This window comes from Pinus tabuliformis, chromosome 9 (genome assembly GCF_031772625.1).
Source record: "Pinus tabuliformis cultivar Carrire ecotype Pingquan chromosome 9, CPIR1, whole genome shotgun sequence".
Lineage (NCBI taxonomy): Eukaryota > Viridiplantae > Streptophyta > Pinopsida > Pinales > Pinaceae > Pinus > Pinus tabuliformis.
The window spans coordinates 234277228-234338718 of NC_142307.1; the positions used below are offsets into that span (position 1 = coordinate 234277228).

General features: G+C 36.7%; 1 pseudogene; it reads right to left on the reverse strand.

Annotated features, from left to right (window-relative positions):
- Window positions 1–40988: 40988 nt before the first annotated feature.
- On the reverse strand, window positions 40989–47653 carry LOC149148053 (uncharacterized; annotated as a pseudogene).
- Window positions 47654–61491: the final 13838 nt, after the last annotated feature.

Below are 61491 nucleotides of genomic sequence, written 5' to 3' on the forward strand. Positions count from 1 at the left end.
CATAGGAAGACCTGTCACCATATTTTATTTACATAGATGCTGAAGGGAGCGATAGTTTAAGTGACCAAATCACTCATGCCAAAGTTTGCTCACTTCATCATTATGAGCAACAAATACTGAGGGAAGATTTGATGACCCAAAATTCTGAAACTTATACAACCTTGTGGAATCATCAGCAATACCAGTAGCTGGAATCTGTTTAGGATCTCTTAAATCCTTGATTACAACATCATGAGGTGAAAATTCAACAATTTTACCTTCACCTGAATGAGTTATCTGATATACAGATAGAAGGTTGCAGGGGAACACATAATACATCATTAAACTGACCATTGTCTAGATGAACAGTTCCAGTCTCGACAACATTAAGAGATCTATCATCACCAACATATATATTTTTGGTGTTACAATCATTTAAAGAAGAAAACATGGCTTGGTTTTTGGCCATGTGATAAGAGGCTCCAGAATCAATGAGCCACTCATGAGAAGGAGAGGAAGAAGATACATTTAATGCATAACCAGACTGAGATGATTGACAATGACATGCAGAAAGTGCCATTCCGGAAGTTGAAGTTGAAGTATGCTCCACATGGATGTTATGTTTCTTCATTGCGGCTTCCAAGGCTTCCATCTTCTTAAAGCATTTAGATTCTAAGTGGCCATCTCGATTACAAAAGTTACAATGTCTATCAGTCTTCTTCCATTTGTTTTTATTGGTCTTATCATTTTGCTGAAATGATCTTTCATTTTGAGGCTGAGCTGGTTTAGGACCATTCTTTTTAGGATATGACTTCTTAGGATTCTTTGAATTTGGTTGCTGCTGGGTGGCTAACGCTTTCGTGGAAGAGTTTCCAAGATTAAGAAGACCAAGGTGTAAGAGTTTTTCTTGTTCTCTTATTAAAGAATCACAAAAAGAGTCAAAGGAAGGGGCCTTGTAGTCTTTTCCTTAACAAATGAAAGCTTCCCTTATAGAATGGAAGGTGGAAACAAATACAGAGTAGGCTGGTCCCAACTTAGTAAGGATGGAATAAATAAGGTTACTATCTTCTTTATTAACCTTAACACCTTCCAAAAGATATCTAAGGGTCTTGAATTTGGACAAGAAATCTTCAATGCAAGAAAAAGTATTAGGATCCAATGTAAGCAACTCATTTTCAAGTTGATGGGCTCTAATTTCATTTTTAATCCCAAAAACTTTAGTGAGTTTTTCCAATGCTTCATGAGGAGTCCCAAGTTTTGCGATATGGAATCTAAGATCAGGAGAAATAGACATCCCTATCAAACCACGTGCTTGATCTTGTCTATTTTCCCATTTTGCAGCCTTGTCTTCATCTTTTGGTTTCTTCTCTTGGTCTGTGGCTATTCTGTAGAGACCTTTACTTCTAAGTAAATCTTCCATGTAGGCTATCCATTGGAAGTAGTTAGTGCTGTCAAGAATGACTTGGCATGGACTTTCCATTTTTTTAAAATAACTGAAGCTGAAGATGCTAAAAGTAAGTGTTCCAATGGATAGATCTCGAAAAATTAGGCTGTTTTAAAAAAAACGGCTCTGAAAAAGGCTTTTGGATGAAGAAGTTATGGCTTTTTGAAAAAATAAATTGTTGAAATTGCCGGCAAAGTGCGCGAATGTGCGGGAATGAAAAAATCTGCCCCCACAAAATGGAGACTTGAACCCAAGACCTCTACTCTCTTAAAATAGCTTTGAACCAATTGATCTATACAAAAAATTTGAGAGAGAGAGAGAGAGAGGGGGGGGGGGGGCCTTGGTTTGCGTGCTTGCCTTGAGAAAGCTCTTTTTCCCTACAAAACACAAAACACAAAACCCAACACGAATATGCAAAGAAAAATGAACCTTGCGGCTCGAAGTTAGCTTTAGCCAAAAAACTAGATATATTAAAAAAATGAACCTTGCGGCTCAAAGTTAGCTTTAGCCGAAAAACTAAATATTTTTCTCAATGTTTCTGATTTTCCGAGATCACACTAAGGTGCAGGGAAAAGAGCATACACATGAGAAAAATCCTTCCTTTCTGTTTCTGATTTGCCCAAATCGCACAGAGTCGTATGGCAAAGAGCATACGCAGAAATGAAAGGTATATATCCGGTTTAAAAAAAGGTAAATAAACCGAAACCGAAATAAGTAGAGAGAAAATAACAGTAAACTGCAAATAAACACTGTATACCTCCCGATCTGAAAAATGACGCAACTAGGGCTACCAGAAACCTTTTCGCATGAAACGAAAGCGGTTCCTCACTGGAACAGATGCTCCGAACGCAACAGAGCAGTCCTCTCGGCCCGAAAGTAGTCAGAAACAGCAGATCTAGGAAACGACAGTCGGATGCAGTTCTACCGGCTTCAGATTTGGATCACCAACGGACGCGGCCCTCAAATAGCTCTGATACCATGTAGGAATTTACAGGGTAAGTTCCTCAGAAAGAACACCAAAAGGACACCGCTCACAACCAGATCACAGATCAATACACCAGTATTTTTGACGTGGTTAAAACCCTCAAAGAGGGAAACAATCCACGGCCTGCGCCAACGTGGCTACTATAGGCAATTTATTAATCAAAGAATGAAAATTTACATAAGCTTCTCTCATGCACGGATTACCCGAACAATGACCCTCCATGCGCTTTAAATAGAACTCATGGACCAATCGGGTGTCAAGCCACAGATCAAGTGTCGGTAATATCGAGGAGAGAATGAACCGTCAGATCACTACATATCGTGACCGTCAGATTGTAAGTTACAAAATGTACAACGGTAAAGAAACACACTTTACCTAACTCTATACCTAACTCTAAACTAGACCAAGTTGTACTTAACTATTTCCTATGTGTCGGAATATCCTAACAAAGAGATGTGACGAAGACATGTGTTCTAAACTGTGTTACAATGAGGCTCAATGGCATTTTCATCATGAAGAAACCATGAGAAACCCTAAACATCAAAAAACCTAAACCGAGGAGATGAAACACCAAAAGGTATAGGCCCAGATGGGGTTAGTTGCAACATCAACTTCCTGGGGGTTGTAACTTTGGCATACATTACTTGTTTGGCGTGCATGATATCCAATTACAAATTTCTAACCAAGAAAAACAACTTTTGATTGCAAGCATCGATCGAATGTTCATTTCCCCAAAAAAAGTCGTTTAGGGCCTTAAAATGGCTTTGTGAGTTCAAGACTTGAAAACTATCAAAAATAGAAAACTACGAAAATAGGAAACTATGCTGAAAAATATGAAATTAATAGAAAATAGTGTTGGGGATCCAAGTAAAATAGGATGGTGGCCACCAATATCCACTTGTACCAGTCCTCCCCCTCAGGAAGCAAAGGTCCCCATTGCATTGAGTACCTCAATAAGGTGAGGAAAATTCTTTTGAACTTGGTCCTTGGTTAACCACTTCCCTTGGTTAAGGAGCTCGCTAGATTTGGTGACTCGATACAGTTGAATCATCTATTAGCGATTGTTTTTAATTTGTGTTTCCATGATCTCATCATTTGTGGTCTTTTCAATGCAATTTGGGTTGAGCTTTGTTAGTGTCAGCTGCTCAACAATATCTGATGTGTCCAACAATGGTGGAAACTATGGTCAATGGAGGTCCATATTGAATATTAGGTGCATGCCAAAGAATAGGGGGATACTTAGCTCAAAAGCGTTGTCACCCACAACCTTGGTGATGGTGTAAGGCCCATATTAGAGTGGTCAATGCTTCCAACAACTTCGAAAAGGTGTTCCTTCTATAAATGCAACCAAACCTTGTCACCCATTTGAAACTTACGTGGCACCCAATGTTGATCATGAAATTTTTCTACTTAGTATTGGCTTCACATTAGATATCATGAACCTGCTAGTGGATGTGTTAAATGCGTTCAGTAAACTTGATGGGCCTGTTAGCTTTGATTTGGACATGTGTAAAATTTTGTCTTTGTAGTTGCAAGAGTCATTGCAACATCAATAGGACACAATAGTTGAAATCTCAGGCCCATATGAAAGGGGTTGTGTCCAGTTGAGTTATGGAGAGCTTTGTTGTAGTTGTGTTACACATAGGGGAGACTCTCAACCCATGTTCATGGATGCTTAGATTTGTACATGCATAATATGTGCATTATCATCTTGTTGACGACCTCTGCCTAGCCATCAGTTTACTGGTGCAATGTAGTTGACTTGGTGAGTTTGGTGTCAAACAATGAACATAGGTTCGAACAAAATGTGCTTTGAAACCTACTATCATAATTTGATATAATCATTTATGGGATCCCAAAACGTACTCATACTCATTTGAAGTAGAGGTTAGCAATGGCCTCTGTTGCAATATTATTCTACTAAACAACCAATATTGTCATCTTAGAAAATCTATCAATGACCACAAACACATGATAGTCATTACCATGCTTCGTAGAAGGAAGATTGTCCAGATAGTCCATGGAGGTGGATTCCCAAGGCCGACTAGGAATAGGCAAAGGAGTGTACAAACCTTGCTTCTTAATGGTTGGTTTGGTGATGACACAAGCAGTGCATATCTGATATATTTTCCAACATCATGTTTGACTTTTGGCCAACAAAATACTTCTATAGTACTGCCATAGTCTTCTCCACACTAGAGTGTTTTATGACCCAGTTGTAATGGACCTCCCAAATCATTTTGGTATGCTCACTTGGCACACTCGCCTCTGTTGCGATTATTGTTGTTGGTTTATAAGCAATACATTAATGTGGGTGATTATTGTTGGAATCATTGTTGGTAATTGGTGATCAATGTTACCTTTGGAGGGGATGAGACTCGTTGCCACTACTGTGAGTGCCAACAATGAGAAGGATTTGATCATAGGTCAGGTGCCATGGCCGAGTCTAATTTGGTAGGGTTTGGCACATCAACAAATCTTATTATCAATAAATTAATATTTTATAATTTTATTTTTTTAAATATATTATTAACTCAATAAAAATGATTTTATTTATCTATGAGGATTTATTTAATCTAAAATGTGAGGAATTAATATTTGGAAATAATATTTAATGTGCATTTAAATCTTTCGTATCCAAAATATAAAGAACCTATTTGTATTTGGACGTGTTATTTATAAATAAGAATGTATTAATATTTTATTTTTTATTTTTTTTAAATATGTTATTAACTCAATAAATATGATTTTATTTATCTATGAAGATTTGTTAATCATATTTATTTATGAAGATTTATTTCATCTAAAATTTGAGGAAATAATATTTGGAAATGATATTTAATGTGAATTTAAGTCTTCCGTACCCAAAATATACAAAACCTATTTGTATTTACATGTGTTATTTATAAATAGGAATTTATTTAATATAGAATGTCTCAGTAATTAATATTTGGAAAGGAAATATGATTCAAATCTTTATATGCAAAAATATAAAGAAAATGTTTATATTTAATCATTTTTTAAATTTAACTAGGGAGAAGACATTTTAAACTAGATTTGTGATTTTTATATATTAAAATAATCATGCGAAATTTTAAATTTTAATAAAGTGAAGTATTATTTTATTTTTATTAATGTGAATAAATAAATATTTGAAAATATAATTTTTATTTATTTAAATATTTTTTATATTATAATTTAAAATATTGTTGATTTTATATTCTTAAGTTTATTTAAATCATAGTTAAAGGAATTTAACTCGAGTGGTATGGTTTATGATTTGTGTTTCAAGTAGTCTGGGTTCAATGTTTTATTTCATAGTTTTAATGATTTATAGATACGGTATTGTTTTTCTTTTCTCAAATAGTTAGCATTAAGCATAGAATGATTAGTTATTTTTTGCAAGCAATTGTATACAAGAAGAATATTTATGGATGTAAATGGGACAATCTTTATGGCCTCATTCAAAATAAAAATACTCTTGGGGTATAATTTCTGTGAAGATGTCGAGATAGCCCATCTTTTCATAAAATATGTAAACCAACCTAGATCCATCTTAACCTCAGATCTATCAAGCGCCGAGAGTGATCAAATCTCTTGAGGTGCAAACCTCTTTTTTTAGTGCAAAAATTGAAGAAATGTTTCCACCTAGAGATATTAGATCCCTCTTAGAGCTTGATAGATCCTAGGTTAAGATGGATCTAGGTTGGTTTCAGTCATGTGTGGTCATACAAAATTTGTTGAACATTTAATTATTTTGACCATTTTAAGTATGCTAAATATGTCTAAGATCAATTTGGCCAGTTTAATTTTAAATTTTATTAGTTACCTCAGTTTTTTGAGATGAAAGAGATTGTTAGTAACTTGATTGATGAAAAATGATGAAATAAAAATTTTGAGTGCAAAGTGACAATGTTACAATGTTTAATAACAGAAAATGTGAATAATAAGAATATAGTGAATTACAAACAATCTTCATTGCAATCAATCTCAAACTATTTTCTTCTACTATTCTTACTGTCACACCTATTAATCTTTCCATTTTCTCATATCGATCATATGAAAAGTGTTGGGCACAACCCAACTTGGTCCAAGCTTTAGGTTTAAGACTCCACATTTTAAGGAGTGCAAAATGCATAGCCGAGGAAGTTATATTCATCGTGCATTGTTTTAAGGGGTTTGGGGTAGGTCAAAGCCCCTTATTTTGTAACTTGTATTGGATTTTAGTCATTGTTTTGTCGAATCCATAATATGCGGTCCATTGTTTTGAAGAATCAAAACCTATCTAAGGAGATGTAATACTTTGTCAAATAGGAATAATGTCATGAGAGGATCATAAGTGAATTGAGTCTTTGTATTTGTAGTATGTATTTTTGGGGAAGGCTCCGCAGTTGAGTGCATGGTGGCCTTGAAGAGTCTGCAGTTGAGTGCACAGACCACCTACAACTGGGTGTGCAGGTTAGGGAAGAGCATGTCTTGAATATCGTTATTAATAAAGAAGAAGTTTTGGCGAAGTATTGTGTATCTTTCTGTGTTTATTCTTTGTTTTTATTGATATGATTAAGCATGCTTTTTAATAAATTATGTGAAATAATACATGTTATATTGTTTTCTATTATGTATATGCATTAAGTATCAATCTGTAAGATTAATCATCAACGCGAAGTTATTTGACATGTACGCGAAGATGTAGGAAGATATAAGGCATAAGTGAATACACAAACGCAACAACGCGCATATCCCTCGGTCTGCAGAAAACTAGTTTTGCAACCTCCCATAACTGCTTCGAGGGAGACTGTGATCTGTTTGTAGGTCATTGCTGAAAGGGCTAGCGGTTGATGGTTTTGTTGGTGCGCAGTACACATTGTACCTGGGTCAAGCCCTCTTAAACCAACAAATGGTTTCATTGTCGGGACCGAGATTTGCTTAAGAGATATGTTTTGGCGTCTTTCGAAGAAAGAAATCCAACAGTGGGTTGAATAGAAAGAAAGAGAATTTGCGGAAAAAGAGAACAAAATCCATCGATTATTAATTGAAAACTAGTTGCAGAAGTATATCTTCAAAGAGAAATATGAGATATTCTTTGGTTCACTCCACATTGAATTGTACAAGTGGGTATCTAAGTTAATCGAGCATAAGACTTGTTTCTAGAATGACGAGCCTGAGTGGAATCCAAAATTGATACGATGACTCAAGAATGCCAATAATAGTATCTCTAGGGTTGTTGATTTCTAGATCGACAGAATTTTGGAGGATTTACCACTGAGTTCATGATAGATGCAATCGTGTACTATAGTGAAGCTGAAAAAATATTTTTCAAAGGACCATGAGGTAAGTTATTAAGATAGTTTAACCTCTAGATTATGATGTTATTGTGTGAAAAGGGGATTATGCGAATGCAGTTAGATAATGTTTGGATGAAAAAGGAATAAGCCTGAACCAGGGTCTATGTGAAGCGGAAAATGATACAGAACATATCTGAATAATTTTATTAAGATTTACTATAGCCCCTTGTTAGGAGGATATGAGAGTGAATAAAAAAGAAGTAACCCTACAACCCCGTGAAATTCCCCCGCTTGTCCTGAAGGCAAGTCAAAGTTAGGAGTTGAGAAGAATAAAAGCATCCTTGGGATTCACCATCTATCCACCCCACTTTACAGCCCATCCCCTTCCCCATAATTCCCTTACACCCCGCCCTCCCCCCATAATTCCCCTACACCCCGCCCTCCCCCCATAATTCCCCTACACCCCCACCCCCTCCCCTTCCACCTAGCGCCCCGAGAAGGAGAATGATTGATGACATTAAGCTGTCTATTTTTAAAGGACTAGGATGAGAGGATCCTGATCAGTTCTAGTTTGTAGTTGATGTTGTATGGACAACAAGAAAGATCACTAGTGATGATGTAAAGAAGACGCAACTCGTCACGTCGCTATGAGAAAGAGTGCTAACCTGGTAATGAAGTACTTTGTGACCAACCCAACGACTTTGTTGGATGAAATTAAGACAGAATTGGTATCAAAATTCAAGAAGTCGAAATTAAAATCACATTGCATCATAGAGCTAAAGGAAATCAAACATATAACGATTGAATCTGTGTGGGAATTGGATCAATGATTCAAGGTGTTGATGGGTCAAGTAAACTTTAATATACCCCAAGACAACATAAAGAGTGGTTCATAGCCGTGCTACTGCCACATATTAGGTTATCTTTGACACAAGAAAAGATCATGACTTAATCTGAGGCATTGGAGATTGCGATGAAGTTGGAAGCTTCGCCGATTGGGGATACTCATGTAGGAGTACAACATATACAAAGTCAACTAGCCAATTTGACCTTGGAATTGCAGGATCTTAAGAAAGGTAAAGAGACTAGATCATAAGTATGGTGTACAAAATGCAAAGCAGAGGGTCATTATAAGGATCAATGCCCTGTGTTCAGAGATTATTTAGCAAGTGGGGCGCATAATCTAGTAAAAACAGGTCTATGGTGCGAGATTTGTAGAATGAGAGGCCAACATTGCTTCGAAGATTAATACATATTACAGATGTATGTATAGACCCTGAAGAAATTGCTTTGTAACTTTTGTAGATCAGTAGGCCATGACGATAAACATTTCTGAAGTTATGACTTGATGATGGAGTGCACTGCTAATACTTATAGATACTTATAGGCCATTTACAATTTAATATGATATAGGTTTTTTATATGTGTAATGTTTATATTATCATAGTTTGATTATATTAATATTATATGTTAATCAAATACAAATATAAATAAAAATGAAATAATCTACATAACAAGGGTAATAGTTGCAAAGCAGTATAGTCTTTACCTCTACTACTAATTATTATGAATTAACTGATTAAAGCAGCAAGCCAGGTCCACATTTCATCATTTTTCGAGAATGCTTTCTGCAATCATCTGCACATGCTTTCTCTACACATTCGCAGTACACAAAACAAACCATTTCCGCTCACCGTGTTCTTTGTGAAATTTTATATTTTCGTTATATTTAATTTATTAATTACTACTCACCTAGTTCACCACTTGTTCATTGTGAAACAAATTTATTATTCATGTGCGGAAGCTTTATCATTGTAGGGAGTGTGGATAAAACTCCACACAATGAAAACTCTTTGCCATAGAAAAATTATTTTTCAAGGAATGCCATAGAAAAATTATTGTCTAACTAAACTATGAACATAAATTAACAATAACTTATTTGACAAACACCCTTCATGATAATCGTTTATTTCAATTTCTATTTAATTTAAAATAACATGCCCATTGGCAAGGAAAGCGTACATAATATAAAACCAATAAACCTACTTCAATTCTTGCGGATATGGTATTGCCATGCACTCGAGAGATTGCTAGTAGGAATCAAGAAGCTTTCAAATTTAAAAGACACGGATATTGACACTGATGTATTGGAAAGATCCATTTAGGTGGATCATAACATAAAAATCTCCCTGGAAGAAAAACTCAAATTATTGTATTAATAACATTTATAACATTTCTATAAATGTTATTAATAGTTAGAATTAAAGAAAATATGAGAATGTCATATATGTAAATGAATAATTATTTTTACAGCCAAATTTATTTCTAGCTTGAAATATATTCCATTTTCACAATGATCCATAATGTTATTAAAGAAAAAGGTGGTTAAAAAAATCACTATTAAGTTTTTCATTTAAAATTTTTAATAAATATTTTAAATATTATATTTTATATTAAATTATGATTTTACATTTTATTTTATATTTTAATAAAATAGTTTAATTGTTTTATACATAAATAATATTACTTTTTATTATTTTTTCTATCTTGATTAATATTTTATAACTCTTTTCCCGGATGCGGGTGCCACCTCGCATGACCAGGTAAGGCCACTTGCCACGGCCGATAGGACACGCGACGGACGGAGGGCTTTAAGGCTCCTCGCCGCCACCTCCCATCGACCAGCAATGCAGCACACTAGCCTTTATGAAGGAGCAGGAACCACAGCAGAGGAGGATGGCCGCATTCAATGCGGGGACAAATCGAAGGAATGAAGGGGTCGTTAAGAATGTCGATTTGGGAGCAGATGAAACCCACAGCGATGGTGTTCTTGCTCTGCGTTCTGAGAATTCTGGAGTCATTGTGGAATTGGGGGAGACTGGCCGACTGCTGGTCCTCCCTGGTTCATGCTTACAGTCTTTTGTCTGCCATCGAAAGCCGAATTGGAAGGAAGCTTCGTCTGAGGAAGAGGAATCTGGAAGAATGGTGCGGGAGCGAATGCCATGTCGTCGAGGCAGAGGCTCAGGGCGAGCCAGATCCTCTCGCGGGCCTGCAGCTGATCTACACCACCATTGCTGCTGTGTTTACTGTTATCGACGTGCGGGAGCTCCTCAGGTGCAGGCTAGCCAATTTGTGGAAGCTGGAGGGTCCAGCAATGGCGAGCCAAGCCTACTTGCATTTGGCTCTGTCATCTTCACATTGCGCAATACCAGAGAAAATTTGGGCATCAATGCCCATATTTCAGTGTTGTTTACCAGGATCCCGGACGAGAATGAAGATGGCTTGCCTCGGCCACCTCCAATGGAGAATCCCTTGGATAACGAAGAAGGAATTCCCCTGGTGCAAGAGGGATGTCTGCCTCAAGCTCTGGCGGAAGAATGTCGGGTTGTGGACAAAGGTAAGAGGCCTTTGGGGGAGGCCTCAAGCTCGAGGGAAGCGGCACTGCGGGAGATCGAACCTGAATTGCCGGCCTTCTTGGACGGCCTACCAGAAGGACATGGCTGGGCTTGGATTCGTGAAGCTAAGCCCGAGGACGAGCCAGGGGACGACGCGAAAGAAGGCTAAGCCCAGGTGGCTCTCATGCATGATGCCTGGACGCGTGTGGGATCGTGGTCGGTTCTGTTATCTCTCTTGTTGTCTTTAGTCTTTCTAGTTTTTTTCTGTTCAATGGTGGTTCTGGGTCGTATGTATCAACTGCTGTCTCTTGGTTTCTTTTCCGTTATGGAATGGAGTTTTTTTGGCTTGGGCCATCATCACAGGCCCTGTATCCATTTGACAAACTCTGCCCCTGCGTGGGTTTCACAGAGATGTTTTGTGTCTTTTTGTTGGCGGTTTGTAGGGAGATGTCTAGCTACCTTCAGGTGGTGGGTTTCACAGAAATGTAATGGGTTTTGGGAATATGTCACAGCTGCCATGGAGCCACATGAGCAGCAAGAAAATCGTATGTAAATTTCCGCTGTAAATATTAATACAAAGTAGGTAATGTTGCTTAGAAAAAAAAAATATTTTATAACTCTTTTTAATATATTATTAACTCTATAAAAATGATTTTATTAATTTTTCTATTTTAATTAATATTTTATAATTATTTTTAATATTTATGAGAGTACTCTTCAACTAAAATCACATCGTCTTTTATAAAAAAAAATTAATATTTTTTTAATATGTTATTAACTCCATAAAAATGCTTTTATTTATTTATGTGAATTTATTTAATCTAAAACGTGAGAGGAATTAAGATTCGGAAATAAAATTTAATGTATAATTAAAATTTTCACGTTGCATTCAAAATATAAAGAATTTATTTATATTTAGATGTGTTATTTCCATATAAGAATTTATTTAATATAGAATGTTAGAATACTTAATATTTGGAAATGAAATTGGATTCAAATCTTTATATGTAAAAATATAAAGAACATGTTTACATGTAACAATTTATTCAATTTAAAAAGAAATAAAACTTGTTTAATTAGCTTTGTGATTTTCATCCATTAAATTAATGGTAGAAAACATTTGAATTTTAATAAAGTGAAGTATTGTTTTCTTATTAATATAAATAAATAAATATTTGAAAATGCAATTTTATTTATTTAAATGATCTTTAATAATAATATATTAATCAATATTTATCTTATATAATAATTTAAAACGTTGAAGTTTTTATATTTTTCATTTTATTTAAATAATAGTGAAAGGAATTTAGCTCAAGTGGTATGGTTCATGATTTGTGTTCCATGTGGTGTATTGCATTTGTAGCAATTCTCTTTCACATCTACATGTATTGCTAGTGTTTTCTTATTTCATTTTCCAAGTTTATGATCAGCTCCCCATTACTTCTAAGAATACATCTATGAAGATTCTATATGATTTATAAGTATGGTATTGTTTTATTTTCTCAAACCTTTAACATTGAGAAAGCTATGAGTAGTCTTTTTTACCAGCAATTGTATAGAAGAAGAACATTTATGGATGTAAATGAGACAATCTTTATGGCCTCATTCAAAATAAAAATAAAAAACTCTTGGGGCATATTTTCTACGAAGATGTGGAGATACCCCATCTTTTCATAAATATGTAAATAAGTTCAATGAATGAAGTGAGGCATTCAACTTTATCACTAAAGAAGTCACTTTAAACTAATTCTTTCAAAGGTAAAAGTAATGTATGGTGTGCCTTATTTTTCACTATTTGTATCATGTTATGACTATATCAGAGTGGCAAGAAACAATTGAAGATAGATTCCTTCAATTGTGGCAATCTAAGTGTGGTTTTGTGTTGTGTGTAATTCCTCTCTCAATTTTTCTAACATGGTATCAAAGTTGGTTCAACTATGACTTTCTCATGAGAGGGGTTGAGATAATGCAATGGCCATGATACTCTTTTGTACATAGATTAGTTTAATAAAGTGTTTGATCTATTGTTTGTGTGAGTCTTTTGTCTGAATATTTGATTTATGTGTGGATTGTGGATAATTGCATGCAAAGGAGAATTGCAAAGATCTAATGTTGTTTCTATGTGAATTTCCATTGTGGAAAAATAATTGCAAAAGAAGAGGAGATCTGATTTTGAAGAAGTTGGATCAGCATTTATTTGGTTTGATTTAGTGTAGACATACAATTGAGAGCAATTTCTATATGTTTTGAATTGTGGTTCTCGAGATTAGCATATGGTGCAAGATGTATAGTTGTGACATGCATGTGTAATGTTGGCATTTCTCATTCTAGATTTGAACTAATAAAATATTGTGATAATGTTTATGCAGAGATCAAGATCCAAAAACTGCAGATCTAATGGCAAACAATAATATTCAAATTTATTTGTGTGAGTTGAAGTCGTTTTCTATTCTGGTTATAAAAAGGGTTGATGGTTCTTAAAATGGAAACTCCAGTTTCTAAAACATCAGTTCTTTTGTGTTTTTATTGGTCATAAAAGGGTTGGTGGTACTTAAACTAGAAGCCCTTTTGTCTAAAACATCAATTCTTGTGTGTTAGTAAGGTCAAGTTGTTTGATCAACTTTTGAACACATTCAATAGCCCGACCTCCATCTTATAATCTAATGGATAACCAAAAGCGAAATGTCTAAAAGATGGTGGGTTGTCCATAGGATGGTTCATTACTTAACGACTCTTATTGTAGAAGCCTCGATGACCTGAGGTGTCAATATTGTTGATCTTGCAAAGTTCATCAATGATGGTTAGAGTCGGTTACTTTTTGGAGGTCAAATAACAATTCAAAGATATGGTAATGAAAGAGTGGTGTTTGAGAGATTCCAAAGTGGGTGTGAGTGTTGATGAAGACAAGTTAGACATAGATTATCCTTTTTTTTGTAATGTGTTTCAATGTTTTCCATGTAATCATTAAGGGAGGGTATTGAAAGTAATGCTTCCTTATGTTTTCATGAGTTGTCATTAAGAGTTCCCAAGAATCAATCTAGAAGTTGTTGTTTCCTACGTATGAGTTGTAGTGATGATCTAGAAGTGTGGAAGTTAGAAATTTATGTCCTATATACGTGTGACTCTTGTGATCAATAAAAATATCTAAGTGTGGTTTTGTGTTGTGTGTATTTTCTCTCTCAACTTTTCTAACATGCATGTCCTTGGAACAATTTGGATGTACTATACCATATCGTAATGTTAAATATAAGCCCACGTGCCAGATGCTTAAAACATAAAAAAAGGGGCATTTAAACCCACATATACATATAAGAACACAACTATCTTTTCTCTTTTCTCATCATTGATTAATAAAGAAAACAAACTTGTTTTAGGTATTTAATTTTATATATAAGCACTTAATACTGATCATTATAGCTCTTGATATTCACTAAGGGTAATAAATCAAATCTAGGAGAGTTATCTTTTACAACTGGGTTGTTTGTGAGCACTTGAAAGAGTTGATATTTACATGTAACTTTGTGGATGGATAGTGTGTAGGTACTCGTGAAAGATTATTTTTACATGTGGGGAACTCATGGGTAGTTTGTGGCCCCTTGTGGGAGATGATTCAAGCCACGTTGATTTCTTCGTGTAGGTAATGTTAAAGGAGACATGTTGGAAATTGAGAGATAGCTTAGATCACTAGCACACCATTTTCATGAAGATAGTAGTTGTCTTATATCTGAGCAAGGTGATTTTTTTCTCATAACTTTAGTGCTTTATTATTATGGCCCTTTAAGGATCTTGGCACCCTTAATAGGGAATCAATCCATTATTACAATCAAGGAAAAAGACAAAAAAAAAATGATAAAATGCAATATATAATTTGAATTAGTCATAGTGCTATTCAAATATTAAAACTTCGTATTTATTAGGCATCCATATTCTCTATGTGGCTTGTGAGCCTAAACTCGTAAATTAAAATTAGAATGCCTAAATGTTGGGAAGGTAGTTATTAAATGTGCATATTATTGAAGAATCTTTAGATAAATAAGTGTGTTCATTTCCTTTTCAAACAAATAAATATTGACATATTTGCTTTATATATTGAGAAATAAAGGTTAGAAAACATATAGGTGGTTGTTTCATCATAAACACTGGTAGTTTCTTTAAAATTTTCTCCTCCATTATGGTTATACTCAAGTTAGATTAGATTATTACCAATATACTATTCTAATCACAAATGAAGATAAGCTTAGGCCCATCTCGTAAAGCCATGAAGTTATCAATCTCTCAAGTTTATCATGCTACAATGAAATGTAAATTAGCTTTTATATCTCCAAAAGAATATTTAAGGGTTGGTGCAAGATAATGCTACGAAATTATGATATGCTAATTGTAATTGAAATTTGGAAAAATAAAACTTTGATCACTAAAAGGAATTATTAGAGGTACTAACATAGCTTTTTAGGACATCATGTATGATCCGAAATTAAACGAGGACGCAAAAAATTATAGATATAACCATAAATATAGAGATGCAACAAAAATAACACTATCTCTCATTAATATCAAATAATGAAATATGTTTACAAATAGAATGGAAATGTGACTAGCTCGGGCGATGGTAGCTTATCTCTGAGAAGAGATGGGGTGGCTACATGCCTCTCAACTGAGTTACAATGAGGCTCAAGGGCCTTTTTATTATTAAACAATAAGAGAAAACCCTAAACAACCAAAAACCTAACCCGAGGAGATGTAACACCAAGAGTTTATGGGCCGTGTTAGGGTTAGTTGGGTAGCCAACTTCCTAGGGTCGTAGCTTGGTCATATTACCTCCTTTTGACATGCATGATACCTCGTTAGAAAGAACTATCCGAGGACCACAAATGAAAATGTGAATTCAAATAAATCCTTTGTAGGAATATTTCCAAAAAAAATGTTCTTTAGGACCTCAAAAAAACTTCGGAAGTTCAGGACTTAAAAAACTGCCAAAAATAGTAAACTGTGCTACAATTAAGGAAAATGAAAAATTGAAAATAACAATGTTAGGGGTCCATGTGGAATATACGGGTGGCCATCAATATCCACCTGGATCAATGTAAAAGGATGATATGTAGACAATCAAATTTTTTTCCTGAATATATAACATTTATTTATGGAAAATTGGTGTAACTTAAAAAATGGTGTTTTTCTCAAATTGGTATGTTAATTTTTCTCTAAAAGATGATGCATATATTCATGTTAGGCCCTAGGTTTGGTATGTAAATGATGGAATTTTTTGAAACAAATTTGTATGATTTTTCTCTAAAATGTGTTCAGGAATCATGGTTGAAAATCAAGAAGTTGTAAAAATGGATGTGTTTTGATTTATATGGAACAAACTAAGATGTTTTTCACCCCAAACCTAAAACCAAAGTGGCCTCCTCATCCACCATGTACCTGGAAAGGGTGTCCCCACTGAATGTATTTTTAAATTAGAAACACGTGCACATTAATAAAACACATGCTTTTTCAAAAGACACATGTGTTATATAATGAATGCACATTATATAACACACACACATTCTCAGTTTCCATCTTCCTCTATATTTGTTTCTCTCTCTCTCTTTTCCTCCTTCCCCCCTCTCACTTTGTTTCCCTCTTCATCCTTTTCCTCTTTATTATTTCCTCTTTGATTATCTATTTCTCTCTATGTTGAAAAATGTAGCAAGAAATTCACAATTTGATTTTTCCTTGATTAAATTGAGAAAATTCAAATTTCCACATCAACAGACAACTTGGATGTAGTTAACTAAGGTGACATGTCTCTTTTCACCCAATTACCTCAGTAAATTTGAGTTGGAGGAGTTAGAGTTCAGTTAAGCATGTGTGATTGCTAATTTGTATCAATAAAGGTCAGTTATCTCTTGTTGTTTTCAATAAAACTAGTTCTTACTATTGGAGGACTAGTGGAGGGTCAATTGTGTAGTGGGACTTCAGTCAAACTCAATACTCATTTCATTGATCAATCTGCACAAAATAGCTAGTTCATGAAGATAATTGGAGTTCCCTAGCTGTTGTGGAGATTGAAAGGCAGTGTAACATCAGTTATAAACTAATATTAAGTGTACAGGTGTTTCATGCGGTTAGATGATCAACCTTAGGAATTGTACAATCAATTTGAGGAATTTCGTAAATAATAAAGGCCTAATTTCTCAAGGAATTGCACAAGGAAATAGGGGCTCAAGCAAATGCTGAATTTGACTAATTCAAGATCAGAGCTTCTTAGTGAGCAGAGAGATAGGTTATTCACTTCCAAGTTGTGCTCAATTGAGAAAAGCAATTGTAATGCATATCTATTCATCAGATTAACACAAGAATAAATTGGGGTTTTTAGTAGATTTCTTTCCCTGGAAAAATATTGTGTGCATTTGTGCTATTTCTCATTGCATGTTTGTGATTGATTTTCTAATGTGTGAATTGATTTTGACAGAGAATTAGAGCAGGTTTGTGTCTTATGATTTTGATTAAAAATTCATGAGTAGTTGTAAATCGACATCATAATTTGCACACTTTTTCCTTATGTATCCCTCCCAAGGAAAATTTTAAGAACCACCCTAAATTTATATGTATAATAAATGGGTGAATCTCCATGATACATAGGAAAAATGGGAGGCGATTTTATCACTAATATAATATGTATATATATATATATATATATTTTGGCGAATCTCTCACCATATTATATTATCTTGTAAAGTCATGGCGAATCTTTCACTGAATTATAAAATCTTGTAAGATCTTGGAAAATATTTCACTGAATAATAAAACATTGTGAAGCCTTGGCGAATGCTTTGTTAAAGTATGAAACCATATATGACAATAATAAAACATATTCATTAAACTGTAATATACTAACATACATGTTTGGAGAAAAGAAACCTAATTTTCGCTTCCTACAAACAATGTTGCAAGTTTTAGTGGCCATGTTTGTCATGGTAGGAGAGATTAATGTTTTCTCTACCACTTTTGTCAAGCTACCACTTTTGCCAAGCTATCAAATTTCTTTCCTATTCCATAGACTACAACTGCTAGATAAAAAAAACACATCAAGTTTGTTTACCCCAACACACCAACAAGTAGCAAACCCCAACTATATAATATAATGAAGTAGTAGGTATCCCAAAGGCCTGAAGGGGATCTAATGGAAAGAAGTGACCATTGTTAGAAGCCTTCCAATCAATATATAAATATATAAATGTAGATTTATTATTATTTTAATTAGAAATCTTCAATTAAATAATAAAATTTAATTACGTCTCTCCCAATCTAAATTTCTTATTAGCATAATTCACTACCATAATACCATTTTTAACAACATTGTAACATGTGGATTAATTTCCTATTTGGTGCACAATCTTTGCCTTTTAGGACAATATGGTGCAATGACCCAACCCCTATAGATCATTACGAAAAACTAACAATAGCAGAGAAGATGAAAGGTTGTACAAACTAGCATATTTTTCAAACAACTAATCTAAGATCAATACCTTAACTTTTCATGAAGATATCATATTGAGAATGTTTGAAAAATGGTGGGAAATATGGGCAGCGAATATCTCTATTTTGCGAGGGTGATGCGGAAAGAGTTAATATTTCATTGTTTTGAATTTTTCTTTTGTTAAATCAGAAAAACCAATATTAATGGAGATATCGATATTTTTTACTAAATTTTGTGAAGTGACTAACTGTAGCTTTAACCATTCACCTTAAGGTTTTTTTACAATATAATTTCCTAAGTCTATTGAATATCTTCATTATCATAAAAACCAACCTATATCCATCTTAACTCCACATCTACCACTCTTAGAGGGATGAAATCTATTTATTCCTCCCAACACTTGGTAGACCTGGAATTAAGATGGATCTAAGCTCATAGAATTTCCCCTTTAAATAGTCTATGCTCACATTGTTTTTGGGAAAAGTATCCAACACGGAATGCCCCTATCCCACTCTAAGGAGTGATAGTGCCTTAGCAACAAACAAGACAAAACTATCTGAGTATTCTTCTTTACGAAATGTAAATAGAGGAGAAGGATGTAACTAACCGATGTCTTCCGCTAGTTTGTCGATCCAATCTCACTCTCTTTTGTTTGCTTCCCGCTGCTTGCTCCTTCACTGGCCCAGCTACACCAAGTTCCTGCAAGATCACAAGAGAGGAAAACTACACAAAAGATATAGATTCACATTCATAACTAGTTTAGGATTAGAATAAACTAAATATGCAAATATAACAAAACATCATTGATATACAAGCATATAGGAGAAACTCAAATGGTTTTATTGATGAAATAACAAAGTTCAGGAAGAGATACAACCAAGTGAGGCCCAATCCAGCATCACCTTCCCAGCAAATGGAATCCCTTCTTCACCTCCTTCAAAGCAAATCACCCAATAGTTCTAATCTCAAACCAACAACAATTCTCTACAAAATACCAAATTCCAGCCTCCTGAACCTCTGGGTGAGAGATCCATATATAGATGTTTGGAGAGAGGATGAGTCAGCTTGAGATCTGACTAGTGTCCTCTCCCTCTGTTAGTTCTTGTTTCCACTTGGAGGTTCTTGCTTCCACTTGGAGGTTGAGAACCTCTTACTCATCACTAGTCGAATTCACTGAGGCAAGTGTCATTGAGGAAGATTCTGGAAGCTTCCAGTGCTTTGACACCTTGCTGAATGACCTTGCCATTTGGCATTTCTCGCTCAACGCACCCTGGTAGTGCTTCTACCTGCGTTGCAGTGCAGGTAGCCAGTGTAAGCCTTGCATTTCAGCGCAGACAGCTAGTAGAGCTCTTGAATTGATCCTGAATTGACTTGTTTTTTAGCAGTTTCTAGTGGAGAACTTCTGTGAATTGCTGTGGTTTGTTAGCCTTGTTCCTCTAGGGGTAGGAACAACATGTTTAGGGACTTTGGATCCCTTGGATTATGGACATTTCATGCTCAAATGTTGTAAGGCACAAAAATGTCTATAACACTTGCCCCCTAAAGTATGAGGCCGTTTATCGGGTGAAATGCTTTATTAGGAGGATCCAAAGTTCTTCCAATGCCGGGAGGATGACCTGTAATAAGATACAATACAATACATTATTTTTCATACTGCTTTCATGATCTAGCTGAGGCGGGAATTCCCATGCTCAGCTTTATAAATTCATTTTTCTGTACATAGAACAGACAATCGTCTGATGGTAGACTGATGATTTTGATGAAATCACCATCCTTTTTGGTAGGATGATTATCTGCTGCAATGCTGTACATTTCAATGTCTTTATTTTTCCTGAATATATATCGCAGCCCGGATGGATGAAACTATATCCGGGGTCTTCAATCTCGTCCGATCTTCACTCTAAGTACAAGTCGATCCATGTGAGAATTGTTTCTGAAGTCGAACATGGAAAGACATCGCTTGATTACCAGTCAATGATGTAAACTGTTAAAAAGCGCGAGAGGAATCACCGATAATGATAATGACCCTCAAGGTACTGTAGTACAATTCACGTGGTGTGAATAAAGGACTTGGTGTCGAACACCACGCAAAATCTTTCGGTCGAAGGTCATTGATGTATACCTGTCGCCGGAAGTGAGAAACTTGTCATTGAAGCATGCAAGATTCAAAGTACTGAAGGGGGTCGTTCCTAGATCAACTTCTTGGATAGTGAGCTGATGTCGACAAGAAGCGATCCGTCAAAGGAGGGCCTTAATGTATCCCACATCAATGACACAGAACGGAGCAAATGATTTTGATGGAGGTGAAAACGATCCGATATATGATTCAGGGTGGCGGTCATGAAAGGATGAAGGATAATGTATGGTAGTGGATGGGACACGGTTGACTTCTCTGGATGACTTCTCTTGAACATATCGGTGACACTTGTGTGATGGATTGGTAGCATTTACCCCAAAGATGGATGGTATGGCGAGACCATGGCGATGTGACCGGTGAATGAAACAACCCAACTCGACTCAGGCACGAAGCGGAAGTGTCATGTTCAAGAGCGACTTTGCTACCAATAAAGTTATTTGAGTTTCTTCCCAATTTTCCCCAGTCATTTCTGACCAGTACCTCTTTATTTTTGTCAAGCTTGAGGAGGATAACGTATGCTTGTTCTATAATTTACCCTTCGGGTAAACCCATCGCTATGTTTTAACGAGCCTAGCGATAGTGAAACTCGTTCTCGTCTAAAGACAATTTTGTCGCTATTTAATGCTTTTAACGAGTCTAACGACAAATATAACTCGGTCCTTTTCAATTTTAGAGAGTCTGAAAAGGTACGTAAAGATAACTCCAAAGTTCCTTTTTCGTCATCTAATCCCTTAAGTCCGAAAAAGTATAAAACAATACAGAAGGGATGAATTTTCGATAGTTTTAACGAGCCGAACTAAACAAGCACTCGATCTTTTTGTGCAATAATCCCTCAGGTCCAAAAAGATTAAAATCTAGAGGAGCGATAGCTCTTCCGGTCGCTTTAACGAGCTGGAAGGCCAAAACTCGGCAATCTTTTCATATTTTACGAGTCAAATGAAAAGAGCTTAAAGAAGACTCGTCTTTTGAGGAACGAGTGATGAACAGGGCAGCAGCTGATTCCAGGTAAGGCTTGGAATTTTCCAATCACGGCAGTGTCACAAGGATGGCTTAATGAAATCACTCTTCGCAGGTGTTCCTCAAAATGGGTAAACAATCAAATGGAGGTGAATGATCGACCAATGGAAAAGTGGCGGTGACGGTGCAAACACGACCAAGGCTTTAACGGCTCATAAATTTACTTTCGCAGTGGTTATTTACCGGGTAGTTCATTTTTTAACGAGCTTAAACGCAGGTTGAAACATTTGCTCGATCTTATGTTTATTTTTTAACGAGCATGAACTATGTACTAAAACTACTCGATTATCCAGTCATATGATAAGAATGTCTCACATAAATTTGGCAATTTTTAGACTTTTGCCCCACATCCTTTCTTTATGCAAGTTAGGAAATGACTAATCCAAAAAGCAGATAAATAACCGCTCTTTGCTTGCACTCCGAAAGGTTTGCATGCACCCAGGTATAAAATATGATTTCAACGTTACCCTTACTTTGTCCGCCAAAACATGTGCTTCAGCAGGAAAGGCCTACCTCTTTCAGGTTACCAAAGATTTCTCTATTCGCGGCCACGAGTAAAACACTTCCTCAGCGATGTCTACCGAAATAGACAAAGGTGAGTGACTTTGTTCAAACACTTAACTTTGACAAAAGAATCTTATTCTAGAACAACCCCTCTTCCAATCACGGACGGGGTACGGACTAGTCATATTCTCCCACGGAAACCTACTCTATACCCAAAGTTCTTTCTGCCCGAAGTAGACCAGGATGCATGCCCCCTGGGTTCCAGTCACATCCCTTCCGAATCACTCACGCTCATTGGGAAGAAGGACTGGGGTTGGAGACATTTCTTGCATGAACAGAACATTTAGGGTTGATATATGACTATTTGCGATGCGTGATCCCAGAAACGAAAGTTGGTCTACGAGCTTGACCACTCTTCCTTCATGCAGAAAACACATTACTCTAAAGAGTGAGGAGACGATGGCTCCCATGCAATATATATAGTCTCGTCCAAGGAGTAGGTTATAATCCAAGGGTCCTTGAACGACCATCACGTTCATTTTAACGGTCTTCCCTTTCAATGTTATCGGAACATTGGGGAGGATCCCTAAAGGTCGACTGGTTCCTTTATCGAAGCCTGTCAGATTTCTCATTTCAGGAAAAAGCGCTGGCGAACCAAGCGCTTTCCAAGCAATAGAGGAAAGGATACTCACAGATGCCCCCTCATCGATGATGGTTCCAACCATGACCATTCTGTATATTTGGACGATAACTCGAAATGGTATGCTTGTTGGCAAACGGGGTCTGCCTAGTTGGTTCCAGTCAAAGGATACAACTAGGTTGCTTGGTGGTGGGACCAAGTAGACGGTCGGATATCACTCTGATGAACTTCCTTCCTGCGATAAAGGAATGGGAGGGGTGCCCCCGTGTTCGTCAGATTCTATGTTGATGAAAAGAATCTGGATGGTGTCATCCTTCTTCTCTTCAGTGATGGTATCATTCGAAGATGAATCCTCTGAAGGCGAGACCGGGTCAACTGCCGTTTCGACCTTTTGACTTTCGTCAGGTATGGATTCAGTAGGTTCATTTTCAATGACTGACACTTTAGCCGACCACTTGAAAGGGCCAGCGGGATTCTCAACTAACGAAGGACTTGGCACGAGTTTTTTATATCCAGGAGGAAGTCGTAACGGTGAAACCGGACGATCTTCCAAAACTCTTTTCGCCTCATCTAAGAAGGGACAACGGTGGATGGCATGATCACCTTCACACAGTCTGCAGAGAGATCTAGCTCTCCCTCTTTGTCCTGATACTTCACTTTCGCTAGTTGACGATATGCATTCAACATGGCTATCAGAGGTTGATGCTACTAGATTGTGCAAACGAGGAGACCAGTCCCTTAGTATCCGGGGAATACAGGGACAATCTCTATGGAAGTGGTCTCCTCTACATATGACACATGGTGATTTAGGCCCGGTCAGTGCTGTGTGTGGATTTTTTCTGGACGACTCTTGTTTGCCCCCAGGTGCTTTTGGCTCCTTCTTCTTCTTCTCTTTCTTCTTCTTCTCCTTCTTCTCCTTAGGAACTTGGTTTTTAGCTTTACCAGTTCCCTCAAGCGAAGAGGAAGGAGGAGAGGAAGAGTTAGAAGAGGTAGAAGGCTGGTGGGTAACTTTAGACTCATCTAGCTGTCGATTCGACTGTTCAGGAATAGTGGTGTTCTAAACTACATTGGTTGAGAAGAGCCAGACCGGCAGGCCAATTGTCAGTCCTGGAAGCGACAATGTGGCCATATGGGGCGCACCAACATCTCCCCAAGAGGAGAAGGGACTAGGATTTCCACCAAGGGGAATTCCTTGGTTGGTGTGTTCCATTTTCTCAACCGAAAGATCAACGCAGGAAAAGGGGGTGATTTTGTTCCGTTTAAAATAAATTTTAACGACGCTTTAGACACAACTTGCTTTTTCAATTTTAAAGAGTCGAGAAAAAGCTAAAGATGACTCTAGTCTCCTTCGATGTTTTAACGAGCCCGAAGTGACAAATGCTCAGATGGAATTTTTCCATTATAGAGTCTAAAAAAGGCCAAAAGGAACTGCTCTGGAGTTCTAGGTAGAGGGTGTCCCAAACTTTTCGGAAAACCGCAGAATACTTTTTAAGGTACGGGCGGTCGATCTTCCTGAATGCTGTGTTCAGTGGATTGCGATCAGTAGGGCGGCCAACACGGCTTCCTATGGATAAAGGCTTTATTCCTATAGGGGTCTCCCAATATATACGCAACAGTACGTGGGAGCACAATCCATACTGATATTTATCGCTTCACCATGGAGGAATCACCCAACCACTCAACGGTAAGATATCAGGTTTTACGACGCCGGAACACGTCTCTAGCCTAGACCTCTATGTTGTGCGTTATGTTACAAAGCGTTTTTAAGTTCATTCAATTTAGTTTAGATTGATCTTTTTTAGAAGTTTGCCTTTTTGGATCACCACGAGATGTATGGTACAACTCCTAAATGCAGTCTAAAGATGATAAGCAAGCTTTTTATATCTTTTCAACAGATCAAAATCCTAGCTACAAGGGGAAAAGAAAGACATCATATTTTCTCACAGAGCATAGAGCACACAGTAATGCACTTTTCCTAAATCAACATACAAGCTGTCAAAATGAAAATGCACAAATGCATGTATTTCTTTTCTCTTTCTTAATATTGATGCTTATATAAAGAAAGATGTTGTATAACTTTGAATTCGATTTCAAGTGAAAACATAAACAAGTTCCTTTTTCAAAATCAAAAGACGATTACGACCCCTTATGATTTACTTGTTTCGACACTAGAAATTCATAAATTCAAACCAAACGACGAAAGTAAAAGCTAAATCAACTGTGAACAGCAAACAAATTCACTCCTAAGATCAAAATGACACTTATGACAGGTCCAGATCTAAGGGCGACCGTATGACTAGTTTACTTTCGTAATGGGAAACTGCAAATGATGTAACAAATACACAAAGAACAAATATAGTTTCTTTATACAACTGAGGCGGAATTGAGGCAAAGAGAAGTGGTTTCAGATAGGTATACTCACTGATAACAGGCTGCAAAAAACAGGGATAAAACTGAGCAAAAGGAAACAGGGAAACACAGCTACACAAGGCAAAGACTGTTCAGCGCAGGTCTAACACAGAGGTTTTGACATTCAAAACAGGTAGCCTTCATGGGACCTGCGTTGAAATGCAAAACCTCTTCTCTGGGTCTGCGCTGAAGCAGAAATGAGAGTTGTTTCTGGGTTACGGTTTGTAGTAAAATTCACAGTTTTTGGCCAAATAAAAGCTATCAATCAGGTAGAATCTAAAGGATGATTCAAAAGAGGATGAAGATCTATGACTAAGAGCTGTTAGAGCACTTGTGGATCAGCTTTTCAGATCATAAACAGGTCCAGTGGGTGGACTAGAATAGCTGCTCTCTACTTTGCATTTGAAGAAGACAAATGCAGTTCGATTCGTCACTCTTTGAGTTTATGAAATGAATAGCAAAAACACAAATAAACCAACAGGATACTTCCCCACCGGAGTCGCCAATTTGTTGTTGGGAAAAGTATCCAACACGGAATGCCCCTATCCCACTCTAAGGAGTGATAGTGCCCTAGAAACAAACAAGACAAAACTATGTGAGTATTCTTCTTTACGAAATGTAAATAGAGGAGAAGGATGTAACTAACCGATGTCTTCTGCTAGTTTTTTGATCCAATCTCACTCTCTTTTGTTTACTTCCCGCTGCTTTCTCCTTCACTGGCCCAGCTACACCAAGTTCCTGCAAAATCACAAGAGAGGAAAACTACACAAAAGATATAGATTCACATTCATGACTAGTTTAGGATTAGAATAAACTAAATATGCAAATATAACAAAACATCATTGATATACATGCATATAGGAGAAACTCAAATGGTTTTATTGATGAAATAAGAAAGTTCAGGAAGAGATACAACCAAGTGAGGCCCAATCCAGCATCACCTTCCCAGCAAATGGAATCCCTTCTTCACCTCCTTCAAAGCAAATCACCCAATAGTTCTAATCTCAAACCAACAACAATTCTCTACAAAATACCAAATTCCAGCATCCTGAACCTCTGGCTGAGAGATCCATATATAGATGTTTGGAGAGAGGATGAGTCAGCTTGAGATCTGACTAGTGTCCTCTCCCTCTGTTAGTTCTTGTTTCCACTTGGAGGTTCTTGCTTCCACTTGGAGGTTGAGAACCTCTTACTCATCACTAGTCGAATTCACTAAGGCAAGTGTCATTGAGGAAGATTCTGGAAGCTTCTAGTGCTTTGACACCTTGCTGAATGACCTTGCCATTTGGCATTTCTCGCTCAACACACCCTGGTAGTGCTTCTACCTGCGATGCAGTGCAGGTAGCCAGTGTAAGCCTTGCATTTCAGCGCAGACAACTAGTAGAGCTCTTGAATTGATCCTGAATTGACTTGTTTTTGAGCAGTTTCTGGTGGAGAACTTCTGTGAATAGTTGTGGTTTTTCCTCTAGGGGTAGGAACAACATGTTTAGGGACTTTGGATCCCTTGGATTATGGGCATTTCATGCTCAAATGCTGTAAGGTACAAAAATGTCTATAACACACATGAATACCATGGTATTATCATGGGTCAATACCATGGGTTATCATAAACCTAGAGCTTAAAAACTACTATTAGTAATTTATAAAAGTTAATAACATTAATAATTGATTTTTTTTTTATTTTTTTTTTAACCAAGTTAAAATGTTTAAGTGACATTATATTACAAGATCCATTTTTACTCTTGATCTACCAAGCCACGAGAGGGATCAAATATTTTTTCACTCTATGTTAGTTTTCGTATCACGATATTTGATCCAGAGTAAAGATGGATCTATGCTAGTTTAATTCCCCCCTTTAAATAGGGGGCATTCCATGTGAATACCATGGGTCAATAGCATGTGCCATCTTTATTTTTATTAATATTAATATTAGGGTTAATAATGTTTTTTTGCATGGTATTAATAATAATTTGGCCCATTGGCTTCACCTAAATATAACAAATTTTTTGAGTGTTCATAAATATAAGGTGGCTTATGGAGTAAATATAAAAAATGTTTTATTTATTTACCATACCTCTCATTTATTTATATTTTTATTGATTTACGATACCTCTTTTATAAATATGGTATTTGGCCCATAGGATTCAATTAAATAAAACCTCTTTTTTGAGCTTTCTTAAATAGAAAGAGGGTTATGGACTAAATATAGAAAGAGGTTTTATTTATTTACCATACCTATAGTTTATTTATATTTTTATTTATTTACCATACCTCCACTTTATTTTTATTTTTATTTATTTACACACTTTGGTGTTCATAAATATAAGGTGACATATGGAGTAAATATAAAAAAATATTTTATTTATTTACCATACCTCCACTGTATTTATATTTATATTTATAACTATCATAAATACATTTTCTTGAGAAATGAGGGCGAATGGAAGATTGTAACTCCTAATTTCAAGGGCTAAATTTACTTTTTTTACCCTCCCTTAAAATAAGGTGGGCTAACCTCTGTACCTAATTTTTTTATAAAATAAATTTGAGGCGATTTGTAACAATGTACTATGATACAAAATATTCACTGAATAAAAATATAAAACCCCTTAATATAGCCCAAGGGTGACAATGCGTCCCTAAAATTTTCCATGAGATTCCCTCCTATAGTAGGCTCTCTCGTCCCTTCGCTAATAACCCCCTTCCCTAGGCCCCCACTCCCTCTTTCTCTCTCTTGCTCTCCCTGTGCTTTCGTCTTCTCTCTCCCTTTTTCCAAATCCATTTCTTTATCTCTCTCCCCATGTATCCCTCTTTATATCTCTATCCATTTCCCCTATTTCCTCCTCTCTCTCTCTCTCTCTCCCCCATTTCTCTTCCTTCCCCCCCCCCCAACTTTATTTTTCCCCCACTCTTCATCGTTTTCTCTCTCCCTATCCATTTATCTCTTTGTGCTTATTCATCCCTAATATATCCCTATCTCTTTCATTTTTTAAGGCCCCCCCCCCCTTTACCTCTCTCTCTACCCCTTTCCCTATCTCTTCCTTTATCTCTCATTGGGCCTATGACTCCATATTTCTGTCTCTCCCACATTTCCTTATTTTATCATCTTTCTCGCTCTCCCCTTAACCACAACTCTCTCTCTCTCTCTCTCTCTCTCTCTCCCCCATATTTATATCTTTATTTGTCTTCCTTCCCCCAATTATCTCTCTCTCTCTCTCTCTATCTCTCTCTCTCTCTTCCTATGTGTCCCTCTATCTCTTTCTCTCCCCCAAAACACCCCATTCTCTACACATTCTATCTCTCCTACATCTCTCTCTCTCTCTCTCTCTCTCTCTCTCTCTTCCTATGTGTCCCTCTTCTATCTCTCTCACCCCACCAAACACCCCATTCTCAACACATTCTATCTCTCCTACATCTCCCTCTCTCTCTCTCTCTCTCTCTCTCTCTCTCGCCTCATGCATACCCCTTACATCCCTATCTCTGTATTTCCCAATATTTCACCCTTTTCCTCTCTCTTTCTATCTACCCTTTCCCTTGTCTCTCTTCCTCCTTTCTCCCCTATCCCTCCTTTTATGTCTCAACCTATCACTTTCTCTCTCTCTCCCCTTCCCTATGCCTCCCCTGTATATCCCTCTCTCTCTCCACTTCCATAATCCCCCCTTCTCTATCTCTTGCTCTCTGTCTCTCCCCCTAAATCTTCCCACCCCCTATCTCTTCCTATACTTCTCTCTATATCTACCTATGACTTCTCTTAATTCTGTAAATATTGTTGTCATTGACTTCAGATACAAGGGGAGACTACTTATGCCCAAGATAAATATTGGAAAATGAATATTGTTGGAAATATTATTTTTGGATTTTTGATGCCCCATTTGGATACCATATATTTGAAGAAATTTTTACTAAAATTACTTAGCTCAAATGGGAGCATAGGATATATGACTAGACATATTATTTTGATGTATTTGCAACAATATAGGGAACTTCCATTGATTCCATAGGAATGAGGAGATATGAAATATTTCATCAAAACAACCCCACCAATGTACAAGTAGGTCGACCCAACCAATTTTACTAGTCATCTCCATAAGTGAACATATAGACACTACAAATAAATGGCATATGAGTTCATTTCTACATAATCCATGAAATATGAGATATGATGTTGCAAGAGGAGTTGAGGAATAACTTTTCAGGTGATTCTTGGAGTCTAAATTTGGAAGGAAATTTTTTATTTATGGAGTGAACAAGTCACATGAGAGTTTTCACTATAAAATTTCTTATGGGATGTTCTAGAATGTGAAACTTAGAGAATAAATATAGAAGATATTCATGTACCTGTGGTTAAAACTTTCAACCTTGATTCACTATAATTTCAGAGTGTTGGGAAAAACACTGAGAGGGGGGGGGGGGTGAATCAGTATTTCAAATCAATAACTTTTTACATTTCATATTCAAATTTATATACATGAATTTACTGAAAGGAACCTGCGTGTGTATGTGACTTTTCTTAAGACAATTAGCATATATCCAATGAACTTATGATTCAGTTAATTCATCATATGTTGGTCTTCAACCAGTGCATCAAAACTTTATTAAACATTAGATAAACAATAAGAATGTGCTGTAATAACAAAATAAACCATCACACATAAGCAACACACATAAACACGAGGATTTAAGGTGGAAACCCAATGCAGGAGAAAACCACCTTCTGTTGTCATCTTTGTCTTCTTTTTAATATAAAAAAAAGTTGTTTACAATATTGTACTAGTGCAAACTCATACCAGTGCACAGGAGCCCACCTGCAAAAGGCTACAACCTTCATTTTTTCTCCAAATTCTTCTAGAAGGGAGCTACAACCCCTTGGTTCTTGTACTGGCGTAAACTTGAAAGAGTGCGCAGGCACCAACCTGTATAAGGCTAAAACCTTCACTCATTCTCCAGCTCCTACTGGAAGGGAGTTCCAACTGCTTCATCTAATCACCAGCTACTACTGGTAGGAAGCTTCGACTTCCTCACTGAAGGCTCCAACCCTTAACATCCTCCATGGACCATGTTTCATCAAATTTTCAAACTGGATCCACCTACTTCAACACATCATAACTTGTAGGCCACATTTCATCAAATTTTCATATTGGACCCATTAACAACAATTAAGCTCAATATCAAAAATCAAATTGTAACTCATCACTTCAACACTGTCATTTATCTCTGACACAACTAAATTAATCAATCACTAAAACCCAATCATCAATCACTGAAACCCAAATGATTAATATCTGAATCAATTGATCAATAAAACATCAGACACAACTGAATTAATCGCTGAAATCCCAATCAACTGACACTTAATCAAAGTTCAACCAATTAACTGGAACAGTCATATCACTGTACCAGTACACAGAACTGAACCCAGAACATTGCATAAACAACCAGATCCAACCACAACCTCAAAAATCATGTCAGAATGTATACGCTACTTCAATGAGGACAACCTACATGGATATGCTACTTTCTGTAACTCACCTTGTGTATACCTTTAAAGATACTGAATCATATAACTTCTGAACCAAAACCATAATTGTTTTTGATCAGGTAGTAATCTTAACACTATTCATAACCTCATTCAACTTCATCATTCAATCAGATCTACTTCAGACATGATCATTTAACCCAGATCAATCAAGAGGATATCATTGATAGATAACAGAGAAGTAGCAGCATTGATCAGATTGATCATTCATTTATGAACATAAACCCTTCTTACTCAATCAAAAAGTCATCTAGACTCAATATCCTTATACGATTAGTTTAAATTCAAATCTAATGAGGACATCATTGACAAAAATAAGTAAAACAACAACACCAATCAGATAGATCAGTCATTTCTAAACAAAAAGCCCTTCCTCTACATATGCTACTTGGAAGTGCCGAATCTGCATGTATATGTGCCTTCACCAAGGATAAACTGTGTATAGATATGAAAATAATGACTTATAACTTCGTAGCTTTTCAAGACTTCAGATATACCCAGGTCATAGAATTTAAAAGATAAAGCATGCGTTAGCACTCTAATCTAGCCCATCCATTATCATATCATACAATGATAAGTCATTTCAAGTCTCGTGATCCTGATCGAACATTGTATCCAAGGGTGCACAAGATATTTTAGATCTATATCATAACCATAGCCCTTGCAACACAAAATATACTTCGAATATAAGTATTCATGAAAAAGTTGTTTCACTTGCACATTTAGCCCTTTGATCTTCTACTCCTTATATACTTAGAACCTTTATCCATACAATGCACCAAAACAACACTTAGAACCTATGGTATTCTTAGATGAAATCAAGTAACCATTATTCCACTTAATATTGTGGGCTAATACCATGGTATGGACCCTTGGTATTCTTTAACCTTAATTTTCCATCCCATACGTGTTTTTCCTTTTGTGAAAATACTTGCATACATATATGCGCATTTTATTCTATGTACCCGCGTATATACACGACTTGGACTAGGCTAAACAATGTATAAAAATTAAGACATTCTTTTTCCTCAATTTCTTGATTCTGATCTGATTCCTCTGAACTATCATGCATTCTCTCATATTTGTAAACACATCCTATTAATTTTCAATCTTATCATTCTTGAACTGATTCCATTTCATCAAATAGGTTGTCATCAAGGAAAACGCATCAGGTAGATTGCTATCAAGGACAACACTAACAATCTCCGTGTATCAAAATTCTGATTCTGAGCTATAAACCTTTGACCATCATTCTGCTCCATCATTATATTCTTCTGTGCCATTACTCTATTACCTCTGACTTAATCTGTTACAATGTGAGTTTCCATCATATATCGCTTTATCATTTCTGAACTAACCTGAGGATACATCAGGTTATCATATATGTGGGTTGCCATCAAGGAAAACACATGCAGCATAATACCAACAATCTCCCCTTTTTGGACTTGATGGCAACCATATTGGTGCTGATCACTTCAAGCTGTAGAACTTGTTAGATATATCAAACAACACCAAGATACTCTCCCCCTTTGACATCAATGTAAAAGGGCGGACCAAGATATTCTCCCCCTTAGTACATGTTGAGATGCACTATACTATTTATGATCCCCCTAAGCATATGCGGAGTCTACAGAAATATTTTTCAAAAGAATGACATGACTCTATAACTCAACTATGTGAGTATGACATTCCTATCACCAATGACTCATAAATACATCAATCTCCCAACCAAGTGGGGATACAAATTTGACTCAACCACTCAACCAAGTGGGATTTCATATTTGACATGATCTCAAAAGTCCATACATGACTGAATATGACAATTATTACATCATAGGTATTTACATGACCTTTACATTAAATGATATTCATGACATTTATAACAAAGACCAAAGACCTAAACAAGACCATGATAATTATCAGCAACTATCATACATCATATATGATCTGCACCATATGCTTCTGTCAACAGCATCAAGAACAACAACCTGTATATGTCCATCATCAGTTTGCAAGATAAGTCAACATAACTTTAATATCATCAGCCTGTGACTAAGTATGCCGCATATAGATATCAATTCATCCTCTTGAGCTTATCAAGATCAAATTGCTCTATTTCCTTAGTAGAAAAAACATTAACATAGCCTTCCATGAATCAACTAATAATATGTCATATCTCTAAGTAGTGATACAAAACCATTCACATCATATAATTACGTGAAAACACCATGGTCATCATTCATGACCATAACATCATCATTGTAGCAAGAAATGCATGATCTTTTCACAACAACCCTCAATATATCTGTCATGTATCATCACTAGGGATATTTCCAACATCCCACATCTGATAAGTATCAACCATGATAATCAACATATGTGATAATCAAGCCTAGTAAGAGGTCATCATCATTATGTGACTAAGTCATGTCTCTAAATAGCCATGTCTTCATGAAACCTATAATAACACCATTCTCTTGGCCAATTTTCTTCATACAAGAGGATCTTTTATACCAACATCATTTACCAATCTACAATTTAAGTAATCATCCATGTGAACCTTATCTGTAATGTATCCATCATAGAGATAGCAATATGTATCTAGCTTCTCATCAACGTGAAAAGCAAACCATGAGCTTACAGTCATTTGTCAAACATTCAAGATGCCATCAAAAGAAGCAATCCTCAACCATGTGAAATCCAAGAACTATAGTATTCCTCATCCATAACTGCACCATATGAAATTTATGCATCTTTGAAGACATGATGACAACATAAAATAAATGAGTGACACTTATCATCATCAACTAATGAAGTTGTGTACTCAAGTTTTGTTCTACTCCTTGAACTTATGAAGATCACCATAACTATATGCATCATCAAAAGAATCATCAAGGACTTCTAAAGAAAACATAATGCCAACAATGCATTATTAGAAGCATAACATATACTCCCCCTGAACCTGTGCCAATTGTTCTCTATCAGATCTAATCATTGCATATGTTAGTAAGAATCATCAAGGCATCATCATCAACCAGTTATACATCAAGTCATGAACAAGACACTTCTAAATAACATCAAAAGACTGTAATCATCAATAGAAAAGACAATTGATCATTGATTGAACAATATCATACCATTTTCTTGAGTCTGTCCCACTGTTTCTTCATCAAACCAACATATACGTGACTGTGCAGTTTCGAACTCACGTATATATGCGACTATAATTCATAAGATTTGTGTACAGAAGGTGGATACCTGAAATTTCACACGTTCAGCTCCCTCTGAGTTTGTTCTGACTGTACCTAATCCTAGAAGATCAATTCCAAGAATACCATTACCATGATGGTTCTTCATCAGAGACTCCATTTTACTATTGTCTCTAGTGATGTGATGAGAACATCCACTATCATTTTCGTCTTCGAAAGATCAGAGAGCAAGATCACACCTTATATGATCTTCCTTTTCTTGATTCTTGGTGTATTCATCTTTTTCATATTTTCTAGTATAAATGTGCTTATTTAATTGCTTACCATATTGTCTACGGCGATCCATATACTTGTCTCTGCATTCTTTTTCTATATGCACAAACTTGTTACACTCCTAACATCTTATATATTTCATATTCCCTCTATAGAAATCAATGGCTTTGTGACCAAACATATTGCAAGAAAAACAATATTCCTTAAAGTACCTGTAAGTTGATGATCTTTCTGTGAGATGGTTATTAGCTTGAAAATTCTACTTCTACATATGGCTGCAACATGTCCAAAATTATGACTTATAGAAAATTCAACATTATTGATCAGAGGAAAGAATTGATTAATACTTCTATAGTTAGGAGTATATTATTTTCTTTGAAGACTTTCTTTCCTTGGTTGTTGATGGGGTTGACTTCTTATCTCCTTGTTAAGCATATCATATTTTTCATTAGGATTTCTTGCCTAAGCTTGTGAGCTAGATTCACCTTTAATAGTTTCATGAATACCAAGACCTGATTTGATGGTGGGAGACCTTTGACTACCAAGAATATTATCCAAAACCTTAGTACTATCTTGAAATCATAAAAGTTTACGCTTTTCTTCCTTTTCCAGATACTGCTTCTTCATGATTTCTTCAACTTTTCTTCCTGCTTCCACGTGTTGTCTTAATTTGAGAATCTCATTTCCATGTTTCAAATTCTTGAAGTAGTTCTTCATTATGCTTATTTGAATTTTCAAGATCTTCTTTTATAGAGATGACCTCTACTTCAAGACCTTGACAGTAACTAGTTCTTTCTATAAGTTCCTTGGTTGGTGTGTCATTTTCATTCACTTGATATCTTAATGATGTCACTTCATCATGCAGCCTTTGACGTTGATCTTCCTTTTCTTGTATTGCTTCCTTATTTTATTTCCTTCCTATAACTAAGTTTTTTGTTGGAAATAATACTGAGAGGGGGGTGAATCAGTATTAGCAAGTCAATAATATTTCTTTTCACAATCAGATTTGTATACGCTACTTCAGTTAATGAAACTTGCGTATATACGCAACTGTTGTTAAGAAAACTAGCGTATATCCTGCAGACTTATAATTTAGTTAATTCATCAAATGTTGATCTTTAATCTGTGCATCAGAACCATATAATAGTAACCAGGTACAATAAAAACAAAGCAGACAATCACACACAAGAACACAAGATATAAGGTGGAAACCCAATGTGCGTGAAAACTACTTGCTGCAATTCGTCTCTATCTTCTTTTTTATAAGAACCTTCTTTTTACAATATTTTTGTACTAGTGTAGTCTTATACCAGTACGCAAGATTCTACCTGCAGAAGACTACAACCTTCTCTCATTCTATAGCTTCTCCTGGAAGGGAGCTACAACCCCCTTAGCTCTTGTACTAGTTGATGTACTAGTACATAGGTGCTGACCTACAGAAGGCTGCAACTCTCTTTTCTTCCAGGGACCACATTTCACAAATTTTCAGACTGGATCCACCAATAACATCAATCAAACATCAAATATATCTGCATCAACCAATCTCCTTTGTACCAACCAAAACTGAATCAAAAAATCACTTTTTTGAAAGCTATAACCAAAACACAGTAATAGTAACCACAGAACCTAAGCGAGAACCCAGAACACTGCAACAACAAAAAAAAGTAGCTAAAACATATTTTATGAGGTCTATGCTACTTCAATGTGTTGAACCTGTGTACATACACACTTCGCTCAAGACAAACCTACATATACATTGTTTTCAAATGTTGAACCAGTGTGTATACGCACTCTTGCTGTAATGAACCTGCATATAGATCTGTAAAAGATGATTTAACTTTTACAACTATTCAGACATCAGTTATACCCAAATCATCAAATTTACAAATTACGACATGCACCAACTAATCAGATAAAATATCAAAACCACATAAAGATACTTCTCTTCAAGCCTTAAGATCTTGACCCATCAATAGAACCTATCCTTCTTCAAGCGCTCAGGTTCCTCCTTGATTCAGGTCCAGCTATTCACCCATAACCCTATGACCAGTATTCTAGATCTTGCTCTTCATTAGATATTCAATTACCTTTTTTCTTGGTGCATTTTCCTAATGATCTCCTCCTCCTTTTATAGTCTTAGGCCTTACTCAATACCATTGTCCAAAACAACTTAGATTCAAAACCTTGGACCAAATACCTGGGGTCAACACTTCAGACAAGATACCTTGGACCAATGCCATGGGTCAAAATACCATGGTCCAAATAACATGGACCAAAACCAAATTCTCCAACATGTACACGGCTTTCCTTGCATGAAAGTGCGTGTATACGCATATGCACCTTTTGGTCGGCTAACCCGCGTGTATACATGGCTTGGTTAAGGGGAACCTATGTATATATATTTTTCCTTCATTCTGAGAGCCTGAACTGTGATCTGTCATCTGAGTGAGTTGCCGTCAAGGACAACACCTATGTCATAGCGCTAGACCTGTGTCATAATGCCAACAATCTCCCCCTTTGGACTTGATGGCAACCCCAAGTCACTCTCCCCGTTTGTCATCAAGAGCAAAGGGTTATGCTCCCCCTGAGTACATGTTGAATTCTCTGATATGCTGAAGCGTGCTGTTCATGCTCCCCCTGACTGTAAGAAAGGTCTACAAAAAGATGTTCTACAAGAAGAACAAGACTCTATACATCATAAATGACCTTCCTATCACCAATGACTCATACGTAGATCCATCTCCCAACCAAGTGGGGGTACACCAAAAGATTATACATGATATGACAAGAACATTACATCATCCATCCCAGGCATAGTGGGGAAACAAAATAGGTTGTTACATGACCTTGATAATAAAATATATACATGACATAGAGACAAAATATCTAAAACAAGATAGTTATCAACAACTATCATCAGCAGTATTTGCCAATCACCATCAGCAACCATGATCTCCCTCTACATCTGTTCCACCTGAATAAAAAACAACTATGAAAATGTAACAAGATCTTTTAAGATAATGCCAACAATGCATTATTAGAAATATATGCTCCCCCTGAACATGTGCTAGATGGTCTTTGTTAGACCCATATCAGACTCTTTTCATCCTGAGTCTGGCCCATTGTTTTTCTTCAAACCAACATATATGCGACTATATCCACAGCAACCAGCGTATGTACGTGGATATGCTTCATGAAACTGGCGTACAACCCATTTTATTTGAACTAGATAGGTTTCAATAGAAAGATGATGCATCAACTACTCCCAACTTCTGTCTAATATATTCAAATGTCTATCTGGGCAGTGGTTTGGTGAATATATCAGCAACCTATTTCTTGGAGGGAACATACTCCAATTTGAACTTTGGTTCAAGTACCTATTCCTGGAGAAAATGATATTTGATAGGTATGTGGTTGGTCTTCGAATGCATGACTGGATTCTTTGAAATACTGATTGCACTTGTATTATCACATAGAATGGAGATGGGTGGAGTACATGTGATTTGAATGTCTTGCAATGTTTGCATCATCCAAAGGAGTTGTGTGCAAAAAGATGTAGCAGCCACATATTCTGCTTCAGCTGTAGATAACGCAATTGAACTTTGTTTCTTCCTGAACCAAGATACTAATCTGGAACCCATATAGAATGCACCACCACTAGTGATTTTTCTGTCATTCACACTTCTTGCCCAATCTGCATCTGTATATGCATGAAGTGTAAGATTTGTATCCCTAGGATACCACAAACCAAAGTTTTGTGTTCCTTGAAGATATTTGAAAATCCTTTTGACTGCCTGAAGATGTGCTTCCTTTGGATTTGCTTGGAATCTTCCAACTATTCCTATTGCATGCATGATGTCTGGTCGGGTACCTGTTAGATAGAGTAGACTACCAATCATGGACCTGTAGGTTGGTTGATGTACTGCTACTGATTCATCATTTGTGCTGAGGCTACATCCTGTTACCATAGGGATATATACTGGTTTAGAATCTTCCATGCCATATTTCTTTAGGATCTGCTTGAGGTACTTGCTTTGTGATATAAAAATACAATCTTTATTTTGTTGAACTTGTAAACTAAGAAAATATGTGAGCTAACCAAGCAGGGACATTTCAAACTATTTTTGCATTACCAAAGCAAAGTTTTGACTCATGGCTTCTTCATTGCTACCAAAAATGATATCATCAACATGCAGAACAAGTATTAGCAATTTATCATTGTCAATTTATATATATATATATATATTTCTATCAGCTGATCCTTTTGGAAAACCTTGTTGATGAAGGTATTTGTCAAGACGATAATACCAAGCTCTTGGAGCTTGCTTTAGACCATAGAGAGCCTTTCTGAGTCTGCATACAAGTTTTGGATCATGTCCAAGGATGAATCCATCTAGTTGCTCAATATAAACTTCTTCTTCTAGGTCTCCATTAAGAAAAGTAGATTTCACATCCATTTGATATACTTTGAACTTCTAAAAGCTAGAAAGAGCAAGGAACATTCTTATGGATTCAAGTCTAGCAACAGGTGCAAAAGTTTCTTCAAAGTCTATACCTTCTTGTTGAGCATACCCTTTACAAACAAGTCCGACCTTGTATCTAATAACTTCTCCATTTTCATTCAACTTGTTTTTGAATATCCATTTGGTTCTTATGACATTCTTATCATGAGGTCTAGGAACTAATTCCCAAGTATTATTCTTTTTTCAATTTGCTCAAGCTCTTCATTCATGGCCTTGACCCAACATTCATATTTGCATGCTTCATGTACATTTTGTGGTTCGATGGAGGAAAGAAATGCTAGATAGCTTGAAGCTTTTGTAATAGTTATTCTTATTTGCACACCTGCCTCTTTCTGTCCCAAAATTTGAGTCTTTGGATGATTTTTCTGAACATATCTGGATGGAGTCTTTTCTTCTGCCGTTATCTGCTCTTCTGGTGCTTCATTGGTTTCTTCTTCTTCAGCATTAGTCTGATTTGATGTGGAAGGATAATCCTCATATTCTTCCCACTCTTCAGTTTTTACCTGCTTTGGATTTTTGCTTGCTTCATCAACCACAACATCAATACTTTCAACAATTTTCCCTAGTATTTTATTATAACACTTGTATCCTTTACATCAGGAAGAGTAACCAAGGAGAATGCCTTCATTTGCTCTAGTTCAAACTGGCCAAGTTTTTCATCATTCCTTTTGACGTAACATTTGCTTCCAAAAACTTTGAAGTATTTTACAGTAGGAGTCTTACCATACCAAAGTTCATGTGGAGTTTGAGTGTTGTTTACCAGAACATTTGTTTTGTTGAGAATAGTGAAGGCAGCAAATGCAGCTTCACCCCAGAAGGTTGTAGGAGTTCCAAACTCATTTAGCATAGCAAGCGCCATTTGTTGAACAGTTCTTTTCATCCTTTCTACCACTCCATTTTTCCGAGGAGTCCTTGTGTTAGACAATTCCCTTTTTATTCCATTTTATTCAAAGAAGTCAAAGAATTCATCCGAGGTAAATTCCCCTCCTTGATCAGACCTGAGGCATTTGATTTTTCGATCTGATTCATTTTCAACCAAAGCTTTGAAGGCTTTGAACTTTTCAAATGCTTCATCTTTATGCTTTAGAATTCCTATCCAACACATTCTGGAAAAGTTGTGAATGAAAAATATAAAGTATTCTTCTCCACGAGGTAACTTTTTGCTTGATGGACCACATAAATCAATGTGGACAAGTTCAAGAGGCTTACTAGCTGATCCTTCCTACTCAGGGAAATGTGATCTGGTTTGCTTACCAAATTGACGTGATTTGCATATTGTATTTTTTGGAATTCTGATATCAATAAGATCACGAACAACCTGGAATTTGCATTCTTTCCTTATCTGAGGGAAGCTTAGATGCCCCAATCTTCTGTGCCATAGCTAGTGTTCATCATTTTTGCAGAGATAGCACTATTTTTGTCCTCCCTTGAGTATGTATAAATTATTTGGAGTTCTTATGCCTTTGATCACTGTTTCCCCTGTATCAAGCTCACGAACAACACATCCATTTGATCGAAATACTACCCCATTTCCTTGATCACACATTTGATTGACACTCAATAGATTATGCTTTAAACCATCAACATACATAACATTCCGAACTTTAACCTTTTCTTTTAAGAGAAGAGAGCCTTTACCTTTTATGACTGCAGGAGTCTCATTTCCAAATGAGACCTTCCTTTCCTTTTCTAAGGCATTATATGATTAAAATTTTTATTTATCACATGTCGTGTTTTGCGCATCCACTGTCGATGTACCATTGATTTTCTTGTCCTTCTGCATATAAGGCTATACCACATTTTTCAGTTTGCGGTTCTTACTTTCTCCATGTTTTGGGACACAATGAAGCTTTCTCCTTCTGAGATGTTTGCCAATATTTACTTCTGCATTCAGAGTCTTCATGACCTAAGTTGTTACAGATAGAGCATCGTATTTCATTTTCAAGAGCAGAAATGTTATTGTAGGTCCTTTTCATGATCTCAGTCACATTCCTTTGATTTTGTGCTTCTCTAGTCATGATGGTGTTGTAAGCAACAGATTGAGCAGCTTTGTGTCCAAAGTTATGACATGAAAAACAATGGCCATTAAAGAAATTCCTGTGATTATCGAATCTACTAACCTGGTGATTGTTGTTCCTGTTGACATTCATTCTTGAAGCAAATTGAGAATGATTTACCTGTGGTGGGTTATAGCTTATGTTCATCCTTGAAGTATATTGAACTCGATTTACCGAGTGATCTGCTTTATACCTTTGATGACGATTGTCAAATTGTTCACTTCTCCTTGTTGCATCAAGATAGCTTTTGGAGGTTGATAGCTTCTATGTTTGAGATGCTTCTTCAGTATATCCAAGACCTATATTTATTAGAGGAGAACGCTACACTTTGATAATTTCATCTAAAGTTTATGATCCTTTAGCAAATCTGAGATTTAGGGCTTTTGTTTTCTCAATATATTTTCTTAGTCCCACAATTTCACATTCTAATTTTTCATTGTGTTTTTCCCTTTCAGCAAGTTGAAATGTTAGAGTATATGATCATATTCTTTTCTTCTAAACAAATTTCAATTTTAGAAATTTCTTCATCAAGACCATCTTCATCTAAAGCATCCAAGAAATCGTCATATTCAAAAACCATCAGAAGTCTATAATCATTACTATTTTCATCTTCATCACTATTTGATAAACCATCGCTATCTTCATGCATATAGTAGCTCTTCTTATTTACACTTTGTTTTCTATTCCATTTTGTCGATTCCTCACCTTTATCAAGCTTATCTTTGTGACGATATTTGGCAGCATAATGACCAACTCTTCCACAACCGAAACATTTGAAAGGTAGTTTACCTCTGAATCTTCCAGAACCCCGTTGAAGGTTCTTGACAAAGTTTGATTCTTCCTCTCCTTCTGACGTATGTCCTCATTTATTGAGTTCTACTTTTGCTAAAGCTTTGAATGCGGCTTCTCTCATATCTAATGGACCCCCTTTTCTCATTTCATAAGCAGTTAGGATTCCGTGCAGCGGTGACAGTGATACTCTGAAGATCCTTCTTTTCTTCTATGGCATAAACTTTTGATTCAAACTTAGAAGGCAAGGATATTAAAACCTTTTCAACTAAATTAACTTCTTTTATTTCTTCACCCAAGTTTTTCATGCGATTAACAATCCCATCTATACGTAAGAAGTAATTAGCTATACTTTCATCATTGTGCATTCTGAGAGTTTCGTATTGAATTCTGAGAGGTTGTAGTTTTTCACGTTTTACCTGGTCGTCTCCTTCATAGCTTAGAATGATCTTGTCTCATATTTCTTTGGCAGTTTTGAGCTACATAACCTTGACAAATTTTGATTGTGACAGACTCCCCAATAGTGTATTGACAGCCTTGGCATTTGTTTCATACTTTTTTTTACTGCCATATTTGTAGGAATTTCTGATGGAAATGTGCATCCTCCTTCCACGATTTCCCAAACATCTGTTCCAAGAGATTGAAGATAGGTTGTGGTTCTTACCTTCCAATAGACGAAGTTTCTCCCATCAAATATTGGTGGTCTAATGGATGCCTCTGTTTCGTAGTTACTCATGATGATAGATCTTCCTTCAAGCGATCAAGCTTCTTTTGAAGAACCTGCTCTAATACCAATTGTTGGAAATGATACCGAGGGGGGGGGGTGAATCAATATTAGCAAGTCAATAATATTTCTTTTCACAATCAGATTTGTATACGCTACTTCATTTAATGAAACTTGCGTATATATGCAACTGTTGTTAAGAAAACTAATGTATATCTTGCAGACTTATAATTTAGTTAATTCATCAGAACCATATAACAGTAACCAGGTACAGTAAAAAAAGAGCAGACAATCACACACAAGAACACAAGATATAAGGTGGCAACCCAATGTGGGTGAAAACCGCCTATTGCAATTCGTCTCTATCTTCTCTTTAATAACAACCTTCTTTTTACAATATTTATATACTGGTTCAGTCTTATACCAGTACACAATCTTCTACCTACAGAAGGCTACAACCTTCTCTCGTTCTCTAGCTTCTCCTAGAAGGGAGCTAAAACCCCCTTAGCTCTTGTACTAGCTAATGTACTAGTACATAGGTGCTGACCTACAGAAGGCTGTAACCTTCTCTTTTCTTCCAGTGACCACGTTTCATAAATTTTCAGACTGTATCCATCAATAACATCAATCAAACATAAAATATATCCGCATCAACCAATCTCCTTTGTACCAACCAAAACTAGATCAAACAATCACTTTTCTAAAATTTGTAACCACAACACAGTAATAGTAACCACAGAACCCAAGCCAGAACCTAGAACACTGCAACAGCAAACAAAAGTAGCTAAAACATATTTTATGAGGTGTACGCTACTTCAATGTGTCGAACCTGCATGCATATGCACTTCGCTGAAGACAAACCTGCGTATACGTTGTTTTCAAATGTTGAACCAGCGTGTATACCCACTCTTGTGGTAATGAACCTGCGTACAGATCTATAAAAGATGATTTAACCTTTACAACTATTCAGACATTAGTTATACCTAGATCATTAGATTTACAGATTACGACATGCACCAACTATTCAGATAAAATATCAAAACCACATAAAGATACTTCTCTTCAATCCTTAAGATCTTGACCCATCAATAGAACTTATCCTTCTTCAAGCGCTCAGGTTCCTCCTTGATTCAGATCCAGCTATGCACCATAACCCTATGACCAGTATTCTAGATCTTGCTCTTCATTTGATATTAAATTACTTTTTTTTTCTAGTCCCTTTTCCTAATGATCTCCTCCTCCTTTTATAGTCTTATACCGTACTCAATACCATGGTCCAAAACCACTTAGATTGAAAACCTTGGACCAAATATCTAGGGTCAACACTTCGGACAAGATACCTTGGACCAATACCATGGGTCAAAATACCATGGTCCAAATATCATGGACCAAAACCAAATTCTCCAACATCTACGCACCTTTCCTTGCGTGAAAGTGCGTGTATACGCATACGCGCCTTTTTGTCAGCTTGGTTAAGGGGAACCTGCGCATATCTCCTTTTCCTTCATTTTGAAAGCCCAAAATGTGATTTTTCATCTGAGTGAGTTGCCATCAAGGACAACACCTGTGTCATAGCGCCAAACCTGTGTCATAATACCAACATTTTTAACCTAGTAACCTCTTCTTTGTAGGCACAATCCCTTTTTTCAAATAGATATTATTGATCTCTAATTTTATCTATGAGCCTTTTAACTTTTGCCCCTATTCTTTCACTTAAACCCATAAGAGAAAATTCAGTTGTTTCACTGCCACATTCATTATGTTCAATATTGTGTGAACAAAGAAATGTATCATCAGAGGACCAAAAAATAGTACCTGATAATTCTTTTGCTTGTTCATATTCAATCTGAGGTGATTCTGAATCTAAATAATTTCTTCCACCTCATAGCCAGTTGTCTCTCCCACTGTCATTGTTCCTTTGAGATGTCTTCTTCTTTTGAGATGCTTTCTTCTTTTTCTTCTTTCCCATTGTTATAACGGATCTCCTTCAAGCGATCAAGTTTCTGCCAAAGGACCTGCTCTGATTCCAATTGTTGAGAAAAATAATGAGAGGGGGGGGTGAATCAATATTTTCAAATCAACAACTTTTTACATTTCATATTCATATTTCTATACATGACTTTAATGAAAGGAACCTGTGTGTGTACGCGACTGTTGTTAAGAATATTAGTGTATATCTAGTGAACTTATGCTTCAGTTAATTTATCATATGTTGGTGTTCAGCCAATGCATCATAACTTTACTAAACATTAGATAAACAATAACCATGTGTTGTAATAACAAAATAAACCATCACACATAAGAAACACACGTGAACACTAGGATTTAAGGTGGAAACCCAAAGCAGGAGAAAACCGCCTGTTCTTATCATCTCTGTCTTCTTTTTAATATAAAGAAAAAGTTGTTTACAATCTTGTACTATGTAGACTCATACCAGTATGTAGGCACCCACCTGCAATAGTCTAAAAATTTCACTTGTTCTCCAGCTTCTACTGGAAGGGAGCTACAACCTGTTGGGTGTAGTATAGGGTCTATAAATGTACCAACATTTAATTGTCAATCTGTATAGTTCGTGAACTTTGAGACGCAGCATTGGAAATTCCGTAGAGAACCTGTGGAAACCTGCAAAACAAATTCTAGTATATCTTGTGCATCAATCTCGACAATAAATGAAATCCTACACTAAAAGAGAATTCACGATACACAAATCCAAACAATTAAAATCATGTGGTAAATAAAAGGAAATCCTGTACTATTTAACAATGTGAAAGGAAATTCAAAGTACGAGAAAACAAAAGGGAAATCATAATTGGAAACCAAGCAGTGCTGACACAATATCAAAAACATTGTAAATGCTGGAATAAATTCACGAGAAAATCAAAAACTATTATTTCCTTTACCCCTATGTAAAATTAACATGAAAGATTGGCAATATTTACTGTGTAATTAAATAAACTTACGAAAGAAATGGATTCAATATAGATTCTCTCACCTTCCTTGTCCCTAGAAATAAATCTTGTAAAATTGTCTAGAAGTTTAAAGACAACTACAGTGGAAAATAAACATTATTGTTTTTCAAACATGAGGCAGTTTCCTTTTCATAAATGTTAGCTCTGCAAGCATCATGATTTAAAATGACATAAATATATATATGATGTTTGCTTTTGAGTAACATATGATTTCTTGTAAGTGTATATTGAATAAATGTGTTAATACTTTGAAACCGTGAACACTCAAGTCGATCTCAGGTTCTGGAATATAAATTAAACAGATTTGAATCAATTAAATGGTTTCAAGTTGCACATTACAGCTCATAAAGGTAGAGTGTCAATGCATAAGTCAATCTTGTAAATTCAAATGTTCTGAAGGGACGCAACCCTTATTCGATATAAGGAAATATTTTGAGTGCAACAGCAATTTCTAATGCAGAAAATCAAATCAATATTGGAGTCAAAAGGAAAAGATTGCTGCCTGATTAAATAACATCAGTTTGGAGGAGGAAAGAGTCTGAAAGTAATTAAATCCTACGATAATAATTTCACATATAAAATAATTATTTAAATAAAATTTAATCTAAAAGATGCAAAGTGGTGTCGAGCTGGTCTGGCGGCCAACCCAGCCAACTCGCACCCTCTATTAGTAACCCGGTTCATACAGGAATTAAAAACATTAGATGCAACAAACAAATAATCAGAACATGGAAATAAATTCTTCAATTAATATTCAAAAGAAATCTTTTACATTATGCATACAAACACTTAACTCCAACAACGAGGAGAAGTGATCCACTGGTTATAACTGCGTGATGCTACATCAGGACCAGCTTCTTCTCCCTTCTTTGCATTCCTTCCATGTTTGTGCTTGCCTATGTGTGTGTATCTATTGATTGATCTATTAATTGACTAACTACCGCATCTCCAGGCAATATCTTCATCTTATATATGGATCGAAATACAAATTAAGGATTTTAACAGCCAATCGAAATACAAAAGGGGAAGATTGTGAATCCTAACAATTTTCTAGGAATAAAATGGAGTTTGTAACTAAATGTCAAAATAGGAATTGTTTCTGGCAATTCTTTACTCTTTTCCTAGAATGATGCTATGGGTGGACCAACTGCTTCCTTTAATTTCTTGTTCAAATAAGATTAATTTCTTCAGAAGACTCGGATTGCCTGAAACATTTTCTAATTCTAAAAATAACAACGATGACTCCACATCAAATGGCACAACAATGCATCGTCACATTGGTTGTAAACGTTTACCATCACAGCAAGAGAGGATTATGGTAAAAATTCCCACATGTTGGTTTCTCATGCGGAAATGCATCGTATCAGATAATCTAGCGTTGTGGTTGAGCTGGAGTCCAATAACAAATTTGATCCCTTCCCTCTTTCATGGCACTGTGTTGACCTAGAGATTATTCCCCTTGTCGTGGCAGCTATCATGTGATTGCACTTTCTGAGAACAAGTGTACTTTAGCTGTGAAGCAAGTTAACATTATCCCACACTCAATAAATCTTTGTTCCTTCTAAGAGCAATGGTCTCCAATAAAACCACCAATGTTGTGTGTTGTCTACGCCGAGTTATATTTCTTTGTTGTAAATAGTTTTCTTGATTTGACAGAGTCTCTGACCACCTCAAATTAGATGGCTTTACCAAAGCATGACAAAGGGGGCATGTCCTCTGCCTTTAGAGCCATTCTGAGACACATTCCTCATGAAATATATGTTTATAATGTAATAATATGGGAGCGTACATTTTCTCCTCGCAGATTGCGCACAAGTCTCCAGCAGCAAGAACCTCCTTTGCAGTAGTATATGACCCATACCAGACATCTTTGCAGGATAGTACCTTCAATGCAGCAAAGAATAATTGCACCTTCTCCATAATTGATGTTAGCTTAAAGGTAAGGTACAACCCTGTTGTGAGAGATAAAAACAAGCTACCATATTCTTTGTTCAAGAAGAAGTGATACCAAATAGGTGTAGGAAGCAATACATGATAGAGTAATAGAATGTATTCAACCAAAGTCAACATCTGGCCCTGCTTCCAATTGTTATGGCATCAACTATTCTTATAATATATTAAAATACCACATTTGAAAACCATTTCAGCTTATCGCACCATTGTATCATTGACCACAATGATGAAGAGTGCATGCCAAAAGGGTGGTATTGGATTTGGAGGAAGCATAACAAGTGGATACAGTAGATCATCTCTTCTATACCACTAATAAACTCCAACCACATGTAGCAAAAAACCCAATATGATGCCGATGAGAATTGAAAATCACTGTAGTCCAGAAACTCTTCAGAGTGTAGGAAGCCCACTATAACTGGTGCAAGAATCCCAATTGGTACAAGATTTTGTTGCATGGTACAAGAATCTGTTGTGTGGTGCAGGAATCTGCTACAATATCTAGGAAGGTAAATGTAGGACCAAAGCCTATGTAAAGGCATGATCGAACCAATTTTAAACCTGCAACATAAAAACCTTTATTAATAATGTTTTAATCCTGATAAAATAAGGGAAGTAACGAATATTCTCTAACATAATCATTTAGCCAAACAACAACATGAGAGATTTCGAGTAAGAATAGGACAAAACGGAGGCCCAAAATCTCCCCATGCTAACCATATTGCATGTACTGATGCAATGAAATATGGTACTATCACTACCTTGCGAAAAAAAACATTTATAGGCATTTGTAATGATGTTCCTGCAATTATGTGTGATCACGTTTCCTGTGCTAGATAAAGCTTGTTCTAAAAAATAGAGTGTTTTCTGGAATTCTTACTTGTTTATACTGACTTCAAGAAAAGCTACCATGGAAAAACTAAATTTTAAGGATGGTGTTATTACTTGAATAAAATAGCCAACTTTTAAAATTTCAAAAAAAATAAAAAAATCTTGGAGGCATCCCTAGTCAGAAGTTACACATTAAAATCCTCATTGTAAATATGAGTGACACGATTTAAAATCCATGGTGTTAAAAGTAGACATAGTAATACCTTACCACAGTGACCATTTTACCATTATCCTTGTATAGTTGAAGCCCCTCTTGTTTGGGCATAATGAATTACCTACACTAAGGGTCCCACATCCATAAAAATCATTCCAAACTCATAGGTATAACAACAGAAGGATTTTAAAGCCATTATCAAAGAGTTTGATAATGAGTTAAGGGAAAGAAAAAACAACCCAGTAAATGATAGTGTAGAATTAACTTTAATACCACAGGCATGGCCGTGCTACTAGGAGGCGTCTATAGCCTCGACAGGGATACCTTTTAGCCTAATGAAATGCTTGTGTCCCACCTACTAGATATAGACTCAGAGTTATATAAGAGAATTTACTTTTTTCTCTTTTTAGAAGCTAATTTAAGGCCATTGTCCTAGCTTGGTAACCAGTGAACGACAGTGCCATTCACAGGAACTAACAAGAATGAACAAACTGTCTCACAATGAGACCTCTTGTCTTTGGGCTTATTCAACTGAAAGCCATTACCCTGGCTTGGTGACCAGTGTGGTAATGTCATTCTCCTTAGGACCCATCATCATAGTAGGTCTGCTCATAATGAGACCTCCTATCCCTTAATTAAATCATTTATTTTTAAAACAAAATCTACAATTATAATTAACCTCAGATATGTTACTTAATATGTGGGGAAGAAAATCTAGTCCATAAGAGTGCAGGATGGCATGAAATGTTTTTAATTACTATTCTTTACTGGTTGGTTGTGCTACCTTAAAGACTTATTAAAAATATTCCTTGATTTGTTCATGTCAGGGTACTTTATGAAAGCTTATTAGAGTTTAGTAGGCGTGGTCCACCATAGGAGGTTTTTCACTGGTCCCATTGAAGAGGAACTTAAAAATATTTTCTGGATGATAGTTTGTTAAAATAGGAAAAATTATTACATGTAACTTATAACAATACCCTTCACTGACATATTAATCCATAATTAAAGTCACTTTAAAATATGAGGTAGTAAGTGTAAATTTCTTTTGACAAGTCTTACCATGAGAGTGCATAATAATAGAAATTTCAAAAGCTGTGCTTTTAGGGAATCACAAGTTCAAGAGTGTTGTTATACATCTTTATTCATTATTCTCATATTACCCTACCCTATTTTTAAAAAGATAAATATCACCTTTAAGTGTAGGCATACTTCCAATGAAGCCATGTGCGTAACAAAATGCTGATTATACTCACACTTAGTTTTAAATAATAGACTTCAAGACATACCAAAGCGTGAGAAACCAATTGCTTCAATTGACATGGTATCAAGAATTTCCAAATGATGAGGAAATAAGGTGGGCTGATGACTACTCAAAACCAGGATTCAATGGAATCCACATATTTATGATTCTCCAACTGATGCAAGTCTTCCATAGATTGATAGTCAATCTCCTGGAGACAAAAATAATCTAGTGGAAGACAAAAGATAAATCCCTGAAGTTCAGGTTCAAATATTTGATTTTCAAATTGACAAGAATGGTTGAGAGAGATTCTAGGGTTTTGAGCTTCAACAACATTTTGAGAACAAGTTCCAATGAAATATTGCTCCTCTGGTGCTATTTGAATTATATCTTCCTTGGGTAAATGTTATGCATTAATGGGGGAAGTTTCCACATTCATTCCCTTTCCCAACATGGAATATGTGACATTTTGTTCAATAGTAGGAAGAATATGTGTTTCAAGCTATTATGCAACCTGATGGCTTCGATTAGGGTTTAAGGTATGGTTTGGGCTATGGTTTTGATTAAGGCTTGGACTAAGCTTTAGATTTGGATTGGAGTTAGGATTTGAACTAGGTTTTGACCTAGGTTATGGATTAAAACTAGGGTTAGGTCTAGGGTATGGCTTAGGGTATGGACCAGGTTTAGGGTATGGATTAGGGTTTGGGTTAGGAATAGGGTATGGATTAAGGCTAGGATAAGGGTATGGACTAGGGTTAGGTCTAGGGTATGAATTAGGGTATGGACTAGGGTTAGGGTATGGATTAGGGTTTGGGTTAGGACTAGGGTATGGATTAAGGCTAGGATAAGGGTATGGACTAGGGTTTGGGTTAGGATATGGATTAAGTCTAGTACAAGGTTGCACATGTAGCTGGGAACATGGAGGATGATGACTTGATGGTGCATTGGAAAGAAATTGTGATTGTTGTTGGTGCTCATATGATGGAATTTGCATGAGATATTTCCCTATAGAGAAGGATCCAAACCATTCTTGAGGCCATGGAGATATCTAGCTCGAGGATGAGGGCCAAGGAGAGGGCCATTGCGGCCATGAAGCAGGGTGTTAAATTGGAGGAGGATTGAAATTTTTCCATGAAACTGCAGGATTATAAACATGTTTATGAGTTTGATCAGGATAATAAACATTATTCCAAGTATCAAATGGTGATGGGTTTTGAGTTATACCTGGTAGTCGATTTGATTCCTTACTTGATTTACTGAGTGTATTTAGTAATACTGGTAATGATGGGCAACGTTCTGTTAGATGATCCTCTTCACAAATTTTTCAAACCTTCAGGCTACTGAGTGGACACTTTACAAAGTGTTTCTTTCTGCAGTTGGCACAAAAGATAAGAAATGGTTTGTCATCCTTCTTCTGCTCTTCCTACAATCATCCAATTTTGAAATCAAAGATTTAATAATATCATTTTTATGTTCAAGAAAAATACTAAATTTTTCACTTGTTAATTATTCATTGGATGAATTTTATGTCTCTGTAGCAACATAAAAACTCCTCATTTGAATGATTACTCAAAATACCAATTTGATGTTTTTAACAAGCCAACTGGCACATTTGTTAGCACATGAATATATATATATATATATCTGTGTGTGTGTGTGTGTAGATATATAGGGGGCAGCTTCTTACAACATGAGAGACAATGAGATACCTTTAAGCAACGAAGATATGAAGGAAAGAAATAAATTCAAAGAACATAAAATTGCAAGAGAAATTAGGTGAAGGAGAAACCAAATGCATCAGGTCACCAAGGTCAATCCCCTAAGCGCCTCCCTGACAATGGCACCAAAATGTTGGGTGCGGTATAGGGTCTATAAATGTACCAAAATTTAATTGTCGATCCGGATAGTTCGTGAACTTGGAGATGTAGCACTGGAAATGCCAGAGAGAGCCCCTGGAAACTTGCAAAACAAATTCTAGTCCATCTTGCGCATTAATCTCGACAATAAATGAAATCCTACACTAAAAGATCATTCGAGATACATCGATCCAAACAATTAATATCATGCAGGACATAAAAGGCAACCCTATGCTATTTGAAAATGAGAAAGGAAATTCTAAGTACGAGCAAACAAAAGGGAAATCAAAACTAGAAACCAAGCAGTGTCGACACAATATCAAAAAGACTATAAATGCTAGAATAAATTCATGAGCAAATAAAAAACCATTCTTCCTACACTAATTCTACTACATCTACCTCTGTGTAAAATTAACCTAAAAGCATTGGCAATATTTACTATGTAAATAAACTTATGAAAGAAATGGATTCAATATAGATTCTCTCGCCTTCCTTGTCCCTAGAAATAAATCTTGTAAAATTGTCCAAAAGTTTAAAGACAACTACAATGGAAAATAAACATTATCGTTTTTCAAACATGAGGCAATTTCATTTTCATAAATGTCAACTCTGCAAGCATCATGATTTAACATGACAGAAATATATATGTGATCTTTGCTTCTGAGTAACATATGGTTTCTTGTAAGCATAGATTGAATAAATGCATTAATACCTTGAAACCATGAACACTCAAGTTGATCTCAGGTTCTGGAATATAAATTAAATGGATCTGAATCAATTCAATGGTTTCAAGTTGCACATTACAGCTCATAAAGGCAGAGTGTCAATGCATAAGCCGATCTTGTAAATTCAGATGTTCTGAAGGGACACAATCCTTATTCGATATAAGGAAAGATTTCAAGTGCAAGAGCAATTTCTAATGTAGAAAATCAAATCAATATTGCAGTCAAAAGGAAAACATTGATGCATGATTAAATAACCTCAGTTTGGAGGAGGAAAGAGTTTGAAAGCAATTAAATCCTGCAATAAGAATTTCACACAACAAATAATTATTTAAATAAAATTTAATCTAAAAGATGCAGAGCAGTGTCGAGCTAGTCTGGTGGCCAACCCAGCTAGCTTGCACCCTCTATTAGTAACCTAGTTCACACAGGAATTAAGATCATTAGATGCAACAAAAAAATAAATAGAACATGGCAATAAATGCTTCAATTAATATTTAAAATCAGTCTTTTAAATTATGTAGACAAACACTTAACTCCAACAACCAGGAGAAGTGATCCTCTGGTTATAACTACATGATGCTACATCGAGACCAACTTCTCCTCACTTCTGCACATTCCTTCCATTTCTGTGCGTGCCTATTAATTGACTAACTCCCCCATCTCCAAACAATCTCTTCAACTTATATATGGATCGAAATACAAATTAAGGCTTTTAACAACTAATCAAAATACAAGAGGGGCAGATTGTGGATCTTAACAATTTTCTAGGAATAAAATGGAGTTTGTAACTAAATGTCCAAATAGGAATTGTTTCTGGAAAGTCGTTCCTCTTTTCCTAGAATGATGTTGTGGGTGGACCAACTACTTCCTCGAATTTCCCGTTCAAATAACATTAATCTCCTCATAAAATTGGGATCGCCTGAAACATTTTATGATTCTAAAAATAACAACGATGACTCCGCATTAGATGGCACAATGATGCATCATCACATTTGTTCTAAACCTCCGCCATCACAGCAAGTGAGGATGATAGTAAAAATTCCCACATGTTGCTTTCTCACACGGAAATGCATTGTATTAGATAATCTGTCGTTGTGGTCTGTTTGAAAATTATATATTACAGAGCAATGGAACACCTAAAATATTGCAGAAATATAAACACAAAAAATGTATAAAACAAGAGAGACACAGATATACGTGGTTCACCTAGTTTGGGCTACGTCCATAGAGAAACAGCCAGTCCTTGTTTTATTATATTATCCAGCAAACTAAAGAGATACAACCTACAATAGATCCGCTGTAACTTCCTCTTCTCTCTCAATCCCCTCTCTCTTCCTCACTCAGAATACAAATATACATAGATGCAATACAATTCCCTCATATATATTGAGGGGTTGCCTTCTAGGGAAAAAAAACCCTAAATTAAACATAACTTCTACCATCAGATCATCCACCTAATGAACGGCCCAGATTGACGAGTAAGTACTAGACTTTTACAAGGAAATTTTACATCTATTTTTAGACCTACTAGTCACACTAAGATGGGTAGCTATCTTAGAAACAAACATATTAAATTCACTTGTTTTTCCTTTACGAGAGAGAGATGGGAAAGAAGCAGAGAGTACCAACCCCAATCTTCTGCTTGACTCCTTGCTTGTTTCCTTTCCCCTTTCACAGAATCTCGCCACTGCTTCCTTACTTGTCTAGCTTCAAAGAGCACCTGTAGATTCACAGCAGCATAATACCATCAAAGCATAGAGATCTTTCACTATAAACAATATAGGATCAAATATATATTGGCCATACAAACGCATATAACAAACATAATATTCAAAGATACACAAGAATATGGAGGAAAACTCAAATAGCTCTATTAGTAAAAGTCATAGAAGAGAGGATTACAACCACTTGGTCTGACCCAGTGCCATCCTCCCAGCTTGAAAGCCCTCTTCACCTCACACAAAGCAAGATCGCCCAACAATGTCTTCAAAGAGAAACCAACAGTGCCTCTTTGCAAATTACCAAATTCCAACCTATGGATCTCTTGGATGAGGGATCCATTTATAGATATTTGCAGGGGGGCGAGTCAGCTTTTGGGATTTTGATTAGTGTCATCTCTCTGATAGTTCCTGGTTCCACATGGAGATTTTAGATATCTTACTCATCCCTGGGTGAAATCAGAGAGGCAAGTGTCAAATGAGCAGTTTCTAGAAGATTCTGTGGGTTTCCACCTAGCAAACTGCTTGTGCCATTTGTCTGCTCTCGCTCATCGTACCCTATGAAAGGGCTTTCCAGTATGCATCGCAATTTTTTCATGTGGCAGTCGGTATGGTCCTTCTTTGACTAGTTTTGAGTAGATTTTCATGGAAAAGTTCTGGGAGGTGATGCAATCAGCTAACCTTGCTCCTTAGGGTATGAAACAACACTTTTAGGGACTTAGAAGCCCTAGGTTTATGGACATATGTGATTGGGGTTGCAGTGCCCAAATATGTCTATAACAGTTGCCCTCTAAAGCATGAGGTCATAGATCCTTTTATGTCGGGTGAAATGCTTTATAGTGAGGATCCGAGGTTTTTCGCACTGGTAGGTGACCTATAATAAGATACAATACAATACATTATCTTCATAATATTTTCATGATCTGGCTGAGGCGGGCATTCCCATGCTCAGCTTGATAAATTCATTTTCATGTACATAGGACAGACAACCGTCTGTGTGCAGAGTGATGATTCTGGTAGAGCCATCATCCCTTAGTTTGGATGATTATCTGTGTAGCAATGATGTACCTTTGATGTCTTTATCTTCCTAATTATATTGCAACCCAGATGGATGAAACTAGATCCGGGGTCTTCAAAACTCGTTCAATCTTTGCCCGAAAGTACAAGTCGGTCCATGTGAAAAGATGTTCTGATGTCGAACATGGAAGGACATCACGTGATTACCAGCCAATGCTGTAAGTTGTTAACATATGCGAGAGGAATCACCGATAATGATGATGACCCTCAAGGTACTGCAGTACAATTCACGTGGTGTGAATACATGAGTTGAAGTCGAACACCACACAAAATCTTTTGGTCGAAGGCCATTAGTGTAAACCTATCACCGGAAGCAAGAAACTTGCCATTGAGGCATTCAAGCTTCAAAGTACTGGAAGGGTTGTCCCTAAGTCAGCTTCTTAGATAATGAGCTGATGTCGACAAGAAGTGACCCGTCATAGGAGGGCATTAATGGATCCCACATCTACGACATGGAATGAAGAAAATTGTTTTGTAGAGGTGAAAACGATCTGATGATACAAGGTTCAGGGTGGCGGTCATGAAAGAATGAAGCGTGAAGGTATTGTAGTGGATGAGACACAAGCTGGGTAGTGAATTCTCTGAGCGACTTCTCTTGAACATATCGGTGACACTTAAATCGATTGGTAGCGTTAACCCCAAAAGTGGATGGTACGGTGGACCAATGGCGATATGACCGGTGAATGGAATAACCCAACCCGACTCAATCATGGTGATGGAGTGAAAGTGTCATGTTCAAGAGCGACCTGCTACCAGTAAAGTTTCTTCAAGTTTTCTTCCCAATTTTCCCCAGTCATTTCTGACCAGTACCTCTTTATTTTTTTCAAGCTTGAGGAGGATAACATATGCTTGTTCTATAATTTTCCCTTCAGACAAACCCGTCGCTATGTTTTAACGAGCCTAGAGACAGTGAAACTCGCTCTTGTCTGAATGGACAAGTTTGTCGCTATTGTTTTAGCGAGTTTAACAACAAGGATAGCTCGCTCCTTTTCAATTTTAGAGAGTCTAAAATGATACCAAAAGAAGAATCCAATATTCCTTTTTCGTAACATAATCCCTTAAGTCCGAAAAAGTATAAAACAATGTGAAGGGGATGACTTTTCGATAGTTTTAATGAGCCGAACAAGACAAACGCTCGATCTTTTTGTGTAATAATCCCTTAGGTCCAAAAAGATTAAAATCTAGAGGAGAGATAGCACTTCCAATCACTTTAACGAGCTGGAGAGGCCAATCGCTCGACAATCTTTTCATATTTTACGAGTCAGAGGAAAAGAGCTTAAAGGAGACTCATTTTTTGAGGAATGAGTGATGTTTTCAGATAGTAGCTGGTTCCAGGTAAGGTTTGGAACTTTTCAATCACGGAAGTGTAAAATGGTGGCTAATAGGATCACTCATCACAGCTATTCCTCAAAAGTGGTAAACAATCAAATGGATGTGGATGATCGGCAACAACATAGTGGAGGTGATGGTAAGAACACGACCAAGGCTCAAAAGCTGATGACAATGCATTCGCAATGGTTATTTACCGGACATGGGTTCATTTTTTAATGAGCTTAAACTCTGGTGGAACATATGCTCATTGCTAGGTTTAATTTTTAACGAGCTTGAACTTCGTGTAAAAATGCTCGTGGACTGGTTCATTTTTTAATGATCTTGAACCATGCGACAACATATGCTCAGATTCGATTTCATGTTTACACAAACTTGAAACAAGAAACTATGCTTGTTATAAGTTCGCATGCCCCCAGCATAATGATGCAAATCGAGGTGCATGCCCCCCAAGCTTCATTGCATTCATCGTGGTGGTTGGAATGAAGGTTTACCTTCGAAATATTTGAAAGACGCAACTTGGATTTTAAGAGATCGTAATCAAAAACTCGATTTGGAAAGGGAGTTGTTTCACTTTTTAATGAGGTTGACACAGTAAAAGAACTATCCTCATAATCCACCATATTTACGGTATTTGATAGAAAATCAAAAACTGAAGGATGATTAAGGTTGCTGGAATGATCTTCGTAGTAATCCGGAAGATGGGAACAATGGTGGTAATCTTCCCATGGTTCCCCCTCTATGATCATTGACTGAACAATTCCGTCATCTATAGAATGTACATGCGACCAAGAATCTGAAGAGGTGCCATATTCCTTAGAATTATCTATCCAAACACTCGATGAGCATTGATTTGGGTTTGCCCCCAAGGCCAAGAAAATTGATTGCTACAATATTTCTAAAATGGCGATGATCCATGCTGAAAAAATGTTCAGGAATCTCCCGAATCTTTTAGATATAGAAGATATCATATTGCAGGTTCCCATCGTGGTCACTTCCACCAGATTACTCGGAGGCTGTAGGGAAAAAGTACCCATTAAGGCAATGTCCTTTCGGAGGCCTACTTCAACATTTTGAAGTGATTGAGAGCTTCCAGGGATCATTGGAATGCTTCCCGTAACTTGTGCATTGTTGGGGAGAAATGTTTGTTGGCCGATGATTGTAATTCCTCCTTGGAAGGGAAATGCAATCTTTCTGAAGTATGTCGACACAACAGCGGCCATAGCATAAATCCAAGGCCTGCCTAGTAGGATGTTGTAATTGAGGTTTCCATCGATAACTTCCACATCAATTTCTATTGTTTTTCCCCCCAGTTCTACTTGAAAGTTACTTAAAATCCCGTATGGAGTGTATGTTCATCCATCAAATGCTTTTAACGTCATCGACGATTGCGACAAGGGTGGTGAGCCTAAAGTTTTCCAGTAGCTCATTGACATAATGCATATAGATGCCCCCTCATCAATAATTGTTCGATGAACAGTTTTGTTGAGGGCTTTCACTTGAATGAGGAAAGCGAGCTGAGATGGTAACTGCGGGTCATATCCTTTATGATTAAAGGCCATAAGATTGGAATCCATTGGGTCAATCCCACCAATTGCTGATAATAAAGCTTGCTATTGGGAGGGGAAATTTTGCAGTACCTCAAGTGTCGACATAGCTGACGGCGATTGGGCCAGGTCCTCTACTATATTATAATTCTATACCGCTCTGGCACAAGGATTAAATGTCGATTTGTGTACTACTCCCTTTGGTGGCTTTATCATTAGCTCAGGAATGATGGGTGGCATAACTTTGGTCGAAGTTGTTGTCGAACTACTAGGTTGATCAGTAGCCTTGTTGTTTGACAGTTGTGGATTCATGTAATCTTTATTCCTTGTCGATATCAAAGCATCATTTTGCTGTTTTGAAATGGACAGCATAAGGACTTAGGATGGGGAAGAATTGTCACTAGCAACTAGATTGGTTCCTGGGTTTGGAAACGGATCAGTCAATACTGCTGAGGTTTTTGAACTCTTAAAGAATTTCTTAACTTCGGCTTTATATGGACAATCTCTCACCCAATGATCCTCATCGCATATGAGGCATGGCTAAGTAGGTTTCTTTTTCCCAGAAGGGTTTTTAGAAGATTTTTCAGGAGACGAATCATCCTATTTCTTATTTTTTCTCTTCCCTTTCTTCTTGCCCCCTAGTTGCTTCGGCTCTTTTCCTTTGTCAATCGACACGGCATTAACCTTTGAGGCTAGAATTTCTTCATTTGCATTTTGATTAGAAATCTTATGGGCTTTCTTAGATGTAGCCTTTGTCGATTGCGTGCTCGTCATACCTATCACGCCATCGCTGGCGTGAGAGTCTTTGTTTGATTTAGGAGGAGGAGGAACGGAAAACTCCGGTCTGGGAGCATCAGGGATTTTGTCGTAGAGCATTCCAGAATGAGTATAGATCAAGTCTAGATATTGCACATGAGCAATAGCCTGCTCTTCAGTGACGACCCCTCCCTTTGCCACATATTCTATAATAGAAGGTAACAATGACTTAATAAACCATTCAGCTAGCAGCTGATTAGGAACATACGTTTTCACCATTCTACGATGACATCGCCATTCATGAATATGATCGGATATGTGAGTGGTTGTTGTTTGCTTGAAATTGGTAAGAAGCTCTGTTCCTATTTCATACCTTATTGGTAATTGAAAATGGGTTTAAAAGGTTGTGGGAAGGGCGCTAAAGTTATCGAATGAAGCTCTAGGCAACTCAATATACCATCTTGCTGCTGGACCAGTTAACGTTCACTGGAAAAGGCGAAGGCGAATCGAATCATCATTGAGAGTGTTGGATGAAAGGTCATCACATGATTCGACGAGTCTTCACCTGGATTTCCATTAAATTTAGGAATATCTGAAGGAAGTTTATGAGGAATCGCCGACCACCAAGGGGCATAAACAATTAGATCATTCTTTAGTTGATTTAGATCTGGTAACTCTAGAGTTTCCATGAAAGGAAACTATTGATTCAGGCTCGGCAAAGCATACCTAGGATAAGATGGGATCACCTCAGCAGTGGGTCTTTGCATACCATCATAATGCATTTTATGTTGATAACTTTGATAAGGTGGTTGGGCATAACCAATTTGAGACCATTGGTTATAATCGTTTTGAATATACGGCTGCCCATTACCTGCAAATTTTTGCTGCTCAGGTCCTTGGTAAGCTTGTTGGAATTGCGGTTGTTGATATTGCACCAGCCATGGTTGTGAAACCATTTGTTGTTTCCTAATACTAGACATTTGACCAAGATGAGGGGTAAGAGTATCCGTTTGAGCCTGAGTCTCTCCAGTTAAGGAGCCACTAACTAGCGATTGTGGTTGTGTCGTGGAGACAAGAGGCTGTTGTACAACGACCTGAGAAACTTGAGGTTGGCATATAACAGGCAATGCTTGTACTTGCAACATCGTCACAATAGCTGGTGTAGTGGGGATGTTTGACACAGGGAGACTCAGTTGCATTGAGTATACAACTCTTGGTTGTTGAGGCAGTATTGGCACCCAACTGCTGGATGTGATTCCAATTTGACCTGAATTTGGTTGTGAACTCTCATATGGTGGCAATCCAGTGCTCAAGGGAATGATTGGCCTTTGGAGACTAGACTGCCCAAATTGATGTTGTGAAGGATCAATTTGTTGAGATTCAACATAAGAGATTCCAGATACTATTCTGGATGAACAAACAGGAATATACCATACTGTTGAAATAGTCCCTGGGTGGACCCTTTCTAGCAGTTGAGAGCTAGTTGGGACAGGTGGTATACCAGTGAACATCGTCGGAGTGGTGGCAGGAGGTTCTGCTACTGCTGTATCGGACGAGACATTCCTAGATGTCGACGGTTGTCCAGACATATTGAGTCTATCCAAAAGACTTCCTAGTGCTTCTATAGGAACTTGCGATGAAGGGGTATTAACTTCTGAAGTAGAAGGATATAGGTGGATCTCAGTCCCAAAATGCGATGGAGTACTGGATGGAATATCCTCCGTAATCTCTTCTATAGCAATCAATCCAGGTGGAATTGGTAGACCGTCAAGTTCGTAAAATATTTCTGGTGCTGAAGAAGGTATAGATTTTTCAGCGACAGATGCCAGAGGGGTAACACCTTCCGAATCAACTCTAGATCGATCTGGTTCAGGAGTTGAAGTGTTTATTGTTACACTAGGATCAATTCCAATGTCCTCTTGTAACTGCGGAACTTCTTCTATAGAGTTAGGGATACCAGAAATGGTTGGAGTAACTGGAGTCTCAGAGGATGTTGAAGCACAAGTTTCAAACAAACCAGGATACTTTGACCCAGTTAAATGAGTTCGCTTGGCCCGGAATGGTTTTGTTTCCAGAGTCAAAGACGATTGACTCGTTAGTCTTCGTGAACGATGGGGTTTTGATTGACTTTCTTCCACGATTGCGGATTATTTGATCAACTCAAAATAAGAGGGGAAAATGTTATTCTGTATTAAATTAGTTTTAGACGCTTTGACACAACTTGCTTTTTCAATTTTTAAGAGTCGAGAAAAAGCTAAAGATGACTCTAGTCGCCTTCAATTTTTAATGAGCCCAAAGTGACAAGTGCTCAGATGGACCTTTTCCTTTAAGGAGTCTAAAAAGGAACGAAATAGACAGATCTAGAAATCTAGACAGAGGGATTACCAAACCAATCACAAAACTGCAGAATACCTTTTACAGTATGGTAGACAATCTTCTTGAATGCTGTGTTCAGTGCATTGCGATCGATAGGGCAGCAGACACGGCTTCCTAAGAATAAAGGATATAGCCTATTTTGGTCTCCCAATATATACTCGATTGTACGTGGGAGCACAAGTCCGTACTGGCACTTATCGTCTCAAAGAGGAGGAATCACCCAACCTACAATGAAAGTGACAGTTACCAGGCTTTACGATGCCAGAATATGTCTCTAGCCTAGACTTCTAGATGTTTTGTGTTAGGTTCCAAAGCATTTTTATGTTCATTAAATTTATTTTATAGTTGATCTTTCTTAAGAAATTTGCCTTCAAGGTTCACTGCGTGATGTAGATATACAATTCCTAAAATGCAATCTAAGATGATAAACAGTCGTTTAATCTTCTTTTTGCAATGAAAATCCTAGCTACTAAGGAAAGAGAAATGAAATCCTTTCAACATAGAGCAGAGAGCACACACTAGATGCACTGTC